Consider the following 72,089-nt stretch of genomic DNA (forward strand, 5'->3'; position numbering starts at 1 on the left):
CCCGACTCGATTATTGACAGACCGCCGTGATATAGCTGGAATATTGCTGAGTGCGGCGTTAAACAACAAACAAACAGACAAACAGGAGCATAGACTCATTTAAGTCTAATGCTACTTATAATACTGTTCTGCAGACATGTTACAGTGAGTGTAAATGTTTTCTCAATAAGCCTATAGGTAACTGTGTTCATGGTTAAGTGGTTAATAAACAAGCACAGAATGCAAGGCGACCCCATGTTTCAATGTTTCAATCAAACTGTCCGAAAACCGTTCATTGTTTTAAATAAATTCGCGTAAACAATTGGGTACTCTTCAAACATATACAAATAGCCGACTTTCTTCTCAAAGAGAACCTACTGTTCTCGGTGCTGAACACTCGCAAAAGCCGAACTTAGTTGCACACTTGCAAAACGTGAACCCAGTAGAGCATGTAGATTGTTGTACACATTCAAAACCTGAACTCAGTAAATGTTTTAGACAGTTGGGGGCATGGGTGGCCCAGTCGTCTTAGGCGCCGCGATTCGCTGTGCAGAGTTGCGTCCCTTGGACACGCCGGAAACCTATGATTGTGGGTTCGAATCCCGGTTCGACCCGATTATGTTTCTAGGTTTGTCAGAACCATACCCGTGCTCGTGGGTTTCACCCAAGTGGTAAACGTCTGAGACCTGCATCACTTCGGGCTTTCCTCCCACATTAAGCTGACACGCCGCGATATAACTGGAATACTGTTAAAAGCGGCGTTAAACCCAACTCACTCACTCACTCACTTTAGACAGGTGTTCACTTGTAAAACATAAACTCAGTAAACGCTGTAGAGTGTTGTACGCTTGCGAAACCTTAACTCAGTAAAAATTGTAGAGTGATGAACATTTGCAAAACCTGAACTAGTAAATGCTGTAAAGTGTTGTACACTTGCGATACACGGACTCAGTGAACGCTGTAGATTGTTTGTATTCTTGCAAAACCTATGCTTTTAATGCCTCCTTGATCATCAAAACAAGCCTCATTGACATTCCTGGTTAAAACAGATTCACAGGATGCTGGTCATAAGAGGATAGATAGATCGAGTGGTTAAATTCAGTCACTTGGTTCATGGCGTGTCATCGTACTCCGACTGCGTGGATCGTTGCTCATAATGTCAATCACTGGATTATCTGATCCACACTCGATTATGTAGAGGCCACCGTCATATAGCTGGAATATTGGTAGGTGCAGTGTTGAACAACAAACAAACAGACAAAAAGAACACTTGTACCATTATAAAACATTGGTATGTGTGAGACTGTGGTCACTTGTGTTGTCCGTCTAAGTACTTTTCTGTGTCATCAGTCCGCCCTTCAGAGTGTTGTAGTCTTTTACGACGAAGCCTTTGCTCTGCTGACGATAGGTTAGAGTAAAAAGTGTTAAAATTCGATGCAATGATAGCGATGGGTAAAGCTAGCAGTAAGATGCCAGATAATGCACACATAATACCCACAATGTATCCCGTCCATGACTTGGGGTAGTAATCGCCATATCCTACAGTTGTCATCGTAACAACTGCCCACCACACCGCAATCGGGATGTTCTCGAACGCGTCCGAGTTCGTCGCAACTTCCGCGAAGTAAACAAGAGTTGCGTAAATAACGACAGCCATTGTCATGGAAACCAGTAGGAGACCGAAAGCTTCCATACTCGCCGACAGCGTGAACAATAGTAACTTGACTCCTTTCGATGTTTTACCTAAGTGGAACACTCTGAGAATGTTCAGACAAAACAACGCCCTCAGGACGGTGTGGCCAACTTGCGCATGCTCAATAGCTGGCACGTGATCCAGTATAACTGAGCACCACATTACGAATGTTAATAGGATGTCCATAGCGTTGAGAAAACACTTGAAGAACGATCGCTTCGAAGGACTAAGCAGAAACCGGACTATAAGTTCAAAGGTAAAGAAGAGAAGACAAATGAGGTCAATGACGTAGATTTCGGTGTTCATTTCCGTGTTCAGGAGCATGTCCAAGACGGAGGTGCTGTTCCAGTTCGGGTCTAGATGCTCCATGGGGATGCGCATTTCCGGGGACATGCTGAGACATGCTGTGACGACGGCCACTGTCACCATTATTATATAGAGGCTGAACCACAACTGAAACAAAGAGAGCATATCATGTTATGTCATATTGAATTCACTACCTCCTCCTCGATAAGAATGTTCTATATGTGTGTATCACACATTTTTTTTACGACACGAGTCAAGTAAGAATCTGTATTTCACACAACGAATTGTAATTGTCTCTTCATGGTTAGTGATTGCGGACGAAAAACATCGGTGTATTATGAAGAACCGTCTCATGGTATCCGTATAACGTCAGGAATGTTAGAACATCATATTCTGTAATGCCATTTAATCTGCTTCGCGTGGACTTTCGTCATCTCACAGATCTCTCCATCCATATGGCTAATAATATGACAAATATGGGCAAGTAAATACATTCACCAACGCGCGTGCGTGCGTGCGTGTGTGTGGGATAATAGAATATTTACATACACACACACACACATATATATATATATATATATATATATATATATATATATATATATATATATATTATATTATCATTTAAGATTGTGATCCAGAAGACATAATAGAAAAATGCCAATACGTTTCATGGTTTCATGATTTTTAATAACATTTCTGGTTCATCGATAATTTGATTGTGTGGTCTGTTTTACAGGCCACCGTCGCATGGCAGGAGAGCTGCTGCGCGGCGTCATGCACAACACATACTTTTTGTGCTTGTCGTGCGAATGTACCGGTACCCTTCTCAAGAACGTCTGATGTCGTCATTGATTTTCAGTGGTCCTTCATATAATTTTCACATCTATTTTGACCTTACGTCAAAACTCCAATCTACTTCGGTGGATAATCTTCATCCTAATTTTTCTCTTGCATTGACAATATATATACGTTGGGTCTATATACGTCTTGGTTTTTTTTTATTTAAACATATTTTATTCAGATTGAAATGGATTGGGAACAAGTTATCCAACTTAGGACTCTCTCTCTATATACGTTGCCTACGTTGGGTTATATATATATATGTATGTATGCCTTATGTATGCTGAAACTTTTCAATTGAAAACAAGCCATTCCGACGATAAGGACAATTACTTACAGTTATTACTAATATTGCAAAGGGCGTTTTTCAAGAAATATCCATTTTGCTAGTCACTATGTTTAACATCCATGTACCAATTTGGAGTAAGACATGTAGGCAAGAAGTGGGCTTTAACATCACCATTTCCTGCTGATCTGTTTCTTTATGCATTATGAAACGGAATTTGTACTCGTATTCCCAAAATCAAAACATAGGAATTTGGCCAGGACGTTGTTCTTAATGTTCGGGTATATCGACCATATATCTTTCAATAATGACCCAATAGCCAATGTACCTACCTAAACTAGAAATAAATGACTTCAACTTTCCCATAGTCAGTTTCCCTTTTATATCGAGCAATATTCCAGAGGTCCAGCATTTAGAGTGTCAGCATTCTACAACTCTTGAGGTAAAATCGAGCATGCTCTTCCTTCGAAGATTTCAAAGATCATCATAAAAGATCTGGGTTACAAAATTCACGGCCTTACCAAAACTTTCGAAATGCCATATTGTGCACATGCACGTGGAGCACATTTCCAAATTTGATGCTAGTGACCAAAATTATGTCCGATGCAAGTCCGTATCGTGCCTTGTACCATAATTTATCTATTTCATGTTGCCGTGTTTATTCAGGTGAACATTTGACGGGCTTGTGCATATATTTGGGACGGGTGCCACCGTTGGGTTAGGATGTGCTCACCTTTTCGCGAACACCCGGTCTCAAAACTCTCATAGTGATTCATGCACACATGTTCATGATAAAATCGGAATCGTATAATGGACTAAGTACTTTTATCAGAGATAGTTTTGATGATGGAAAGGATACTTGAGCAACATAATTAGAATATAGACTACAAGAATATAAAGGACGAGACAATAATTACAAAACTTAACCCCTGCTCTGCTTCCCCATGTCCATGGATAGATAAACTTTAAGAGCATGTCATGAGTTGAACATGTTGAAGATATATTATGTGAACTATACTGAACCAAATTAAGAACTTCACAATCCTAAAATTTTAACATTTCGACCAGTTATCATTTTGGGTCCTTATTGTGTGTTTAAACAGTAATGGTAACGTATTGTCGTCAGATAGCACCAGTTTTTGTGCAGGTAAATCGATCAAAATCATGTGCACAGCACTATAGTGGCAAAAGTGGATTTTCACGTGCAACTGGTCACGTGGCCATAGTACCACACGTGTTTTCAGCCATACTTGTTAGCAGTCATTAACAAAAAAAGTAAAACAAAAGTCTTTACGGCCATTTGTCATGCCACGCCTTTCAAATGTGCAACGTGAACGTGCCATCGGCATGTTGAAGACGGGAACGTCCATAGCTGAAGTCGCAAGAACGATGGGTTGTAGTCGACGGACTGTTTAGGATTTACAGACGTGTCTACAGCAAACGGGTACAACCGCTGATCGCCATCGGCCAGGTCGACCACGTGTAACGTCTTACGTCACCTCCGTAACCGATTTTTGACGGCTACATCAACCAGAAATGAACTGTTTAGGGGTAGGCTGAGTGCGCAAACTGTTCGAGCCCGTCTGAGAACTGCTCACCTTCAAGCACGACGGCCATACTGCGGGCCGATTCTGACTCAATTACACAGACGTCAACGTCAATTGTGGGCACAGCGACACTTACGATGGCCTCAGAGGAATTGGAATCAAGTCGTCTTCAGTGATGAATCCTGATTTAATCTTCGATTTGCTGATGGTAGGGCGAGGGTGTGGAGGCGCCGTCATGGACGTTACGCCCAGTGTTGTGTACAGGAAGTTGACAGATTTCGAGGCGGAAGTGTCATGGTGAGGGGTGCTTTCTGTGGCAATGCACGTTCCAGGCTTCTTGTCATCCGTGGCAACCTCAACGCTGCTGCTTACCGCGACCAGGTACTGGCACCAGAACTTCTGCCTTTTATGGCAGCACATGGACCCCGTTTGATCTTCCAACAGGACAATGCCAGACCCCACACAGCAATTTTGACAAGGAATTTCCTTCAGAATGCTGGAGTCAACGTCATGGACTGGCCGTCAAGGTCTCCCGACCTCAATCCCATCGAACACGTCTGGGATGCTCTTGGCAGAAGTCTGCGCACTCTCCAGAACCAACCACAGAATTTGCAAGATCTTGGCACCATTTTGCAGCAACAATGGCGTCGTCTTCCCAATCATGTGTTCACAAGTATCACTAGGTCCATGCGGAGGCGTTGTGTGGCAGTTGTCAACGCACATGGTGACCATACACGCTACTGAACTTGTGTGCCATCAGATTATCGTGCTTGGGACTTATGATTTAAACTGCTGATGTTATTACCGAATACCGTAGGTGCTTGGAACAAATTATGGTTACCACCGTTAATGAAAATCCTTCTTTGGACATTAATGATTAAAAATTACCTTCTCTGATACATTTGTCCGTTGTATATTTTATATGGGATTACTTTTAAAAATGTGAAGTTTTTAATTTGACTCAGTATACATTGTGTGAACATCAAACTTGAACTGCGCATTTGTAAATCTTCAAAGAACGAAACTAACATGTACCCTATCAGTTAAAGTGCAAATGCAACATAACAATAATACTATCCATGTAACTGCGAAGAACATACGATACATATCATGTAATGAGCCTGTTTTTCTACTGATATTCTGTTTATTAATAATAAATAAATTGCTTAACATAACATTGTAGAAGTGCACTTGACTTTTTGAGTCAGCATACCATTGTTGTACTGCTGTTATACCTCTCCCTATAGAACATGTCTGGGGGAGATGGAAATGACGCCTGCGACAGGGTCAGAATAGGCCGGAATCGCTAACTCATTGGTTGACATTCAAAACAATATCCCCCAGGATGTTTTCAATCATCTGGTGTCTTCGATGCACTCCCGCTGCCTCGCCTGTGTCTACGCAAATGGTGGACACACCCGATATTGACATTGTTAATTGAGTTGTTACACCAACCCCTTCGAGGGCGTGTCGCTCTGTCTTCTGAAACCAGGTATGTGTTTTGACAATGTATTATTATGATAAAAGATTGATCAGACGAATAATAACATATTGTGATGTTATTTTCCTAGAACATGTACACTACTTTGTGTATTAAGCACACATATTTTTCTTAGACTAGTATCAATAGAATGATTCAAAGATCAATGATGGAAATAGATATATTACAAGAAGGAAATTGTGTAAAATGTTGTCTTGATGTTTAGGCAAGACAACAAACCATCATGTTTACTGGCAGGCAACGCCACTGTAAGTAACAATAAGTACGAGTATATCTCATGAACAGGTATCTTAACTACAGATACTTGGTATTTACATGACAACAGAAATTGTAAGACTTTAGTGTTATAGTAGCTGTATCAACCATTGTCATGTTTGTACCAACAAGACCTTTTTTCTCATTAATTTATTTTGTTTTGTAAACATCAGGTGATCATTGTATCTAAGTATATATATACTTCTGCATGTTGAGACATTTACAGCTGCTGTAGAAAAAGCCTACCAAAAACAGTGTACACCCATATTTGATGGTGACTAAAAATGAAACAAACAAGAAATAGTTACTCGCTGGTGGTGTATTTGATTCAGATGTTATAGTTGTGTTTTGGAACCTGAGATTGCAGTGATGTAGCAGCCTAGTAACGTTTTGATTACGTTTGTAAATTTTTTATCAAATCCAATTTTCAGAGCATGATTTCTTTTGTTCGTCAGTTTATATGATCATATCAACCATGAAATAGAATAGATATATACAACAATAATGATGTAGTCGTTCTATGCATTACGCATTAGTCCTAAGCAAGTCAGCTACCACTTCTTCTGGTAAAAACATACGCTTACATATAGACGTATTTGTGTTTATAGTGTTAGCCTGTGGTTGTTTCAGGACGACGTTTCGAGCGCCTGTAGTGTTTTCGATGGTATTCAGTGACATGTGAAATCATAAAATGCATTCAGGTGTTATCATATGAGCATGTTTCCTATCTTTTGCGAAACATGTGGATATGTTGATTGCTAATACCACCTGACAAAACAGACAGCGTTTGGGAACGGAACAGTTTTTAATGTGCCACATATTGAGTTCGAAAACAGGGAACAGTCATCAGGAACTCCAGAAAAGTAACAGGGTCATCATTTGCTTGATAGCGGTGTTAGAATCAACACCGAAACGTCGCCCAATTGTAATAAAGAAGTTGCTCATCCATAACAGTTCTGTCTTAGGGAACAGTCGCGATACATGTCTCCAACAATGATGCATATGGGATGTTCAGTTGCTGTTTGTTTTACATTTGCACAGCCAAAAAATATCGTAAGCAAATCTGAATCTTTCACGTATTGGACCAAGGAAACGGAAACCTGTCAAAATTGTTTTGTGTGATCTGCTGCCCTTTTATGTCATATACGCGCAGCACAATACTAGTAATGATTTGACAAAGTGATCAACCAATTTTGCCCAAATTGCAGGTGCATTAGCTATGAGGATCAAAGTGTCTATTTAGTCAAACGTGGGTTAACAAAGAAGTTGACTGTATATATAGGGTGTTACTTCTAACTGACGTACCGCATATTTGGTTCAGTTGTATACTAATTCAACAATGATCTCAGTGAACTTAATTTCCTTCAATGTTTTTTGAACATTTATACACATCAGAAATATGACTTAACGTTTGTTTGGTGCGAGGTTAGAGAGTCAGGAATATGTAAAGACACTGCCTACTGAAAACCAAGCCACACTTGGTGGGCCAACGATGTCTGGTAATTATATAACGTGTTCTTTATGTACATCACATTTGTTTTACTTACATCTTTGTAAACATGGGAATTTGGCCAGAACGTTTTTCTTAATCTCCGGGTAGCTGGAAATTTAAACATGTGACTGGCTAAATACATTAACTTGGTTACGTTCATAAAAATGAGGAAAGCGTTTCTTGTAGGTTATTTTCCGTGTTCCCAGGTAGTCAAAAGGGTTGATTTCACTGATACTGGATTTGTAAGCAAGAGTTAACCATTAGAGAACTGCAATCCTTCGCTACCAGTCTTCTTCGACCCAGTTACTTTTCTGGAGTTGTTAGCATCACACGTTGGTTTCACCAAGGGAACCGACATAACTTTAGTCTGAGATCTGATGTAACTACTGTACATGTTACATCCTCATGAATGTCATAAAGTAACGAATGCAGAGGCTAGAGTTTTATAACGTTCAGTTCAGGCAATAACTTTGTCATAAAATGTACCTAATAGGAGCCTGTGCCCGGACCTAAGAGAACAATGGAAAGATGAAGACTATTGTCTTTTGCTCTCATGTATTAGGACGTTAATAATTATATGTCAGTTATACTTACGTAAATACTTATTTATAAGCTAGAGCGAGTGAGTATAGTGTATGCCGTGTTAGCAATAATCCAGTCATTTCACGTTTGTTGACGTGACGAGGTTCAGATTGAGGTACCATTTCCTTGTGTTGCTATTGCCATTGTACCTTTATATATAACTACCTCGATTTTTTCGTTATCGGTTAGTGGGTAACTGAATAACTACCTTCGATATATTGTATATAAAACGTGTTCGTAAAGTGCACACATTGCACGTTATTATGAATGTCTTATAACTCATGTTACTTGAACTGCTAATCCGTAATATCAGATTAAAGATTGTCAAAAACCACACCAAATAGCCTTGGCTGGACCCTCTCCGACGGCCGCTCTTGACGTGTTACCCTATCAGTATATTCCAGACATACTCTTTAATACAATCAATGGAGGACTCTCTTCATCTTTTTTGAGAGAAGTGGAATATGTTCCATGAGGTTTCTCAAATACACAAAATATTTGCTTGAATTATTGCAATCGCAGAATATGGGAAATGATGCAATCTCAGAAAAGGACGATGTTCAATGCGGTCAAAACATAGGATGTTTACACTCTAAACACGCCTGTCCCACACGAAAAACGTAAAGGAAAATTTGGGGCATTTGTCACAAAAGCTGGTGGCCATAAATACCTGTATACTCACATCCTTGTCTTCAAAATGTCACAAACATGTTAACAGAGAAAACAGTATATGAAATGCGAGAGCTCCACCAATAGTGTAGGTACCAACCAAGTTACATTTAGATACAGGACACTTGGCAAACAATATGCACCAATTGTGATCCTTTGCTGATCTGTTTGCTTGTCTGGACCGATTAATATTAACGGAGTGGCAAAATAACAAACATTCAATTTCACCAAGACGTTTAACTTCAGTTTCATGTATAATGTGACTTTTTCGCGAAGACCTTGCATCATCAGTATTATAGTGATCTATCTATACACATGTGATACAGTCGCAAGCGCGCAGTGGACTCGATCCCTGCATGTGTTTTTGAATCACTATCAAATAGCGTCAATACCAGGTCTTCGCAAATTGGTCCACCCTTGCTTATCATATAGGCTTACAATGGAGACCGCCTCAGTGGCCAAGTGGATAGAGCGCCTGTTTTCAGAAGAGATGTCGTATGATTATGGAGAGGGTTTTGACGCTTTTATTCATGAAAACAGAGAGGGTTTGGTTGCTATTGTCTGATAAACATAGTGTTTGCACTTTAAAGAAGCATTTTCTGAATGTATTACTTGCAATGAAGTACCCGTATCTTGATATTTCGCTTTGAATTTTTAGTTTACAGCCAAAACGCAATGACGGCTAAAATACATTATAAGGTTAAACGTTCCATTTTGTCAGATATCTCTATTCAATTTACTCAGTATATATTTGGGAAAACATTTAATTTAACTTTCTGCTCTATTAACGTACTCATTGATAAGGACGACCTGTTATTGTGATATTACCTAAGTGTAGACATTGTTCCCCACCGAGTTAGTGGCCCTGGGGCTACAAATGGATGGAGAGTAATATGATTAGGTACATCCAAACATTTTAATTGATTTTATTTTAGCCTGGGCAAATAATGAATGGAGTAATTTCTCAATTCAATTAAGGATTTACTGTGTATTTTGTTCGGTTCGTTCAGGTGTGAATCGGAAAACCGATGTACAAACTTTTTTACAAAAGTTTGCACATCGGATTTTCGAGTCATACCTCAATGAACCGTACAAAATAGACAGTCAATTCTTATAATGAAATTCGGCTGCGAAAACATGTGTTTAAGTACAATTGTTTAATCAAGATGGGTTATATAAATCAAAGCAGACAAAAATGTCGAGGTCGATAAACAGTCAAGGCGTAGGAATACATACCGTGGCGTGACATGAATCAGGTGATTTTATAATTTATGCCCAACACTTGACACGCCCACAAATTAGTAGCCAATTAACGGAGAGAACAAACTTCAAAGGACCAGTCAATCAAGGCAAGATGTGAGAAGCACTGCAAAGTCAGACTGTAACGAACCGGAAAAAGAATATATACAGAAAGGGAATTCACCCGTCTGTCACATTGGGATCCCGGACATTCCGAAGTATTAAAAGTAGTTCACATCGGTGGGCGTGGCTTAATTTTTTACATTCTTTTGGAAATGAATGCAATAACACGTGACCACTTCAGCCAATCAGAATGCAGGAATTACAATGAACACAATGAAAATTTAATTATTTTTTCATAAAACATAACAAGGGGTTATACTTTTAAATATTAATTTTCGTTAGTTGTGTTGTCTCGAAATAAATAACAATTGGGACCATGCTGTACTCTTTTTTAAATCCCACTACATGATAATAATACCGTCAAATGTAATCAGTCACTGAAGTTTCTCCTGCGATTACATCATCTGGAGGAAAACATTCAATTTGTAATGATTACAATAATCAGTAACTTCAGTAATTTGTAATCAGTAACTGAATAACAACAGAACCATTTGTCTTTTACGTCCATGAGCCTCAGCAATACTATCTGACCATCCCAGCGGGATGCATATATATCTGCACGACTGGTACCAATACAACAGGGTACTTTATTCGTGGCACCGTGTATGGTCTGTTTATAAGTTAAAGCGTCCGGTACCCGTGAAGATCCGGAATAGGATAGGCCTTCAGCAACCGGTGCTTGCCGGAAAAGGCGACCATGCTTGTCGTAAGAGTCGACTAACGGGATCGGGTGGCCAGGTTCGCTGACTTGGTTGATGAATGTCATCGTATCCCAATTGCGTGGATCGATGCTCATGATGTCAATCACTCGATTATTGACAGACCGCCGTTATATAGCTGGAATATTGCCGAGTGCGGCGTTAAACAACAAACAGACAAACAAACAACTAAAGCGTCCTGGATATTACACGATGTCTTAGACAGGTTCTATATAATGTATCCATCAGAATGAACATTGAATGTGAGAGCAATACATTAAAGGTATCGAGGGGGCAATTATGTTAACATTGCTGTCAATTATAAAAGTAGCCAAGGTTGTCTGAGGCCCAATAACGATGACACCTCGTTAAAAGTGTATCCGTCCAATTAGTTCCAAGGCAGCGTGAGGCGTGTAGGATAAGTATATGGTTAACACGTTAGATCGTTAGGCAAACCGGCATTAACGACAATTTGCAGAATTCTATATCATGGAAAACGACGCCCACAACCACTACACAAACAACACATTAACAAACTAATCAGCTGCAGGATCAGGAAGAATTCTCAGAAAATGGAAATGCGCGCCATGGTCCGTCCATCGCGCAAGGCGTGTGGACATATACCTGCCTGCATGCATGTGGCTTGTATCATGGCACATGCGAATCTGTTTCCTTGCTTAATTCATTAAAAATGATTTAATAAAAAAATCAGAATTTGAAATTTAGCTGTGACCTTTTTAACCATCAATTTGACAGTAAAGGAAATCTAAAACTAAGAGAGTGGTACGTTTATGTTTCATTTTCTAATTGAAACATACAGATACAAGAATGAAAAACTGAATTAATGTTATTTATAGCAATATCACAATATCGTTAGCAAGAATAAAGTCGATTTTGATAGGATGAGAAACGACATCAAATTACCCTGAACACATCTCTAGATCCTGCTTTCAGCTATGTGACAAGCATGATGAGAGCTGCTCTGCCACGGAACACGGGGGCATACACCGTCTCTTCATCTATCCTATTTGGATTTGGACACTTGTGTCTGTTGTTATGACAATTACTCGTTATGCAGTCGATAATATATAACCGAAAACTGTTTTTAATTCAGATATTTCCCGAGAGAAAAGGAAGCATCAATATTTTGCTCGTGACACGTTCATAAAGATACCATCTTCGACATGCTTATGCATATTCCATTTAACGCTCGAAACAATAATTATAATTTTGTACCCATAGCCAATTATTCCTTGTCCTCAAAAGGAAATAACGGAATGCCTTTCTGCTGATAATACACTTTCCAGGCCCCAATTTCCACGAAGAGACGAGACAAGCTCTTGAAATCGTCTTAAAATCATCTTAAAATCGATTGGGCTAATCCGATTTTTAGGAACCCAAATTCATGCTACAAACACATCTTCCATATCAACGCCGTTGTCACAGGGTCGTATATGCCGAGTCCGTCACGGTCCAGTGACCGTAGTGCCTCCTCCTCACCGTTGTGACGTCAACGTCCGGCGTAGTTCGGCATGTTAATGTTCATTAGCGTATTATTAGAGACTTTCTTGTCCCTAAATTTTATTCTCTTGCAGTTTAATCACATACTTTTAGTATGCATTGATTTGATGTTATTTCATATGTATACAAGCGTATCCGTGTATGGACAATGCTTAGTAACTTTAATCTTCGAACAGTAGCGGCATCATCTGGTACTATGTGGATATTTTTCCATGTGTTTATGGTCATTTTTGCCACCTTACTCATTGTAAATAACTGTTTGAAATGTTTAACGGTACCTTGAGGTATCTTATGTTTTGCCCTGTATTTTGGTATCAGCACCAGCCACATTGCTTTAGTAGTAAAGCAGTGGGTGAGTGTGAGTGAGTTAAGACGTAAAGCACCCACCACTGCTTTAGTAGTTCGTTTACTCTTCGGGTTTTCCGTATTTTTGAAAACACATTTCTGTTATGAATACACAATGCCATTTATAAGTGGTCAAATGTAACAAATGTTATATGAGGGATAACACTTTCTAAGTTAAGTACAAATTCTAGTACTTTTTTGGGTTGAGTGCCATCCGGAATTCGAACCAACACTCTGAGAGTGAGGCACCGCTTAGCCAGCCCAGTCAGCGATCTAACCCACTCGGCCACCGAAGCTGACCACTGGTAGTGTTGAACACGTGCTATGAATGTCCTCGACTTCAGTCTTTAAAGGCTATATTGTTATTCATGCGTTTTCGCATATTTTAGGGAAAGGTCATCAGAGCTTATTTCTCCCTATCTAAGCAAGCTGAGGTTATTCGCTTATTAGAGTGTTGAGTTAATTAACTCATAGGTGTTAATTGGTCACAGCCGTCTATTGGCTGGGTTCCCTCCCATAACGTAGACCTCCAAAATGCAGACCTCCCAAAAAACAGTAAAAATTAGCTCACTAATTAATTGGGCCATGCTGGTCACACCTAATTAATGAATGGACTGGTCCACTCCCCTGCTATGAGGGATCATCAATATGTTGAGACAATGAGCAGTAGTGGACAACAACAACATTGTCTTAAAAAAACTCCTCCTTTCTTTAATCTGCTCCCGGTACATCACAAATCTTATTCAAACATTACCTTTAAACAAGTTGTGGGATTTGTGTAAGAATATACCAAATGTTCTCAATCACTAATACTTCCTTCTCTTGTGTATGGTATAACATATAAATATATTTGAACATGAGCTTCAACCTCTTGTCGATTGTCTTGATAAGAGTGTTGATTTAGCTATTGTTTGTAATAATTGTTATATAGTAGCTTCGCTAATCAGCTTGTATATTTGTTCTGGTTAATTAATCAGTGATCATTGTCAGTGTCAATTGGGGTCTTGATCCTTTTAATTGCCTATCTATGTCACATTTAGCTGATAATAATAAAACTGTGATTTTTTACCAAGTTTGCTATAAATACTTTTCATTATATACTTCAGTGTCAGAGAGTTTTCCGAAGTTGAGAAGAGTGATATTTTCATTGCAGGGACATAATACTTAATATTTCACTGCAGTGAACATAACACTTGATATTTCACTGCTGTGAAGATAACACTTTGACGAACCACTGTCATACAAGAATTACCTCCCCTCAATTGTCTCCCTTTACCGTAAGTGTCTGGCCTGGACACAAACTGTTGACGTCCTTTTTACGTTAGTTTCACATTGACAAGGCGAAATATTGAAAGATAGTCATTTATGGAGTTATCATCGCTTCTTGCCTTTTGTTATTCTCTTGAAAAAAGTTTCGAAATAAACTGTAAATTTCTCATTTAACTTGTCCATCGAGCCTGTTCATTTCGCAAAGCGCCATTTTTGTTATTTGACCAGCGTGCATTATTTCGCTTTCAACAGCGCTCTCGAAGTTTTCAAGAATATTTTTGGTTAACGTTGATTTTGTATATAATCATATCTATATGTATGACATGTTTTAAGATTTTGCAAACACGAAACAACATTTTTAGTCGAAAATACAAGGGGTGGTGAACCGTCCCCGTGTGCTAGGAAGGGGACTTTACGTTTCAAGGTTTTACATTTGTAATGAAATCATTAAATTTCCGGTTGACAACTACCCCAAAAGTATATAATGAATAGGATAGTTCATGTGTTAAGCGAAATACTAGTATCCTCTATATTCTTATTTAATGATACCCTGGTCTCTATAGCACAGCTCCGTGACAGCCATCAATACGAACATGTTTGAATGCTTGAATATATATTGTAAAATGGGCCTGTAATAAACCACTACTACCACTGCCATCAATACGAACAAACCAGGAGGTGTATTTAACATACAATGTCACCACGATAACCACGACGTTTCTGTGCTCCATCATGGCTTACAATATTTTATTACAGCCTGTCAAAAAAGAATGAGTTACAGTATTATTTAATGATATCGGCGTATCTTAATGTACGTCAGTCAAACTTAACCTATGATCTCAATACACTTTGCTGAACGCAAATGGTGTTTATTTTCTCAAGATGAAATATAATGATAGTGTTTGCTATTCTTATACAACATCATATCTCTTCACTAGTTGCCAGCAGTGTTAAGACTGAGTCAGCTATATTTACAGGAAGTTAATGTTTGTTACAGTAAATGTGTTTTTGTGTTTGTTTACTTTTTGTGTATTTTCTTGTTTAACTTTTTTAATCCATTTCCTTCAGTGTGTATTTATTCATTCATTCTTCTATCAATCCATCTATATATTTTATCATGAATACTTTATCAGTACATTGATTAGTTTATTATACGATGGTTATTGCTAAAATATTGCATTCTATCATTTACGTATTTCCATAATCCTTTCACGCGTCTATTAATACAACCATTGAATGTTCTTGCCGTTCTGTGAATTATATATCACGAGTACGACATTTATGCTAATGTTATTGATGCACTATCCGTAACGTAGACTCACAGAAAGACAACGACCCTGAACCCTGCTTACGGCAAGTTTACGACCTCCACAGCTGGCGCTCCGTGCCGACTTCCAGCTCACACATCCTCCACCACAAAGCACGTAGGAACAATGTACCACACACTACATTCATACAGCACATTAGGAATAAATGAGCCGTGCTACCCCAGCAAGGCTTTTGTGCGAAATCTCCGTCATTCAAAGCATTTATGACACGGTGACGTTCACCTGAGAGGCAAACCTTGCAGTGAGACAATGCAAAGATATGTTGAGTATTAATTCAATATCGGAACACACGCGAGTACTCTGTACACTCTATCCCGTCATGGTTCTGGGAGAAGCACAAGCCATGACTTGAGCGCACAAATAGGCTGGGAATAAAATCAATCAACATTCGAATTCAGGCTAACGGTATTTTGATTCTTTTTCTACCTCAGAGTTACTTATGGCGACGGGGACAGGACTGCGGATGACGTGCCATGAAACACACAAACTGTATGTCACATCTACAAAAGGCATTATGGTTAAGGGCAACATAATTTTGAGAGACTATATACTTGTTTAAGTTCATTTCAGTGGCAGAGAAGCGTAAGGGTTGGAATTGAAGTAATTACATTTACAGTGGAGTGAATATGTTCGATGGATGTGTTGCATCAAAGTTTTATCTGTAGTAGGTGTATTGTATTACTTAACAAACGATTCATATTCACTTTATATACATTTGTCATGTTAGATTGAATTACTAGCATCGGTTCGTGTTACAAAGTATTGTACAATTGTTATATATATGGAGATAATTAGATATTACATATATATGATGGATGTACAGATCATTATAGATGGAAGCCTTAGCCAGAATCGTACAAGTTCTTGTGACGAATCGAACTGAAATGCATTTATATGTGGGCATTGTCAGAATGACTGATTATTTCTTGGTTGTAAATCGGGTCAAACTGAGGATGAGAATCCTTCCATGCTTGTCTGACTAGTATACTTGGAGTTAAGACAAACATTTGAAAAGTGTAAACATGTTACCATTAAAACAGTTTAATATATTAATATCACATAAATATAGATATCATAAGATCAGTTTGTGTGTGTGTGTGTGTGTGTGTGTGTGTGTGTGTGTGTGTGTGTGTGTGTGTGTGTGTGTGTGTGTGTGTGTATGTGTGTGTCTAGCCATTTTGACCATTACGTCAAATTTTAATCTGTTTCGGGGTATAATCTTCATCCTTATTCTTCTCTTGCATTGACAAGTAAGGATAGGAATTTATGGATGAAAAACTTCTGTACTACAATTAGGAGCGAAGTTTCGTTGTTGGTTATAGATAGATAGATACATAGATGATATATATATATATATATATATATCTATATATATATATAGATATATATATATATACACAGAGAGAGAGAGAGAGAGAGAAAGAGAGAGAGAGAGAGGTTATCACGCGAGTGTGTTTGGGGATGGTAAATATCCTGCATTAGGAATAAACATTGTACATCGTGTTTATTCCTAATACAGGATATTTACCATCTCCAAACACACAAGCGTGTTAACCCCTTTATCATATAATGTCATTCTTTAATTCTGTGCTTCAAAATCGCTTTCCCTCTCTGACCAACATTACCTAAACATTGCGAGTTTTCCTGGAATGCGCGCATTATTATTTATTACGTCACAGGGTAAGTGATGTGTCAGTCGGACAGTGACAGTAGCCAATATAGTTCCAACTGAAATCTCTTTCTCATACAGTGGCGAAGCAACATATATGCAAAACAACAATTGTTGTTAATTGCCTTTCGCGGCAATCCATCGATCTGTTCGCTAGAGTAACTGCCCTTTGTCAAAGGGAAGCTACTCTAACCCTAGTCTATGAGACGTCACGGCCACGCTCAGACTTTGTTGACGATCGATCTGTCAGATGTAGTCAGATGTACACACCGCGACAAAACGAAACAAGGTAACAATTCAAACATATTTCGGCCAAATCCAACTATTTTAATTTGTGGAGAAGGTTTCAAGCCGCAGAGGTCTACAAGCACAGATATGGCTGCTGATCCCGCTTGGCTAGGCCTCGTGCCCTCGCAAAATTGTTTCGAAGTTTATAGCTCCAAAGTTGCCAAAACTTATAAAATGCCTTAGCTACGTCACAGTTAGACACCGATTTTAAATATATTAGACTGTTCTGTTGATAATGATAGCAATTATCCCTGTAGTTTATGCAGATTCCCGATGGTTAATTCTGACTCGATCGCCGAATGGCGAGGGCGACGCCATGTTTGTTTATAAACACTGAAAGTAGTCCCTACTTGACCTTTGATATTTGCATCACTATCCGCATATGACCCCAACGGATATCGTTTTTATCCGTTGGCTTTATCCTGCCGAGAAACCCACCCATTATATGAGATATATATATATATATATATATATATATATATATATATATATATATGGTTGTCAGGGTAAAGTTATCACGTTTACAACTGTACTATTGGTAGGCCTTACTACTATATGGACCGGTGAAGACAGACCCGTGAAAATGCGGGGTAGAATAGGTCTTCAGCAACCCTTGCTTGCCGGAAAAGGCGACTATGCTTGTCGTAAGAGGCGACTAACGGGATCAGGTTGTCAGGTTCGCTGACATGGTTGATGCATGTCATTGTATCCCAACTGCGTGGATCGATGCTCATGATGTCAACCACTGGATTGTCCGGTCCAGACCCGATTATTGACAGACCGCGGTCATATAGCGGGAATATTGCTGTGTGCGGCGTTAAGCAACAAATAAAAGATCAAACAAAAATAATAGACAAAGATGTCGATGGGTACAGCGATCGACAAACAGATACACTGATTGGGAGGTGGAAGGATACAAAAGGTGATCGATCCATTTATACAGATATACATATATTCAAAGATACATTGATCGATAAACCGACTGATTCAATGCAATGCCATGTCTGCTTGTATCATAGAAGACATAGGATGCTCAGCTGTGAAAGGGTTAATCCTTGAGGAGTTGCAACCTTTAGATCATCCCATGAACCCGGTTTCTAATTCCATAACGTATGACGTATATTGTTAACAGCACCAAGGCTGTGTAAACGACTAAGACCTGTACCACTTCTGGCTTTACTTCCACAGTCAGCTGGCATGCCTTGATTTTACTGAAATATGGTTCAAAGCGGCGTTAAACACAAATCACAAAGAGTCACAAAACAGACAAGTAATACATTGAATATGAAAAAGCCTAAACTTATTATTAATAATCATTAATTCCAGGCATTTTCCCTTCAGATACCCCCTGAGACGTACATGACCTTTTGGTGGGACCAGTGGAACCCCCTCCTTTTATTTATACCAAGATCCAAGCATAACACTTCAGAATGACTATAATGTAGCGATGAGTCTGAATGCCAAAGGAGATGACGTCACCTTTTCTTTTATGTCGAGCAATATTCCAACAGCTCCAGCATTTTGATGAGATACAATTTAGCATGCTCTTTCTACGAAACGACTCTTGCTCAAAAGCTGTTTGATCAGGGTTACAGCGTGCAAGGTCTTTAGTAAGCTTTCAAACGGTTTTAAGATTGACATGTGGATTCCAATTTGAAAACATCAGCGACTAATTCAGCGATGCAATTCCCTGTTTTGACTTGTAGCACATGTTCCCGTATGGTTTCAGTGACTTGCCTTTGCATGTGTTTGTGACGGATGTCACAAATGGTTACGGATACGCTCATCTTGTCGCGTACACCAGGTATTATCACCATTAGATAGCGATTCATAAACACATCTGTATGACATCTTTATAATCGGATTCTGGTTTTGGCAGAGATGTTGAATAAAGACATGCTTAGGATATAAACGAAAGCGTTTGTTTATGATTGTTGATAGGGTTTTGTCGCTTTTACTAAATCAGTACCAGTTGATACGTGTATAAGTCAGGGGTATAGATATTTCTACATAATACAAATGATCTGTGATTTCCAGAAAAACTACAAACTGTGATCAATCCGAATATCTTTTACAACCGTAGTTTGAACTCATCTTCATGTTCACGAGAACATACATTCGATGGATGGATGTGTTCTAATTTGCTTGAGGGAAAACTGGTATTCTGATATTGGAAGGTTGAATGCCCCTCCCCGTGGAAAGTACCCGGCCAACCCAGGTGGTTTTATAAAATACATCTGTTCACAATAAACTCTTAGTTCCACATATTGTGTGGAAAAAATATGAAAAAACAATATTTTCGATGTAATTCCCTATTTCCTGATTTGAACCATATGTTCCCGTGTTTTTTCAGGTGAACAATTGACTTGCCTTTTCATGCGTTTGTGACGGGTGCCACCGGTAGGGCAGGATATGATCACCTGTTCGCGAACATCTGGTATCATCTGTTTGATAGCAATTCATAAACACATGGCTATGATACAGTCGGAGTCTTACAACCGATTCTGATATTAGCAGATATTTCTTGTGGCGATGGATAGGGTTTTGTCGCTTCTATCTCGATTCCGGGAAGGATCTAAAATGGGGTAATAATACAGAAACCATTAACGTGAAGTCGCCGATGCTTACATTTGAAAATGTTTGTTGAGCTTTCTTAACGTCTTTGATAAATAGAATTAAATGTCTCAACGATATTTGCACAGGATATCAATGTAGATGACAAAGATATTGGCAAACTGTTTTTACCAAAACCTCGAATGGGACAAAAAATGTAATTGTATGAACACACTCAGACCATTGACTAGGAAGGAGAGCATGCCTGTACACAGATACGTCCTTTGAAGTGCATATGCTGGTCTCGCAAAATCTAAATCAAACTTTATTCACTGAATATTAAACGTTTTCATGTACTATGTATCGATATGTACCACTACCATCAACAAGTGCCCTCGGTTATGTAGCCTGTGCGTGTTAAAAATTTACATTTTATGCACATCTTTTTCATATCACTTCGATCACAACTTTCGATTTTATTTTTCTAAGAATAATGCGTTTGTATTTAAGCTTTCAGGTATCGACCAATGCCAAATAAAGGAATTGCCATTACAGCATGGCATTACCGTACATAGCGAGTTAGTGATTTTGGTTCTATATCACATTGTGCGCCCGAAATGGGATTTACACATTGTACCCAATAGGGGTATAGAACCTGAGACTTTGATTTGACGAGCAAACACTTATTTGTAAAAAACGGTGTCATGATTTAATTATGTCCACATGTTTTGAGATAGGTGAGTAAAGAAAAGGTCATTCGAAGCACTGGTGTGATAATGATTTTCAGCGTACTACAGATCCGGTTCTTTACGTAAACATAACAAGATTTACACGGTTTCCAAACAAGACACCTCTGCTTCACTACAGGTATAATCAGCAAGTGTGGGTGTAGGATAATACATTGGTGTGTGTTTGGTTCTAATTCATGTCTCAGCCAATACTACTTCCACGTATTTCACAAAATCAGTATAACACACATCCATGTTGTTTGTTTATGTGTTTTAACACCGCAGTCAGCAATATTACATCCATATCACGGCTATTACATCCATATCACGGCTATTACATCCATGTCACGGCTATTACAACAATATCACGGCTATTACATCCATATCACGGCTATTACATCCATATCACGGCTATTACATCCATATCACGGCTATTACATCCATATCACGGCTATTACATCAATATCACGGCTATTACATCCATATCACGGCTATTACATCCATATCACGGCTATTACATCCATATTACGGCTATTACATCTATATCACGGCTATTACATCAATATCACGGCTATTACATCCATATCACGGCTATTACATCCATATCACGGCTATTACATCCATATCACGGCTATTACATCAATATCACGGCGCCCTGAACAAACATATCTGGGAAGACGAACCAGTGGTATGCATGTGGATATATCTATATAAAATAATGCTTGGTTCAGTACCAAGCATTATTTCATGCCTCACTGGTCACTTTAGGTGTACTATACAAGCTGATTAGCATCCATTCCACACGCTCTGTGTATAGATGCAGAGCATTCGCGTAGAAAACTATCTGCAGTTGAATGAATCTAAAACCGGTGCTATGAATATTCATATATTCACAATAGTCTATACAGTATACTTACATCATCTGTCGCTGATTTTATACATATATATATATATCATGGTAACCTTATGAATGCAGTAGCAAGTTGACCCGTGAAGATTCCGGGGTAGAATAGGTCTTCAGCAACCCATACTTGCCGGAAAAGGCGACTATGCTTGTCGTTAAAGGCAACTAACGGGATCGGGTGGCCAGGCTCGCTGACTTGGGTTGATACATGTCATCGATCCCAATTGCGTGGATCGATTCTCATGATGTCTTTCACTGGATTGTCTGATTGTCTGGTGGAATATTGCTGAGTGCGGCGTTAACAGCAAAGAAACAAACAAACAGTAGCCAGTTATGGATCAAAATGTTTAGTATTGCTAGATATAGGATTTAGTGTTTGTATTGGTGCATTTAAATCAGGGGCGAGTGTTTGAGTGTGTTATACCCGCATATGAGTTCCCTCGCTCGTTAATCAATATTAATCTATAAAGATTTGTCGTTAAATATCCCGCAGCCACGAGCGTTCATGCACATAGTTATAGCGACAACGATCTTTTGAATACGGCATACCTTGCCTCAAATCAGTGCAAAATATATGTATGAACGTAAAAGGTTTATTAGGGTGATCTTGTGTTGCCATAACACCCATTCAAACAGACCTGAAAGAACTGCTTAGCTGTATCCAGTATAGCTACACAGTCAAACATGCCATTGAACAGAATGCATTTTCTAGCCAGCCAACAGTACTGTATCACAATGTATTATATCAAAACCTGTATCAGCGTATCCGCCTACATCGATATATCACGATGTCAATCACACGCTGAATGTACACATCCACCTTCTATAAAGCCCCTATCTCACATTCACGAATCTGAGCACGAATGAACACGATTTAACGTTTTTCCTTGGATGATCGTGTTCAATCGTATGAAGATCGTGTTCAGTCGTATGAAGATCGTGTTCAGTCGCGTTCAGTCGTGTTGGGGAGCGTGGGAAGAAACACATACGACCTTCATACGGTTTAACACGACTTCCATACGCCTTTCATACGACTCCCATACGCCTGAACACGAAATCCATACGAAGCCCATCACGTGACTGAGTGAGAACGTGGGAAACCCCCTGAAAGTGAAAGCTCATTCTACAGCCATGCCAAATCTCAAGCTCCTCCAAGCAAAACCTTCAAAAGGGAAACATCCTTCACCACCAACCATGGATGAACATCCACCCGGTACCCAGGGACAGGATGAGCCAGCTGAAACCTCTGAACAACCACCAAAATCTGCTTCTTGCGGGTCTTGTTCGTTGTTGACCATGGTGAAGACTGACACAGAAATGCTGTTGCAATGCAGCTTACATACTACATGACCCACGTGACCAAACTAAACAATAATATGTCGTGTGAAGGTCTTGCTCGGTCGTATGGAGATCGTGTTTATTTTTGTAGTCGTATGGCGATCGTGTTGATTCGTGTTAAGTCGTATGGGCGTCGTATGACAGTCGTGTTTGATCGTATGACAGTCGTATTGGGGTCGTGTTAAATTAGATTAATCGTGTTGTATCGTATGAATATCTTATGACGGTCGTATGAGTGTCGTGTTCAGTCGTATGAAGGTCGTATGAAGGTCGTATGAGGGTAGTTTTTGGTCGTATGAGGGTCGTGTTTGGTTAAGAAATTTGCATAAACCACAAGGTCGAGCACGAATCAACACGATTTTTCAACTTTTCTTAAATCGCGTTTGCAATTTCTTAAATCGTGTATATGAGGCTTAAGTTGTAGCGGGATCACGAGGGGTACATGGGGTTTTAGGCCTTCGGCTTTAGGTTTTACCACGAGCCTACCAGCTAGAGACGCATAAAACCCCTTGTAACTAATTGAAGCGAGTGAAAAAGGATTTATTCTGCCCCTCAGTAATCCACGTGCAGCCTTACATGCTGATCGCTGGGTGTAAGAGATGTATAACCCCGCTGAGAAATTTATTCCCCTCGAATGCGGGATACACAGTATTTTATCAAGATCACGCAGACCAATCACATCTCATCATTCTGACATTGAGGTATGATAAAGTAATATATCACAATGTCAGTCACACGCTGAATGTCCACATCCACCTACAGTAATATATCGCGATGTCAGTCACACGCTGAATGTCCACATCCACCTACAGTAATATATTATGATGTCAGTAACACGCTGAATGTCCACATCCACCTACAGTAATATATCAAGATGTCAGTCACACGCTGAATGTCCACATCCACCTACACTAATATATCAAGATGTCAGTCACACGCTGAATGTCCACATTTACCTACAGTAATACATCATGATGTCAGTCACACGCTGAATGTCCCCACTCACCTACAGTAATATATCAAGATGTCAGTCACACGCTGAATGTCCACATCCACCTACACTAATATATCAAGATGTCAGTCACACGCTGAATGTCCACATCCACCTACAGTAATACATCATGATGTCAGTCACACGCTGAATGTCCCCACTCACCTACAGTAATATATCAAGATGTCAGTCACACGCTGAATGTCCACATCCACCTACAGTAATACATCAAGATGTCAGTCACACGCTGAATGTCCACATCCACCTACAGTGATACATCAAGATGTCAGTCACACACTGAATGTCCACATCCACCTACAGCAATATATTATAATGTCAGTCACACGCTGAATGTCCACATCCACCTACAGTAATACATCAAGATGTCATTCACACGCTGAATGTCCACATCCACCTACAGTAATATATTATAATGTCAGTCACACGCTGAATGTCCACATCCACCTACAGTAATACATCAAGATGTCAGTCACACGCTGAATGTCCACATTCACCTACAGTAATACATCAAGATGTCAGTCACACGCTGAATGTCCACATCCACCTACAGTAATACATCAAGATGTCAGTCACACGCTGAATGTCCACACCCACCGACATTAATACATCAAGATGTCATTCACACGCTGAATGTCCACATCCGCCAACAGTAGTATATCACGATGTCAGTCACACGCTGAATGTCCACATCCACCTACAGTAATATATCAAGATGTCAGTCACACGCTGAATGTCCACATCCACCTACAGTAATACATCATGATGTCAATCACACGCTGAATGTCCACATCCACCTACAGTAATATATGACGATGTCAGTCACACGCTGAATGTCCACATCCACCTACAGTAATATATGACGATGTCAGTCACACGCTGAATGTCCACATCCACCTACAGTAATACATCACGATGTCAGTCACACCCTGAATGTCAACATCCACCTACAGTAATACATCAAGATGTCAATCACACCCTGAATGTCCACATCCACCTACAATAATACATCAAGATGTCAGTTACACGCTGAATGTCCACATCCATCAACAGTAATATATCACGATGTCAGTCACACGCTGAATGTCCACATTCACCTACAGTAATACATCAAGATGTCAGTCACACGCTGAATGTCCACATCCACCTACACTAATACATCAAGATGTCAGTCACACGCTGAATGTCCACACCCACCGACATTAATACATCAAGATGTCATTCACACCCTGAATGTCCACATCCGCCAACAGTAGTATATCACGATGTCAGTCACACGCTGAATGTCCACATCCACCTACAGTAATATATCAAGATGTCAGTCACACGCTGAATGTCCACATCCACCTACAGTAATACATCATGATGTCAATCACACGCTGAATGTCCACATCCACCTACAGTAATATATGACGATTTCAGTCACACGCTGAATGTCCACATCCACCTACAGTAATATATGACGATGTCATTCACACGCTGAATGTCCACATCCACCTACAGTAATTCATCACGATGTCAGTCACACGCTGAATGACCATATCCACCTACAATAATACATCAAGATGTCAGTTACACGCTGAATGTCCACATCCATCAACAGTAATATATGACGTTGTCAGTCACACGCTGAATGTCCACATCCACCTACAGTAATACATCACGACGTCAGTCACACCCTGAATGTCCACATCCACCTACAGTAATATATCAAGATGTCAGTCACACGCTGAATGTCCACATCCACCTACAGTAATACATCACGATGTCAATCACACGCTGAATGTCCACATCCACCTACAGTAATATATGACGATGTCAGTCACACGCTGAATGTCCACATCCACCTACAGTAATACATCACGATGTCAGTCACACGCTGAATGACCATATCCACCTACAATAATACATCAAGATGTCAGTTACACGCTGAATGTCCACATCCATCAACAGTAATATATGACGATGTCAGTCACACGCTGAATGTCCACATCCACCTACAGTAATACATCAAGATGTCAGTCACACCCTGAATGTCCACATCCACCTACAATAATACATCAAGATGTCAGTTACACGCTGAATGTCCACATCCATCAACAGTAATATATGACGATGTCAGTCACACGCTGAATGTCCACATCCACCTACAGTAATACATCACGACGTCAGTCACACGCTGAACGTCCACACACCCCTACAGTAATATATCACGATGTCAGTCACACGCTGAATGTCCACATTCACCTACAGTAATATATCACGATGTCAGTCACACGCTGAATGACCATATCCACCTACAGTAATACATCACGATGTCAGTCACACGCTAAATGTCCACATCCACCTACAGTGATATATAAAGATGTCGGTCACACGCTGAATGTCCACATCCACCTACAGTAATATATCAAGATGTCAGTCACACGCTGAATGTCCACATCCACCTACAGTAATACATCATGATGTCAGTCACACGCTGAATTTCCACATCCACCTACAGTAATATATCAAGATGTCAGTCACACGCTGAATTTCCACATCCACCTACAGTAATACAACACGATGTCAGTCACACCCTGAATGTCCACATCCACCTACAGTAATACATCACGATGTCAGTCACACGCTGAATGTCCACATCCACCTACAGTAATACATCACGATGTCAGTCACATGCTGAATGTCCACATCCACCTACAGTAATACAACACGATGTCAGTCACACCCTGAATGTCCACATCCACCTACAGTAATACATCACGTTGTCAGTCACACGCTGAATGTCCACATCCACCTACAGCAATATATCACGATGTCAGTCACACGCTGAATGTCCACATCCACCTACAGTAATACAACACGATGTCAGTCACACCCTGAATTTCCACATCCACCTACAGTAATACATCACGATGTCAGTCACACGCTGAATTTCCACATCCACCTACAGTAATATATCACGATGTCAGTCACACGCTGAATGTCCACATCCACCTACAGTAATACAACACGATGTCAGTCACACCCTGAATGTCCACATCCACCTACAGTAATATATCAAGATGTCAGTCACACGCTGAATGTCCACATCCACCTACAGTAATACATCACGATGTCAGTCACACCCTGAATGTCCACATCCACCTACAGTTATAAATCACGACGTCAGTCACACGCTGAATGTCCACATCCACCTACAGGAATAGATCAAGATGTCAGTCACACGCTGAATGTCCACATCCGCCTACATTAATACATCACGATGTCAGTCACACGCTGAATGTCCACATCCACCTACAGTAATATATGACGATTTCAGTCACACGCTGAATGTCCACATCCACCTTCAGTAATATATGAAGATGTCAGTCACACGCTGAATGTCCACATCCACCTACAGTAATACATCACGATGTCAGTCACACCCTGAATGTCCACATCCACCTACAGTAATACATCACGATGTCAGTCACACGCTGAATGTCCACATCCACCTACAGTAATACATCATGATGTCAGTCACACGCTGAATGTCCCCATCCACCTACAGTAATAGATCAAGATGTCAGTCACACGCTGAATGTCCACATCCACCTACAGTAATATATGACGATGTCAGTCACACGCTGAATGTCCACATCCACCTACAGTAATATATGACGATGTCAGTCACACGCTGAATGTCCACATCCACCTACAGTAATACATCACGATGTCAGTCACACCCTGAATGTCAACATCCACCTACAGTAATACATCAAGATGTCAATCACACCCTGAATGTCCACATCCACCTACAATAATACATTAAGATGTCAGTTACACGCTGAATGTCCACATCCATCAACAGTAATATATGACGATGTCAGTCACACGCTGAATGTCCACATCCACCTACAGTAATACAACACGATGTCAGTCACACCCTGAATGTCCACATCCACCTACAGTAATACATCACGATGTCAGTCACACGCTGAATGTCCACATCCACCTACAGTAATACATCACGATGTCAGTCACACGCTGAATTTCCACATCCACCTACAGTAATACAACACAATGTCAGTCACACCCTGAATGTCCACATCCACCTACAGTAATACATCACGTTGTCAGTCACACGCTGAATGTCCACATCCACCTACAGTAATATATGACGATGTCAGTCACACGCTGAATGTCCACATCCACCTACAGTAATACAACACGATGTCAGTCACACCCTGAATTTCCACATCCACCTACAGTAATACATAACAATGTCAGTCACACGCTGAATTTCCACATCCACCTACAGTAATATATCACGATGTCAGTCACACGCTGAATGTCCACATCCACCTACAGTAATACAACACGATGTCAGTCACACCCTGAATGTCCACATCCACCTACAGTAATATATGACGATGTCAGTCACACGCTGAATGTCCACATCCACCTACAGTAATACATCACGACGTCAGTCACACGCTGAATGTCCACATCCACCTACAGTAATACATCACGATGTCAGTCACACGCTGAATGTCCACATCAACATTTAGTATTTTTATGTGATACATTATCCAGTCTAATCACATGGAGATGTTTTAGGTCTAATCATTTTTTTTCCACCGAAAAGAGAGTTGAGGTTTTTATCGGTAATGATGGTGTCGACATTGATTAATATTTGCCTATATCATTAGGCTGAGTTGACATTATAATAATTCCTATTGTGCAATTATTGAATTCCTGGGGAAAGTTGTTTATTAAGTAATGCTGGTATTGATCAAGTCGAAAACACTAATTCCAACACAGTACGGCATTCATGATATTCCCTTGTGAGCAGTGTAATTTGTATGCAGCATTAAATTTATTTTCCACATGTGACTGAGCGGTGGAAACCTGCTTTCAACAATTATGGGATATTTAAAACTAATGACAAGAAGTCCTGTCGTAAAATGTGGGTGCGTTTTGTCGTAGATGTTCTGGTGATATTCGAATACAAATTGCTCTTGTTATATTTCCAACATTACTAACGCAAATTCTGTCATAACATATTTAACCATAAGGTAATGAGTGTATCTTGTTAAGTTATTCCTGACAGTGCTAAATACGTTGTTACTATTCATATTGGGGGTTCTTGTAGCCAAGTTGACTAAGGAACTGTACCCGTGTGATACACGTCTATTTGACGACCTGCATCAGTATGGCAATTTTCATTCATTAAGATGGAGACCGCCTCCGTGGTCTAGTGGTAGAGCGTCCGCCCGGAGAGCGGAAGGTCCGGGGTTCGATCCCCGGCCGCGTCATACCAAAATACGTTAAAAGATGGTACTTGTTGTTACCCTGTCTGGCGCTCGGCATTAAGGGGCTAAACAAGGACTGGTCGGCTCTGAGTCAGTATACTGTGTCTGAGTGGGGTATTCATTTTAAACTGCGGCAATGTATCTCAGTGAGGTAGCACTATAAATCGGCATCAGTCTGGACTAGTACAAGCAGCAACACAAACACACACACGTACATGCACGTCGCTATATAAGTGCAATAATCTTGGACGCGACGTTAAACCCCATTTCACCTCACGTCACCTCATTAAGATGGGACAAGTCGCTATAACTGTTGCCGGAATGGCCAAAGCGACGAAGCAAATACTAGTATTCACATATTCACACAGTTTTTTTCATATATACAGTTACTGTACAAGTCAAAATAAGTTAAAGAACACCACATTTGTTTTATAAAACTATAGTTAATCTGTCATGGCATGGCATTTGAACTATTCTTTTATGAAAAACAATCGGGTGTTCTTTAACTTTTTTTAGTAGAATATGTTTCAGTCACATTTCCGTGACACGTTACAGTACAAGTTTCACAGGCCCGTGAAGCTCCGGGGTAGAATAGGTGTTAAGCAACCCATGCTTGCCGTAAAAGGCGACTATGCTTGTCGTAAGAAGCGACTAACGGGATCGGGTGGTTAGACTCGCTAACTTGGTTGATGCATGTCATCGATCCTAATTGCGTGGATAAATGCTCATGTTGTCAATCACTGGATTGTCTGGTCCAGACTCGATTACTTACAGACCGCCGTCATATAGCTGGAATATCGCTGACAACAAACAAACAAGTTTCACAAAAATACATCATACGGTTAATTCGCTGCAACGCCTTTTCTCATTGCTTTATGTAATCTGAAAAAAATCCATACGATATTCACCCACTCACAACACATATTTGTTACCTTCCCTAAACACCGTGATGCCAAAACAAGATGAGAGAGAGTGATCTTTTCGGAACTTTTTCAGCAATATCACGGCCGTGGACACACTTTGTGGGATATCAACCCGACCTTCAGCGTGACCATCACCTTTATTATTTGACAATCACACCGCCCCAGATCTGAACAAAAGAAACTACAACGACCTTCAATATAAGATAGCTATTACTTCACGGGTTCTTTTCTGACATAATACATAATCTTCATTGCCGCGAAACACATTACAGACATTCTCTGCCGTGTCAGATTGATATCAAAGAAACATCACCCAGCGGGGTAGCTAATGATGACAGAGGTCGCATGACAATGAATACGGTAATATCATGATAATTATCTATTATAGTGTTCCGAAGTAATCACTAACAGTGGGGGAATTCCTTCGATTTGAGGAGAACATGCATAATAATTATTTCGCAGTAATTGATCCCACACACTAAAGACAATGACCACATGTTCCTATTTCCTAATTATTTGACTTTATCAAAGTAGGAATTGAATTACACATGGGTAAGGGTTTGACGTGAGGTAATTGCAAAAGTAATGATTTATCGTACAATGATGGACAAGTGAGTCTTAACAGTACTGCATTATCGAAATTAGAGTCATGGGTAGATATTTCGCAATGTCCTTTGTCTTCGTCTGAAAGCCTAAGGATGAGCAAACAATCATGACACTAGTTTTGCTATGATTATATACAAACACATGGTTAGTATATCATGTAATCTGGAAACACACGCTTCAAGGACAACTGCAACTTAATATATATTTGTCGCATCTGGGTCTCAAAATTAGTCTAGGCATGATTTGGCTGACTGTATGGTGATATTGAACTGGCCAGTGATTTCGCGCACCGTGTTGCATTGCCTTCAATGATACACCATTTTCTCAATCAGATACGTAACAACCTCATTACCATAATGGTCTCTTTAGTACCAAGGAATCACGGCTAAAATACCTAGCTCATAATTTACTGAACTTAACCTCACATTAAGAGTCATTATTATTATTTACAGATTAAAATAAAAAAGCAGCAAAAGAGGGTTTGGGTGATCCTGGCACAGTCAGGCTGGTTATGCTCATCATCAGCCCAGGGCCCTTGCCCCCTCTACGCGCAGCCCACACAGCGAATGGGACTTCTCCCAGGAAACGCTGCCTTGTCAAACCAACCCAGAACTTTTCGGAGTATGTGACTCCCCCACACTGCAGCCTTCTGCATTACCCAGATTGTCAGAAGGGCTGTATTCCTGGTAGCAAACCGGGGAACTCTCCCAATGTCAGTCAACAAATTGGGAGGTACCAAATCTAAGGCACCGAGAACAATGAGGAGTCGGACAACTTGGTACTTGGGATGCAAGTGTGACATTTCGAAAGCGAGGTGTGCATATTTGACATGTTTTCCCTGAATCTCGTCAATCACACCAGTGTCAAAAGGGACAGAAAATTCAAACATATAAATGATTTCATTGGATTTATCAAAAAGGACAAGATCAGGTTTGTTGGCCTGGATAGGTCTGAGGCTGTATAGGGTCCTATTCCAAAGAATTTTGTATTTATCATTTTCCACGAAGCCCTCTACATATTCTGGGTCGTACCATGGATGGACCTCTATGTCAAAACCACAAGTATTATTGTTGTTATTATTGGTATTATTATTTACAGATTAAAATAAAAAATGCAGCAAAGAGGGTTTGGGTGATTCTTGTACAGTCAGGCTGGTTAGGCTCATCATCAGCTCAGGGTCCTTGCCCCCTCTACACGCAGCCAAGACAGCGAATGAGACTTCTCCCAGGAAGCGCTGCCTAGACAAACCCACCCAGAACTTTTAGGAGAATGTGAAGACTCCCCAACACTGCAGCTTTCTGCATTACCCATATTGTCAGAAGGGTCGTATTCCAGATAGCTAACCCGTCAGTCAACAGATATAGAGGTACCAAAACTAAGACGCCGAGAACAAAACGTGACATTTCGAAAGCGAGGTCCGCATGTTTGCCATGTTTTTCCGCAATCTTGTCAATCACATTAGTGTCAATAGGTACAGAAAATTCAATGATATAAATTATTTCATTGGATTTATTAAAAAGGACAAGATTAGGTTTATTGGCCTGGATACGTCTAAGGCTGTTTAGGGGCCTATTCCAAAGAATATCATTTTCCATGACGCCCTCTACACATACTTGGCTCGTTTAAGAAAACTGAGAATGTCATGTTGTCATCATGTCTTTGACATGATGCTTCACAAGAGGGTCATCAGGCAAAAATGCACAATGAAATTCTGTCATGAAGAGTCTCCACGTTGAGCCAGCCACGCCCTACTTTGTATTCTTCCCGAAGTTGTTCCTTGAGATGGTCATTCTGGAGTTTTTTCTTGAACCTGCATCCCCAAATACGTACAGGCCTAACATTAGTGGTAGTAGTAGTAGTAGTAGTAGTAGTAGTAGTAGTAGTAGTAGTAGTAGTAGTAGTAGTATGTTCCTATAGTTAGGTAAGAGAACCACCAATCGTCTAAACTATCCTCTTGCATAAACATCAATTATAGCAGAAGCTATCTTGTGCTGATCGGAATTGTAAGGTAGTAAGTTAATAAAGGTTTATTTGTCGTATTTGTTCTTAAAAAAGAACTCGGAAATAGCGGTATCCAGTAATTAAACTATGCCAAAGCAAACCAGAGGTCACAGGTGTGAGCAGCCAAGTACATTGTACGAAGCGTCGTGCAGGTTCGTCCTGCTCATCACTTCCTGGGAGAAGTCACATTTTAGACACCTGTCAAAACATACGTATACCCTACAGGGAATCTAGGTCGTGTTTGGGCCTTGATTTTAGATCAAGAGAAACCTGACGTGTAGACATATGTATATGTCATCGTGACTCTCACTGATTACCTCGTCAGGCCTTCTCAATGTAAAACGTCGCTGTATAACCCAATTTCACCACACCTCATCTTAATGTTAAAATCATTTGATGAGGTAGACAGAATGACATGGGCTACATCAATTAAAACATTTTGATCAGTTTAGGCTTTGGACTGGTCTGGAGACAACAAGAAATCGGCGATATAACATTATTTCTTAATGATTTTCTGAAAAGACTATCGCGTAATCGCGATCAAAACTGATATTTTTCAAGGGGATTATCTTCGAGATGTATTTTGTCCAGTTCAAATATATGTTGAACAAAGAACGTTATTTAAATCCCACATTACATTAAGATATATATCAAAATTTAAAGGGGCGGTCGGGTAGCCTAGTGGTTAAAGCGTTCGCTCGTCAAATACCAGCCACTCATCCAGCTTAAGTGTAAATACAGTTGTTAATGAAACACATCTTGTTTAAGATTATTAATCCTTATGGTCCAAACAGAATCTTGATAATTAATGTCATATATAATAATAATAACATGTTTGCCTTTACTGATAACTCAATATATTCTGAAGAAACCCCTAGGACTTCAAGGCAGTATAAAAAATGTTTCACTGTACATCAGGGCGGTCGGGTAGCCTAGTGGTTAAAGCGTTCGCTCGTCACGCCGAAGACCTGGGTTCGATTCCCGACATGGGTGCAATGTGTCAAGCCCATTTCCGGTGTTCCCCGCCGTGATATTGCTGGAATATTGCTAACAGCGGCGTAAAACCATACTCACTCACTTCTTATGATCGTCAGTTTAGATGTTTCGTGGTTACATGTAATAATTTCCGTTTAAATAGGGATCTTGGAAAACACAGCTACACTCCCCATTATGAATGATTCTGCGATTTATGGTTTTTTTTAAGCTGTAAATGTATTGAAGATGAATACCATGTGATGTTTATATGTGAAGGATATGCCATAATTAAGATGGAAGTACCTCTCGCAATAGTACACTGAAAATCCACCTGTTATGACCTTCACACAGCTGACGCAAACAGGTGGTGATCCTGTCCTTCATAATATGGCTGTGTTCTGACAAAAGCCTTCAAATTTTAAAATACCTCATATTTGTTTCAGAAATGAAATTGTTATATGCACGTACTCTACTCAAGTAATGCCTGATTTATCATTCTTGGCCGGTGGCCTGTCACTGAAATAAATTGTCTGTCTGTCTGTCTGTCTGTCTGATTAATCAACGTGATTGCACGTTTTCTTTAGAATGGCACCAGCACGTACACGTTTACAAAATCAACACGAAACTATCCCTTTTTTCCAAAATAGCAAGTGGAGTGGGGATCGATCGAATACTCTGGTTTCAGTTGACTACACTTTTATATATAACCCAATCAAATATCTCCCTCAAGTATTTGAGGTTATTGACATGGGTATCACAGTCTGCATGGTTGTACTGCACAGAAAGAATATACACGTTACAAGATATATATTAATCTTTGATTACAAGGGGGTTTTATTCATTGCCCTTCCCAGAGACATGTGCAGACCTTTCAGTCGGGGGTTGCTGGGTCTATCGAGGCATTCAAAGAGGCATTAATACACTGGGGTACTGAGGCTAAACATACAAACTATGTCAATGATCACGTTACCCAACTAATGAAACTTACCAGAGCATGTCAAGTCGCCATGTCAAATTCCCAATAATCCATTGCTCGAACATATCAAAACATTGTTAACGGTAGCGATATTTCTCAAATTGGTTAAATGTTTTAATTACATCATGACACCAATAACATCGAATATGCATATATATGGAACACTACTTTGTAGTTAATAGTAGATTTATGCATACATTACCTTGGACATCACAGTGCACGACGGGTACTCTAACGTCATCCAGATCTTATGTTTTGCGTTCAAAGTCGACGGTTTTTCGGACAGATGATCATATAATGATTTCTCGATGATGTCAACAGCCTTCATGTCTTCAACGGCAGCAACATACTTTTTCCAGCAACATTCCGAAATAAGATCCTCCTTTAGCTCCCAAAACCTGAGTTCGTTCTTAATGGTAAATGTACACAAATTCGACGGTAGATGAAGCTCTCCAGTCCGATACAGATCAAGCATTGGAAGAACCATTTTAGGATTACGGTCAAAGAAGAACTCATCAGAAGTCGGATCATAATGCGGGCTCTCGATGGTTAGCCGTCCAAGTATTGTGTCTGGAAAGCGTTGTAAAATAGTTTTACCGATCGTGAACTTCTTCCCTGATACATTCAGTGTTACAGTCGCCATCGCTTGTGGTGGGAGTTGAGTGAGAATTGTGTGCTGGTCGATCAACGCTCAAGCTCAATAGCCTTGGAACCCATCCTTGGTAGGTGACTTTAGGTGGTACCTACAACCAAGTATATACCAGACGGTATTCTCATATGCCATCAGGAGCATGGGCAGAGAAGACCCTTATGTCTACTCACCGAGCTCTATTTACAATCGATACTTCACCAGCTGTGGGAATACTGTTCACATCACGTGACCAATATGCAACGACCCGCTTCAGTGTAGCTTGACGTAAGTTCTGTCTTAATGTTTCTCGTATGGCAAAGTGAAAAATAATAAATGTAGTTTTTCATTTTGTGGTTTTTACGTAATTAGCGAATGTGAGGTTGCTGGCGTGGGAAGAAGGTGCACACATCCGTTGTTTTTATTTACATAACGTACGAAAAAGAGAATTAAGAAAACAAGGTTGTACTTTATGACGTGCACATGCCAGACGTATTTAGAAACATGTGCCTGACGCAGTGTAACTATGCTAACTGTAAGACACGTGATTATGCATATGGGCCAAAACGTGTGCACCATACATAATAACAATTCCTGGCTCTGAGTTAATCGTTATAGAGAACATGCACTTGGGGCATGGTACTCAGTATACCTGTCGCTGTTGAGGAGTTAGTAAGCTGTATGTGTAAGACACAAGAAATAGCTTGGTACTTAGGCATGTTGGCATAAAGTTAAGAGAGTTGATCTAATTTTAGTGTGCTGGCAGTAAAGTAAATAATATTATGTTACCACTTATACCAGTGGTAGTATTATGCTATGATCAGCTCTGGTAATAGTATTGTTCGGTTGTGAATATATCAACTTGGTCTCGTCGCTATATAGCTGAAATAATGCCGATGCGACGTTAAAATTTTAACTCACTCACTCACTAATAGTATTGTACTGAAAGTACAGATACCAGATCTAGTAACAGTATATGACCCATGATGGTCCGGGTTAGAATAGGTCTTCAGCAACCCATGCTTGCTTACATAAGGCGACTATGATTGTCGTAAGAGACGACTAACGGGATCGGGGGGTCAGTCTCGCTGTCTTAGCTGATGCATGTCATCGTATCCCAATTGCGTAGATCGATGCTCATGGTGTCAATCACTGGATAGTCTGGTCCAGACTCGATCATTTACAGACCGTCGGCATATAGCTGGAATATTGCTGAGTGCGGCATTAAATGACACACAAACAAATAGTAACGGTGTTATACTGAGTGTAGATCTGGTAACAGTATTATAATGGGAGTATATTGAGTAACACTATTGTATTAGGGGTGATGATAAAATAGTATTATACTGATGGTACTTATATTACTTACATTTATACATATATACATGGCATATACTTGGAGTACGGCAGGTACTGGTGTTACTCGTATTGTGTCTGGAGTAAGTAAGCACTGCTATTGTGCTTGGAATTAGGGCTAATACGGGTACAGTAAACTACGTTTATAACGAACACGGTTATAACGAACTGAACGATATAACGAACTGTTTGTGGTCCCGTCCCTTTGCTGTATATATGCTGTACTTATACTTATAAAAACTACTGCAATAACGAACAGAAATCTGTGGCCCCTTTGAGTTCGTTATAACCGCAGTTTACTGTATCATGCTTAGAGTAGGGGTAGTATTTGGGCTGTGCTTCAAGTAGGGGTGATAGTGGTATTACGCTTGGTGTAGGGCTAATACTGGCACTGTGCTTGGTGTAGGGCTAATACTGGTGTTTTCTCTTGGAGTAGGTTTGAAGTAGGGGTGATAGTGGTATCACGCTTGGTGTAGGGCTAATACTGGCATTGTGTTTGGTGTATGGCTAATATTGGTGTTTCTCTTGGCGTAGGTTTGAAGTAGTGGTGATAGTGGTATCACGCTTGGTGTAGGGCTTATACTGACATTGTACTTGGTGTAGGGCTAATACGGATACTAATCGTTGTATGGCTAATATTGGTGTTTCTCTTGGCGTAGGTTTGAAGTAGGGGTGATAGTGGTATTACGCTTGGTGTAGGGCTAATACTGGCACTGTGCTTGGTGTAGGGCTAATATTGGTGTTTCTCTTGGGATAGGTTTGAAGTAGGGGTGATAGTGGTATTACGCTTGGTGCAGGGCTAATACTGGCATTGTGCTTGGTGTATGGCTAATATTAGTGTTTCTCTTAGGATAGGTTTGAAGTAGTTGTGATAGTGGTATCACGCTTGGTGTAGGGCTAATACTGATACTAATCGTTGTATGGCTAGTATTGGTGTTTCTCTTGGAGTAGGTTTGAAGTAGGGGTGATAGTGGTATTACGCTTGATGTAGGGCTAATACTGGCACTGTGCTTGGTGTATGGCTAATATTGGTGTTTCTCTTGGATTAGGTTTAAAGTAGGGGTGAAAGTGGTATCACGCTTGGTGTAGGGCTAATGCTGGCATTGTGTTCGTTGTATGGCTAATATTGGTGTTTCTCTTGGAGTAGGTGTGATGCTGGTATAATGTTTGAGGTAGGTCTACATGTCTCGATGGCATCCATTCTGCAGGCGTGGAGGACACGGCGTGATATTTATAGTGCCAATATACTGGTAGAAGAGCTGGTAATGATAAATTTTGACTACATCCAGCAATATCAGTTGACTGTGGGACTAGTAATAGTGTTCGAGGTAGATTTACTAAATAAGTTTGCTCTGCCCCCATGCGTAGTGTAATGAAGAATCGTTGATAAAACTATACTTTATTACACTACACATGGACATAGAGCAACTTTAGTACTTTTCTTAGATGTCAGACTTAAGACTAACCTTGTGTTATATTAAACGTGGGTTAAGTGAAGTCTGTAATAAGCGCTACTTGAAATTGAAATTGAACTTGAATCCTTGAACAGGGCTTACTGACGGGCTGTTCCACCTGTTAAGAGACAAAGTACGTTTTGAACACAATGAAACACAACTAAAGTGGGTAATTTATGGTTTAACTAAGTCACATGTTATGTCACGTTCAGTGAATATCCATAACACCGTGCAGCAATAAGAAGGATTTATATTTACGTTTATATTTACGTTTATATAATAATGTGTTTCAGTTTAAATACGTGACTTCAATTCCACAAGTGCATTGTGGGGCCGACGTAACACAAGTAAACATATAGCCGACTTCGGTGTCGCTAGTTATTGTAAGTTAATGTGTTTTCACTCGTAAAGGTTTGTTTCCACGACTAATGCTTGCAAACTGAACAACTGCAAGCCATGATATACAGTATTTTTACCGAATTGGTTCCACTACATGATACCGTACCCTACGTGTATCGACGGCCTGGGGCGTGATGGCGTCGCCATGGGGCGAGCATGACGGAGGAAAAGCAACTGCGTTTGTTTTGTTCGATTGCTGTATGTTGCTAAACGCCAAGCACCGAGCTAAAGGTGAACATGTGGTTATGAAACGCTTCAAGAATTGCTCATATCTGCGTCCAGGGACAGCCATAATTCCATGCCTAGAGTACCAACGCCCACCTCAGACAGTTCTGTGGCTGTTGTGGCACAGTCCCCGCGGTTTAAATAGGTGTCGAGGAAAAGCCCGCGGTTGCACCAGCTTGCCTCCCCAGGGAATAATATTCAATTATTCCACAAGTTTAAATAAACTATTTCACTAAGCGATATTGATGTGGATGCCCCATCTTGTTTGTTAGTAATAAAAGAACGATGTTACCAAGGATACTTTAGTTCACGAGGGAGGTAATTTGAACAGCGTCATGACGTCAGCCTATTATGACAACGAAAAATGTGTACTTTATCGCAGTCGGCGCCTTTGATCCTTTAGCGAAGCATCTTAGAAATACTTATATGAATGCTGGAAGTTAACCAAGTAATATGTTAGCAATATGACAAGAATGATGTAGTTTGACGCATAGCAGTACGTCATAGAGGTATTGTCAGTATCAGAAATAGAGGTATTGTCAGTATCAGCAGTAGAAGTATAGGTATTGTCAGAAGTAGAGGTAGCCGCAGCAGAAGTAGAGGTTGTTGTTTGTTTGTTATTGTGTCACGCCGCACTTAGCAATATTCCAGCTATATGACGGCGGTCTGTAAATAATCGAGCCTGGACCGGACAATGCAGTGTTTGACATCATGAGCATCGATCCACGCAATTGGGATACGATGACATGCATCAACCAAGTCAGCGATCGCGAGCCTTTAGTGGTAATAGCAGTAGAGGTAGTAGTAGGAGCCAAATAGCAGTATAGGTAGTAGTAGTAGTAATAGTAGCAGTAGAGGTAGTAGTAGTAGTAATAGTAGCAGTAGAGGTAGTAGTAGTAGTAATAGTAGCAGTAGAGGTAGTAGTAGTAGTAGTAGTAGTAGCAGCAGCAGTAGTGGTAATACCAGTACATTAGTAGAAGTGGTGGCATGAGTAATAGTAGTGGTAGTAGTAGTAGTAGTAGTAGTAGTCGAAGTAGTAGAAGCAGTAGTGATGATAGTAGCAGTAGAGGTAGTAGTATTAGAAGTAGTAGCAGCAGTAGTAGTGGTAGTAGCAGTAGAGGAAGTGGGAGTAGTAGTAGTAGTAGCAGCAGTAGTAGTGGTAGTAGTAGCAGCAACAGTAGAAGTAGTATTAGCAGAAGCAGTAGTAGTAGTAGTAGTAGTAGTAGTAGTAGTAGTAGTAGGAGGAGGAGGAGGAGGAGGAGGAGGAGGTGGAGGAGGAGAAGTAAGTAGTACAGTAGCGGGAAACTTACACCAAGAGTATCTGTCGTGTTGGGTCCTCCACGAAACGAGCTCATCTGGCGTCGATATCCTCCCTTCTCTTTCCACCAGCAAACAAGTTGTTTGTTGAACGAAGCCTGTCAGCCAAGACAAATATCGCCCGTCGCATCCCATGCGCATCCCGTTCCTACATCAAAACCTCCATTGTAAGTAATAATTAACCAATTTCACACGCAATGAAGAACGCCAATACAGCAGAACAGATCCATCTAACACCAGTTCAACAGCAACTGACAAACATTCAACGCATAAGGTCAGAGTCACAGATCATGTCAGTGTACGAAATGTACAACTTATTCAAAAGGCTCGTCTAAATAGATTCTAATTGCCGTCCAACATACTTATCAATAGAACAGATTAGGGAATCATGTGTAGGTATATGTCAGTGAATAAATGGTGTGTTCAAGCGTTGCAACGGTTCAATACATAACCCGTCCTGTAATTAATTCAAATAGGTTAAATGGTTGAGGCTTGCGTGACTGAATATATAGTGGGTATTCCGCTATGCAATCGCTCAGGGGGTCTTCCACGTATTGTATGCCACCAGTGTGTTTATAAAACGATATGTATTGATGGGGGAACACAGGGGAACATAAAATGATTTTGTTGAAGAACATTTATTGCAATACAATATTAGCTTTTGTTTGAAGATAAAAGACAAGGCAGGCGGGGATAGTCTCGTGTGTCTTAAAATTCAAACATTCTCCTTTCAGCTTTGCGTCAAGGGTAGCTCAGTGGTCTAGGGCACCTCAATTCCCCGTGTACAGTTACGTCCCTTATTTGTCCCAGGATCCGATGATTCGAATCTCATGTATATTAGCAGGAATCTGAGCTCGTTAGTTGACAAAAGAAGGAAAAGCCTACTACTATTTCCCTTCGGAAACCCAGTCGTCTAAGGTGCCGCAACTAAATGTGCCAAATCGTGGATTCGAATCTCGGTTCGGCCTGTTTTGGTTTGTTCCCAACATGAACGCTCTCTTAGGTTTCATCAAAATGGTAAACGTCAAAGACCTGATCAAGTCTGGCTTTCCTCCAATATCAAGCTGGTACGCCGTGAAGGGACTAATCTACAGAAACTGTTCAAAGCAATGGAAACCTCCCCCGGTTTTCTTCAGGTTACATACAGAATGTGACGTAAAACGTGTAAGCCCCTTTCTTTGTGTTGTATGTATTAAATGCCAACAGAATGTCAAATGGAAACAAAGACGACCTTGAATTAAGAATTACAACATATATTTGGAACAATATTTAAAGGAACTCTGCCAATTCAGCTACAACTGGATGCGGATAGAAAAACTCGCTCAAAACGTTGCACAGTTCACACGTAAAACATGGAAGGAAGAAGACCTAGAAAGACAACTCCCGGGAAGAACCGATATGTACGCACCACTGCGTTGAGGAGGAGATTCATTATTCACCAGATCTTAGGGACAAATTCAGGGCTGCCACAGGAATCCGATCTTTGACGTCAACGATACAAGACAGCGCGGAGAGAGGTACCATCAGGCAGCAGTCCAAGAGTACGATAGGTGGTGGCAGCATCATGGTCTCAGCTGGTAACACATACGACAACTTGACGGACCTGATGATAGTGTGGACAAAAAGTTACGTCCCGTGGTCATCCCATTTTCCCATTGGAGTTCGTGTTGCTGTCGTCTGTCTGAGTGAGTGAGTATGGTTTTACGCCGCTTTTAGCAATATTCCAGCAATATCACGGCGGGAGACACCAGAAATGGGCTTCATACATTGTACCCATGTCGAGAATCGAACCCGGGTCTTCGGCGTGACGAGCGAATGCTTTAACCGCTAGGATACCCCCCCCCCCCCCCCCCCCAACCTCAGCGTTTCCAGAATATGCAACAGCTTGGGCAGGCCTAACAAGAAGAATCATTATGGTGAAGGATGCCACGGGAGACTATGCCTAAAAAATGTCGTGTCTTCATGGATGCTTATGGATATATTGTCTCTATTGATTGAATTCCACAATGCCATTTAAAAGTGAGTGTTTCCTTTAAAATTGTCCCGAATACAAACACGGTCACATGTTCCCCTACACCTCGAGGATATTGGAGGGGATTTGGATACACGGGGAGTGAGTGAGTTTTATTTTACGCCGCTTTTAGCAATATTCAAGAAAAATCACACCAGAAATGGGCTTCACACATTGTACCCATGTCGGGAATCAAACCCGGGGTTTCGGCTTGACGAGCGAACGCTTTAACCACTAGTCTACCCGACCGCCCCTGGGTAGATGGGGAGAAGCATAAACGTTTTTAAGATCGTTTTGAAATCAGAACACGAGAAGCATAATGCAATGTCAATTGTAGCCTGAGGCCGTGTCGACGGTCTCATGAGATCTCACAAAGAAATGTTTGTGACAGAAGGTCAGAAACGAAAGAGATAACTGCTACTCTGGGGTATCTGAAGAGAAGATGACAGATAACGTGGCACGCGTACCGTATATCTTCTGTCGTATATATAAGCAAGCACAGGACCATAACACAAGACCGTGCCAAGGTCACAAGACCCCCATTCGCTTATTAAGTGTAGACCGACACGTAGTCTAGGTAGGAGCGTCAACGCGGAGATCGGAAGGTCGTTGGTTCGTCCCCCGGCTCCAAACGAAAAGACGGTGATTGATGGCACTTGTTTTCTTGCCAGGCATCGGCATTAAACAAAAGCAAGGACTGGTCGGCTCGGAGTCTGTAATCTGTGAGTGAGTTAGGTATTCATGTTAAACTGACGCATGGTGTTTAAGTACGCTAGCGTTATATTAAACCGACATTAGTCCAGACCTACACACACGTGGATGCGCGTTGCTATATAAGCGCAATAGTCCTGAACGCAATGTTAAACCCCATTTCACATCACCTATTTTGTGTATTTGAAGTAGTTTGGGCTTTGAATTCCCTCGAAGAGTTAAGTAATGCATCAGCACTATCTTCTTCATGTAACTGCATGCGTGTTGATGGGTTCAGCTGCCATCACAACAACGTAGTTAACCGTTTACTGAGGATCAGTGCGAGTTGGGGCTAATTTTGGCGTCATCTTGTAGCGTGAAGTCTCCACGGTTAGACGGAAATCGACGTCTGGCTGTTCGAGTTCACAAATCTAATATACATAGCCACGCTGAACCAGACGCTTGTTGGATAGTGAAAGGGAATTAGCAACTTGCATGTGCCCCGAACGTAGCTATTGAATCTTACAACTGTAAGACTTATTATCGCCGATTTTAATACTTAATTAGCGCAAAGCCATCCCTTATCTCGACATATCGTTTAAATAAGACGATGTGAAGTCCTCACAGGAATCTTACCCTGACCGACTCCGTGGTCTAGTGGATAGAGCGTCCGCCCACAGAGCAGTCGGTAGTTCGCTGCCTTGATGCGTCATACCAAAGATGTTAACGGGTGGTTCTTGCTGCCACCCTGCCTGGAATCTGTTTCGGATATTGTCTGGCGTGGACGTTTGTTACTTAGCAATCCTCATTCACCGGTCCATCATTCTCCAACAGCTCAGTCCTATCAATTCGCACGCATCTGTCACCCATATTCGTCCCCACATATCGTCTCTCTCTCTCTCACTTTGTCTCTGTGTCTCTCTCTCTCTGTCTCTCTGTGTCTCTCTCCCTGTCTCTCTGTCTCTGTCTCTCTCTCTCTCGCTCTCTCTCTCTGTCTCTCGTCTCTCTCTCTATCTCTCTCTCTCTCTCTCTCTCAGACACACGCTATTCATCCTTCATCCATTCCAGTGACGATCTCCCTTCATTGCCCACCATTTCCCATCTGGTCAGTTTGTCTTTTCCATCTTCCCTTCGCAATATTGAAAATTCTGAACATTTATAACGATATCTGCTTTACTCTTATCCTATTAGAATAACGATCATCACCTTAACCTCCACAGCTACCATAAGCTTGTGGCAGCCATTGAGCCCTCCATATCCCCCTCACATAACAGAAACACATCGCACTGTACGTATGAAGGAATTATGTGCATTTTAAACCCATGTAACGGCACGCCTCGGGAGACTTCTGTTTAGATGACCAGCTGTTATTTTCTGGTTGTGTAGAGTTGCGTCACTTAGGCGTGCCAGAAATCAATGATCTTCGGTTCGAGGTGAGGTGAGGTGAAATAGGGTTTACGTCGCGTCCACGATTATTGCACTTGTACAGCGAGGTGCATGCACGTGTGTGTATGTGTGGCTGCTTGTACTAGTCATGACTAATGCCGATTTATAGTGCTAGTCCACTGAGATACCATGCCGCAGTTTAACATGAATACCCCACTCAGACACGGTTTACTGACTCCGAGCCAACCAGTCCTTGTTTTAGACCCTTAATGCTGAACGCCAGGCAGGGTAACAACAAGTACCATCTTTTAATGTCTTTTGGTATGACGCAGTCGGGGATGGAACCCCGGACCTTCTGCTCCACGGGCGGACGCTCTACCTCTAGACCACGGAGGCCTTCACCGTCGGTTCGAATCCTGCTTCGCCCGGATTAAATATCTAGGTTTGTTAGCATCATACCCGTTGCTTTCAACAAAGTAGAGAACATCAGATACCTACATCACGTCAGGCCTTCCTCCCACATCACGCTGACGTGCCGTAATAACATAGAGATACTGTTGAAAGAGGCGTTAAACTATACTCACTCATTCACTCACTATTCCTTTGCACTCAGCAGAGGTATGTGTTACAAAAGAATAATACATTTCAAACTCGAACAAATGACGACCTAACTTCCCATATGAGGAAGTCTTTTATGTTTAACTTCATAACAGTTACTCAGATGGCCGCTGACGTGGCTCAGCCTCGTGGCTGGAATTAAATAGTTGATTTACAATAAGGTATAAACGTCAGTGACGTCGAGGGAGACTAAAGTTGGCCCGTTCCTCTATCGCGGGATGGGATTTTACGGTTATTGGAACACAATTCTCCGGCTGAAGTGTGAGGTTATGACGTTGTGACGTGGTGGAACGTTTAGATGGCGCATTACTTCTTACAATGGTGACGGCGTTTTCATATATGTGTCCTACTTGGTTTGAAAACGTGTTACTTTTTTCACCTATATCCCTTAGGTGTATTCTAGATCGTCTATGTATTTGTGCATCTGGAAACAGGACTATGCTGCAATGACGATAAGCATCTTCAAACTATTGAAGACAGTTTCATATTAAATACTAAACATGACGCCAAACTATACCATTCGTTATACTGTGACGTCCGTGATACACATACATGTTTTTTTAGTTCTTTTTGCCAGCTTCATCCTGTTACGGTCACGTTCAATACGGATGGAGAATTGTATATAAAAATGTATATAATAAATGCTTCCTTGCAAAGAAGTGGTTCAATATTTTACAACAAAGAAAGATATTAGTTTAATTAGTTGTTTATGCCCAGGTGTGATTTTAAGAATGTCTTACATGCAAAACATACAATAAAAAGTCAATTTCACTCCTTCACTCACTCACTCCTTCACTCACACACTCACTCCTTCACTCACTCACTCACTCACTCACTCACCCACTCACTCCTTCACTCACTCACTCCTTCACTCACCCACTCACTCACTCCTTCACTCACCCACTCACTCACTCACTCACTCACTCACTCAGGACAGTCCTGCCTGGGTTCAAGTGTGGATTCGATTAACCTGAAGTCCGACCTTCACGGGTGTACTTGAGGGGAGCAATGGGTGTCATCGTTCCAGTTAGCAAACTATATAATAACAATATCGTCAGTTTCGTCAGTGATACACAAAGGCTTATGTTGTTTTATAGCAGATTAATGGATTACATGAAAACCACACAGATGATATTGGCATTCTGCACAATACACACTAACCCGGCATCTGTGCGGTCCCAGCTGTAAACCTAAAACACTTGGGTGTCTCAACAAAGGCACATCGAACTCAGTTCCCTTCAAACCAGTTACAGAAAAGCAACAAACGAAAATAACAACCTAAGAATGCGAAATTGTGTTTTGAAAATTGATATGAACGGAGGAAGTATTGAATTTATGGTTCGGGAAGTCCAGTACTCATTATTTTACCATTTATTGATCCTGAAACGGCAAAGACTTGTTTCACAGCACCAGTGTTTACTACCAGATGGTGCAGAAGTATAACGGTAAAAGTTAAACTGGTTCAAGCGTTTACGCACTAAAGCATTGCCTAAAACGCCAGACCTTCTTTTGACTAATAACGACGTCGACGCAGGGTCAGAATGAATAAATATATTTTTAACGAGGCATTTTATTACATTTTACCCTTGCGTCCAGTGTTTCCGAGTTGTTGTGATGTTCAATTCAATGTGTGAATTCACAAACGTGTTGGGGTGGCAAGCAGCAATTTGATCTACGAAAGGCCACACATAGTCGAAGCACTGTCGGTGCGCAGCAAAAGTGATGGGTGAAAATATGAGAATATAACTAGCTTCGCAGCACTGCTCTAGTGCGTGGAACCCCTTGGGCGTATACCTTTGTTGCAAGTGACATCAGTAATATTAATGTAAGGCAGCTGACTTGTTTACAGAACGCACAAAAGCGACTAGTTTATATTTTTTCTGACGATGACTGCGCAGAAGGAGTTGAATGGAAAACACTTCGAAAGTCAAGATGGAGCTGTTCGCTTGTTTGTTGTTTAACGTCGCACTCATGCATATTCCAGCTATAGGACGGCGGCCTGTAAATAATAAAGTTAAAAAACTAAACCTGTAATGCCGTATTTATGAACGGCTACGTATAATTGAGGCCATGCTTGTTAACGGTCTCTCTGTATGGATGTTTTCAGACTTGCATTGTGTTGTCAGGTTCATGGTTAGACAGATACATACCCAGTAGTTGGTACTATCAGCCACAGACCACAACGCCCAGTTCGGTGAGACAGTCATTGAGGCCACTCATCGTTACGGCAAGCGCACCGTCTTCCATTATTCGCTTGTATTGTTTGTTTGTTGTTTAACGCAAGACTCACAATATTCCAGTTATAATCGGGTCTTGACCAGACAATCCAGTGATTGACATCATGAGCATCGATCCACGCATTTGGAATACGATGACATGCTTCAATCTAGTCAGCGAGCCTGACCAACCGATCTCGTTAGTCGCCTTTTCCGGCAAGCAAGGGTTGCTGAAGACCTTTTTTACCACGAATCTTCACGGATGTGGGGCCACGGGTGGCCTAGTCGTCTAAGGCGCCGCAATTCGCTGTGCAGAGTTGCGTCCCTAAAGAACGCCAGAGATCTATGATTGTGGGCTCGAATCCCGTTTCGCCCCGATTATGTTCATAGGTTTGTCAGCATCATACCCGTGCTCGTGGGTTTCACCGAAGTGGTAAACGTCTGAGACCTGCATCACTTCGGGCTTTCCTCCCACATTAAGTTGACACGCCGTGATATAACTGGAATACTGTTAAAAGCGGCGTTAAACTCACTCACTCACTCACTCACTCACTCACGGATGTGGTCTTCTATTATAAACCCGGTTGTAAGAGAGTAAGTTTAAATTAGTGATGCAGGAACGTGCATATTTCTTGGAACTAAGTGTACACATGCTGCCTAATTAACTAAAACAGTGAGTGAGTATGGTATTACGCAGCTTTTACCAATATTCCAGTAATACCATGGCGGGGGACACCAGAAATGGTCTTCCCATTTTGACCCAAGTGGGGAATTGAACGCGGGTCTTCGGCTTGACGTGCGAACGCTGTAACAACTATGCCACACCATCGCCCCGCCTAACTAAAAGAACAAAAGTGACCACTGTTTTTGAATCAATGAGAATCAAAATGAACTGTGTTGACGTGAAAACAGCACAGCTTGCTATGGCAGCAATGTGTATCTTAGAAGGCGTCACCTGGAAAAATTCAATAAAATCGGTAAAAGGTCAGTAGTTTGTATAAAGCAATATTGAACACACAGAGTTTCGGGCGTGCCCAAGGGACGCAACTCTGTACAGCGGATTGTGGCGCCAAACACAGCGAATTGTGTCGACCATCCCCGGAGGTGTGTGGTATCATGTACACTGTGTTCGAGCACCACGCATGGTACATCTACCATGCACCCGGAAGGACTGGTTGACAACGAATGTATATTACCCCCATAATTTTCGCCCGTTTATCTTAAACGTCTTCACCAGTATGGGTAGAGAACATTTTCACGGACATCTTGACAATAAGTGAAATCGGATATTAACGTGGCACTCAATTATAATCCGTATTTAAATCGATTAAGTTATCGAATCTTGACCAGACACGAGAGTGACTTATGTCATGTCACGCTGGGACACCGAGCCAGACCATCAGATCAATTATGAGATTCTATCGCCGGAGACCTATTGGAACTTGACTAGGACTGATCCCCCACTGGGTTGGATTATAGTTGGTGAGGTGAAATAGGGTTTAACGTCGCGTCCAAGAATATTGCACTTATGTAGCGACGTGCATGCACGCGTGTGTGCGTAGCTGCTTGTGCTAGTCCGGACCGATGCCGATTCATAGTCCTAGCACACTGGGATACCATGCCGCAGTTTAACACGACTATCCCACTCAGATACAGAATACTGACTCCGCGGTCAGGCCTTGTTTTAGCCCCTTAAAGACGAGCTCCAGACAGGGTAACAACAAGTCACATCTTGTAACGTCTTTTGGTATGACGCGGCCGGAGATCGAACCCCGGGACTTCCGCTATCTGGGCGTACGCTCTACCACTAGACCATGGAGGCGGTCGTATTATCGGAAATTAGTTCAAGTGTATGGTATACATTACGAAGGGTAGCATACACTTGATGAAACATAATGCATACCATATAATGCACAGTTTGAAATGCATAGTTCTTGATGTATTTGTATGGTATCCGTGGTATATAAACATGGTATACAATGTATGACATATATGAAAAATTAGTGCGTTGTACAGTTTACATTTGGATGGTTGTACGCTTAAGACGTGAATAACAATAAAGATCGTTCTAGTTTCAAGAAAATCAGTAAATACGCTATCCCATCACTGGATTGTCTGGTCCATCACTTGATTGTCTGGTCACGACGTGATTGGCAGGAGTACTCCTGTGTGGTGTTAGGCAACAAACAAGCACTTCCTTTTTTATGCAAATTGTGAAATTATGATTTTCTTTGTGATCCATTCATATCACTGCGATTTTATCTTTTACATCCAAAATATATCTAGGCGGATAATCGAGACTGCTTATTTACTGGTGTTGGAGTTTTATATTGTAACAGCTTGTATATAATGCATGGTGACCAAGTGACGCATAAACACGAACTGCCTATTATCTAACGCACAGGACAATAAAAATTTAATAAAATATATTGCATACTACAGTGAACATGGTGTATGGTACACGATACATATCATGTAATAAAAGCATAACATGCACGGTGCAAACCGAATGATATATAGGGCGTAGGTGTATATAAAATCACACCAAAATGTCGAAAACTGATTCCATGGAAAGTGTGTATGTTCAAGTGATGTTATTCTCTGGTACTGGAACAGACAGCGGAAATTCTATGCCAAAGAACGAGATGTTTGTGAACGGCTAAGAGTTGTGTTACGCATCGCGCATGTTTGGTCTGTTTAAAAAACAAACTGAGACTGACTTGAGGAGGCAGAGCACTGCATCAGCATCTTCATCTTACGGAATGACCTTTTCTTTAGTATGTGTGCGATATCTCCTCACTTTCAACTGTATTGTTCGGTAGTTTCATGATGTACGCGTTGTGTCAAGGGCTCCATTTCCTTATTGCGTAGTTCCAGCGTCGAGGATGGAGAACAAGTCTTAGACAATATGATTAATACCTCGATAAGATGATTGAAATAAATATAAATTATCACCGACTTGTAATGTTCGTGGTGAGACAGCTCGATGGGAAACGTTGTCGTGACGTCGCCTTTCTTGTCACCTAAATACCATCTATTAGATTAGATTAGTACAGTTTTAATTATTTTTAATCTATAATGACTCAAAGCAAGATGGCTGACAATGACTATGTTGCAATGCATCTGCATCAGATATATGCTCTTGCATCCGCACGCGGTTATTTAAGTTAATTACTGTTATCAGCTCGGCATGAGACCTCAACGTAGCTCATCACTGTCCACAGCGGGATATGCTGTCGGCTTCACTGTGCTAGCGATGCATTTGCCAACAGCTTGTCGTGATGTCTGTCAAAAATACCATTGTGTCGGCGTGTGTGAAATTGTGTGATTTGTAATTGATGTGTCAGGAGGCTCGGTTAGAGACAGTCCTTTTCACATGTTCAGACGCGTTCATGAACATTGTGAGATACCACATCACGGAGGATGTACTTAATTGTGACATGACATCCTTGCTTGTTTGTTACATGGTGATGATTTATTCTTCTAACAGTGCAATTAAGTGACACTGGTAAATTAACCAGACATCAGCCGTCCACTAAATGTCTTGTAAGCAACTCAACAAGATATATGCAAAGAACAAGAAGAGCAGCTCCACAGCATATATGTACCAGAATAGCAACGCCAGAACATCTATGCACTGAACCAGAACAGCAACACCAGAACACCTATGTACCAGAGCCAGAACAGCAACACCAGAACACCTATGTACCAGAGCCAGAACAGCAACACCAGAACATCTACGTACCAGAACAGCAACACCAGAACATCTATGTACCAGAACAGCAACACCAGAACACCTATGTACCAGAACCAGAACAGCAACACCAGAACATCTACGTACCAGAACAGCAACACCAGAACATCTATGTACCAGATCCAGAACAGCAACTCCAGAACATATATGCACCAGACCAGCAACTCCAGAACATATATGCACAGAACCAGAAGAGGAACACCAGAACACCTATCAACCAGAGCAGCAACATCAGAACACCTATGTACCAGAACAGCAGCACCAGAACACCTATGTACCAAAAGAGCCACACCAGAACACCTATGTACCAGAACAGCAACACCAGAACACCTATGTACCAGAAGAGCCACACCAGAACATATATGCACCAGAACAGCAACACCAGAACATCTATGTGCCAGAAGAGCAACATCAGAACACGCGCATGTCTGGTCTGTTTGAAAAACAAACTGAGACTGACTTGAGGACGCAGAGCACTACATCGGCAGCTTCATCTTACGGAATGACCTTTTCTTTAGTATGTGTGCGATATCTCCTCACTTTCATCTGTATTGGGGGGCACGGGTGGTCCAGTCGTCAAAGGCGCAGCGATTCGCTGTGCAGAGTTGCGTCCCTTAGGCACGCCAGAAACCTATGATTGTGGGCTCGAATCCCGGTTCGCCCCGATTATGTTTCTAGGTTTGTCAGCACCATACCCGTGCTCGTGGGTTTCACTGAATTGGTAAACGTCTAAGACCTGCATCACTTCGATCTTTCCTCCAACATTAAGCTGACACGCCGTGATATGACTGGAATACTGTTAAAAGCGGCTTTAAACCCAACTCACTCACTCATCTGAACATCTATACACAAGATCAGCAACTCCAGAACATATATGCACCAGACCAGCAACGCCGGAACATCTATGCACAGAACCAGAAGAGCAACACCAGAACATCTATGTACCAGAACCAGAACAGCAACACCAGAACACCTATGTACCAGAACAGCAACACCAGAACACATATGTACCAGAACATCAACACCAGAACACCTATTAACCAGAACAGCAACATCAGAACATATATGCACCAAACAGCAACACCGGAACATCTATGTACCAGAAAAGCAACACCAGAACATATATGCACCAGACCAGCAACACCAGAACACCTATCAACCAGAACAGCAACACCAGAACATCTATGTACCAGAACCAGAACAGCCACACCAGAACACCTATGTACCAGAAGCAGAACAGCAACACCAGAACATATATGTCTAAACAGCAACACCAGAACATATTTGTACCAAACAGCAACACCAGAACATCTTTGTACCAGAACAGCAACACCAGAACATATATGTACCAAACAGCAACACCAGAACATATATGTACCAAACAGCAACACCAGAACATCTTTGTACCAGAACAGCAAGACCAGAACATCTATGCACCCGACCAGCAACACCAGAACATCTATGCACCAGAACAGCAACACCATAACACCCATGCGCTAGAACAGCAATGCCGGGACACCACAGCTAAAACCATGCTATAAAATCAATGTCGGCACATAAATACATATCATCTATGCCAGATGTATAACAAAACATACTTATCAGGGCATTCTCGGAAACCAGTTCCAGTGTGTTGGACCTGCATTGTTCCTCCATGTGTACGGTTATTAACTCTGAACCAGCTCTACAATTCACACATGAATCCCCCGCAATTCTACCCACCTGCAAATAAGTAATTCTACAGAAAATGAGACCTCCGCTGTCACATATGTTACATCATATAATTAAACAAGTCTGTGATATTCAATTTTTATTCATTGCATAGATCAGTGATGAATATTGTGCTACACAACACTCCTAGTTATAAACCATGACGGTTGACGTTTGATAAGATGTGGTTGGATTTCAAGCCAAGAAGAGTTACTTCCCTTCGATCGTATATTTTTTTCCTTTAACGTCACAAATGCAATGTTCTTATGGCACCAATCGGAAACCGATTTCGTATCAATATACGTATGACTAATGAAGAGTTGGAAGATACATAAACGCAATACGGTTGACATTAAAGTCACTCTAAATGAGTAGAACTGAAGAGATCACAGTTACTATCGGATGTGCCCCCTATTGTCTTCAACACACGCCCGCCCACGACACCCTGTAGAGTTAGACGTCGGATCACGTCAAGCTGTGATCACGATATTGCTGGAATATTGGAAAAAACCAATATATTCCAGATGTGGTGCAAAGACGTAGGGAAGCATTATCTGTTGGCAAAAGTGGCTTATATATCAGAGAACGTATTTTTATCAAATACTTACACCGCTGATCAGTACGTACTTCCATCTGCTCTTTTTCTGGAATGAAGTCAGGATGAGGCAGAGATGTCTCACGGCTTGGGGCGTCAACCGAGGGGTTTAAGAAAGCGTAGACTAACACCTGATACTGCAGTGATCTAGACTTGCCAAACATTATAGACTTTCATGGGCTGTATTTGATATATATTTCTATCAGGGTCTGTAAGACAGACTAAAGAAAGCGTTGTGCTATTAAGTGTATATTCGTATGAAACTAGTTTCCGAAGGGGTCAGTTTGATTTTGAAAGTGTAATATGAAATTAATGAATGTTAGTTTGTTTTAAATTCCGTATATGTACAGAAGTCATTTCAGAAGAAAAAAATAATAACATATCCCATGTCAAAGTCACCAAGGTGGGGTTCGAAAACGTATGCGCACTGATGTTGTTTGCTCTCGTAAAGTTTCACGGGTGAAAGGGAAGTGGAGTTATCTCCCTTACATTAACAGTCGCGTTGGGTACCTGAGTTATTTGTTGAGGCAAAACAAGGCTACAGTCTAACACATCCGGGTGACACCTGCAGCTATTGTAATCCACATTATGAATAATTGTTTCAACATTAACACCGATTTCTAATACAAATATAGAAGATAATATCACATAATATTTCCGTAAATACCCAGTTCAGTACGTATATTGTTTATTTGTTGTTTAACGACGCAATATTCCTTATATATGACGGCGGTCTGTATATAATCGAGTCTGGACCAGACAATCCAGTGATTGACATCGTCAGCATCGTTCCACGCAATTGGGATACGATGACAAGTATCAACCAAGTCAGCGAGTCTAACCACCCGATCCCGTTAGTCGCTTCTTACGACAAGCATAGTCGCCTCTTACGGCAAGCATATGTTGCCGAAGAGCATCGTATTGTCACGGGCATAATATGATCATTTATCATATAATGGGTAGGTTTCTGGGCAGGATAAAGCCAACGGATAAAAACGATATCCGTTGGGGTCATATCCGGATAGATATCACGTAGTGACTACTTTCAGTGTTTATAAACAAACATTGCGTCGCCCTTGTCATTCGGCAATCGAGTCAGAATTAACCATCGGGAATCTGGATAAACTACAGAGATAATTGATATCATTATCAAAAGAACAATCTAATATACTTAAAATCAGTGTCTAACTGTGACGTCGCTAAGGCATTTTATAGGTTTTGGCAATTTTGGAGATATACGAACACAATTTTGCGAGGGCACTAGGCCTATCCAAGCGGGATCAGTAGCCATATCTGTGCTTGTAGACCTCTGCGGCTTGAAACCTTTTCCACAAATTAAAATAGTTGGATTTGGCCGAAATATGTTTGACTTTTTGCCTTGTTTCGTTTTGTCGCGGTGTGTACATCTGTTTGCACTTCTTAACGTTATGACAGGACAGGCCGACTGTCAAAAACGTCTGATCGTGGCCATGACGTCTCATAGACTAGGGTTAGAGTAGTTTCCCTTTGACAAAGGGCAGTAACTCTAGCAGACAGACCGATGGATTGCTGCGAAATGCAAGTAAAAACAATTGTTGTTTTGCGTATATGTTGCTTCGCCACTGTATAAGAAACAGATTTCAGTTGGAACTATATTGGCCACTGTCACTGTCCGACTGACACATCACTTACCCTGTGACGTAATAAATGTTAATGCGCGCATTCCAGGAAAGCTCGCAATGTTTAGGTAATGTTTGTGAGAGAGGGAAAGCGATTTTCAAGCACAGAATTAAAGAATGAAATTATATGATAAAGAGGTTATCACGCTTGTGTGTTTGGGGATGGTAAATATCCTGTATTAGGAATAAACACTATGTATTTAGCTCCCCAAACACACTCGCGTGATAACCTCTATATCTTGAACTGTTCTCCAAAGAACATTGTCAGAAGATATTTCACGACAAACTCTAGACATTCCAAATACAGACATCGTCTAAAACAGATTAATGTTTCAAGATGCCATGAAGCGGCCAGGGGATAAGGATGGTCTGAACCAGTCTACATGTTATTAAGTAATAGGTATTAATCACAAAATTAAAGGCAGCCACTTCAAGGAATATGAACTCGTTATTTTATTTTATTTTGAAACGATGTATTTTATTCTAGGCATTATGTTGGAGTTTAAAGACTCACTAAAATATCGCAAACGTTCTCCAAAGAACATTTTTAGAAGATATTTTACGACAAACTCAAGACATTCCAAATACAGACATCGTCTAAAACAGATTAATGTTTCAAGATGCCATGAAGCGGCCAGAGGATAAGGATGGTCTGAACCAGTCTACATGTTATTAAGTAATAGGTATTAATCACAAAATTAAAGGCAGCCACTTCAAGGAATATGAACTCGTTATTTTATTTTATTTTGAAACGATGTATTTTATTCTAGGCATTATGTTGGAGTTTAAAGACTCACTAAAATATCGCAAACGTTCTCCAAAGAACATTTTTAGAAGATATTTTACGACAAACTCAAGACATTCCAAATACAGACATCGTCTAAAACAGATTAATGTTTCAAGATGCCATGAAGCGGCCAGAGGATAAGGATGGTCTGAACCAGTCTACATGTTATTAAGTAATACGTATTAATCACAAAATTAAAGGCAGCCACTTCAAGGAATATGAACTCGTTATTTTATTTTATTTTGAAACGATGTATTTTATTCTAGGCATTATGTTGGAGTTTAAAGACTCACTAAAATATCGCAAACGTTCTCCAAAGAACATTTTTAGAAGATATTTTACGACAAACTCAAGACATTCCAAATACAGACATCGTCTAAAACAGATTAATGTTTCAAGATGCCATGAAGCGGCCAGAGGATAAGGATGGTCTGAACCAGTCTACATGTTATTAAGTAATACGTATTAATCACAAAATTAAAGGCAGCCACTTCAAGGAATATGAACTCGTTATTTTGTTTTCTTTTGAAACGATGTATTTTATTCTAGGCATTATGTTGGAGTTAAAAGACTCACTAAAATATCGCAAACGTATTGTGTAAAGTAAATAAGATATTTTCAGAAAAAAGAAAGGCAGCTAAAAACAGCTACTCGAGATTTGCCGATATGCAGAATACTATAAAGGTCAATAATTGTTGAAGGCGAATATAAAGGTCAGAGATAGAGTAACATTTATAGGAATAGATCTAGCTGGAGCTGGCTAGACTTGCTTTTGTATGCTTTTGTAGATTTTTTTTTTTTTCATAAAATAAATATATTCCACACTCATGGTACAGGACTAGGTCAGACAGACAGACTTTATATGAGTAGAATGTGACTAGACTTGCACACGTCTCTAAGAAATTGATTTTTAGTTTCAGTCATAATTTCTAGGTTATAATAAATAACAAATAGAAGTTGAAACTATACTAGATTCGTGCACTGTCCGCTTATCTATACTTGCCTAATTTAAGGATAGAGCTACGATACAACCATGGCCAAATCATTCAGTATAGCCTTGAAGCAAGTGACCTGGGGATAGCGAAAAACGATTAAAAGAATAAAAATAACATAGCGTCAGAGAGGGAAGCAAAACGATTCAGAGAAACGGGCAACCATAGATGTGACATCGCATGAGGTTGGGTATATGAATACATCTATCTATACTGCAATACGTTCTCAGATAATTGGAACAGTTGAATGAATTTAACAGAATCGCAGGCTACACATTATAATGTGAAGTTGGGCGAACATCAAGAGAAAATATATTTAGATAAAATCATTGTTTGAGGTTCAGTCAATCCTGATGAACAAGATGGTTAGCATCAGAGAAAGACAAAGCATGAAAAAAAACCTTAGAGAAACGGGCAACCATATATGTGACATCGCATTAGGTTGGGAGTATAAATAAATCCAGACTGCAATATTTTCTAAAATAGTTGAATGAATTTAACAGAACTGCAGGCGACAATTGCCCGTATGATGACGAGCGAACATCCAGATAAAAAATGATAAAAAATAAAATCATCGCAACATTGTTCGAGGTTAAGTCAATCCTGTTGAACTTAAGGAATTAAGGTCTTCGGAAGATGGGCGTTTCGGGCTATGTCTGCCACGTTGTGTCAAGCCCTTACGACGTCCTCAACAACACGGACCGTCCACTGGTCAGTACGCCCAGCACGACTTAATCTTCCCCTCGAGTAGACAAGAGCGTCTGTAAAGCCCCCTCCCGTCTTCCTCTTCCGTCTTTCCTGTGCTTACTGGATCAATAGGCCCGTCCAACAGGGATTGGGGGAGACGAAAGCTAATAGCTTATCAAAGGCACGCAAATACTGCCCCGTAGACTGTGTATGTTTTCCAACGCTTCCATTAGCCGTGATGGACTCTCCAGTCGGACACGGCTGCTCTGAATCCCGGATGCTGCTTCCGATTCGGATCCGTCCTCGACACGTGCGAAACAAAGGGATGCAGTCCTGGAAATGGCACTGGGGTTAGGACCGTGCTGTAGCCACGCTGCGGAGATGATCGGGATGTAAACGTTAACTGTAGGGAGTTTTCCAGCATGAAGCAAATATTTGGTGTCGGTACTGTGTTTTTTTTACTATATATATATAATGCAGTTGAGAAAAAAGAGCAAAATTGATCAATCATCAGGCCCTATCTCCCCGCATCTTTGATTTATTGGGAGGGTTCTATTGCGAATCTCGAACCCGACTGAAACATTGATATGATCAGCTGTATTTTCTTTTCAGGTGAACAATTGACTTGCCTTTACATGTGTTTGTGCCGGATGTCACCGAAGGGGCAGGACTCGTTCACCTTTTCGCGAACACCTGGTATGGTCACTAATTGAAAGTGCTTCATAAACGCATATTCATGATACAGTGGGAATCGCAAATCGACTTTTATAAATTTTAAGCCGAGATTTCTTATGACAATGGATAGGTGCATTTCTTGTTTTCTTGTTTCTTGTTTTCTTGTTTTCCACAACATGAGCAGAAACCTGATTCTATTCTAAAAAAATGCTGGTTTGAAACGTACAAGAGTTTGAGTTGCACGGAATGATGCAGCCATCACCAGCAACACCTGCATGCGTGGATGACGTGAGTGTGATGGTCGGTGACTGCAGCAATTGCTGTTTGCTTGTTTGTTGTTTAACGCCGGACTCAGCAATATTCCAGCTATATGACGCCGTTCAGTAAATAATCGTGACCGGACCATCGTGATTGACATCATGAGCATCGATCTACTCAATTGGGACAATGACACGCATCAACCAAATCACCGAGCCCGACCACCCGATCCCGTTAGTCGCCTCTTTCGACAAGCACAGTCGCCTTTTACGGCAACGATGGGTTGCTGAAGACCTATACTACCCCGGATCTTCACGGGTTGCAGCAATGGTTGAAGCATACTGGTGTAAAAGAACAAGAGGCCGGTAAAGAGAGCTTTAACGTTGATATTAAATGAGACAGTAGTGCTCGCTGTGTTGCGAGCTACCTTCTTGTCATCTTGCGTGATCCAATGGTAATACGACAATGTCCGGTTGACCGAAGTATCTAATTAGTGTGAGTGAGTGAGTGAGTATGGTTTTACGCCGATTTTATGCGAGCAATATCATAGCAGAGCACACCCGAAATAAGCTTCACACACTGTACCCATTAGGGAATCGAACTAAGGTCTTGACATAGACTGTATTTACAAGATACATATTCATGATTAGACTTTCGATATTCTACTTTATTGGGCTCGATATTGTTGTTGCCAAATTTTAAGTCATTTTGAGAAACTGGAGAAACTGGGGGTCTCTTTGTAGCCACAAAATGTAATCATTCCCATAAATGAAGAAAAGATAGGAGTGAGATTTCACGCCGCTCTTTGCTGTCTACCAGACAGCGGGGTAAGGGGACACCTACATGCACGTGAAGATTCGAACCCGGGTTTTTTTCGTAACTTGGAAACGTAATAAACTAAGTTAAAGATAGGTTCATCCAATGCTCATATCGTTGGATCTTGAGTTTATCGGACGAATGTTCATAATGTTTGATCCTGTGTAAATCGGACAAATTTTCATATTGTTTGATCCTGAGTTTGTCGGAGGAATGTTCATATTGTTTGATCCTGAGTTTATCGGACGAATGTTCATTGTTGGATCTTGAGTTTATCGGACGAATGTTCATATTGTTTGATCCTGAGTTTATCGGACGAATGTTCATATTGTTTGATCCTGAGTTTATCGGACGAATGTTCATATTGTTTGATCCTGAGTTTATCGGACGAATGTTCATTGTTGAATCTTGAGTTTATCGGAGGAATGTTCATATCGTTGGATCTTGAGTTTATCGGACGAATGTTCATAATGTTTAATCCTGTGTAAATCGGACAAATGTTCATATTGTTTGATCCTGAGTTTGTCGGAGGAATGTTCATATTGTTTGATCCTGAGTTTATCGGACGAATGTTCATTGTTGGATCTTGAGTTTATCGGACGAATGTTCATATTGTTTGATCCTGAGTTTATCGGACGAATGTTCATATTGTTTGATCCTGAGTTTATCAGAGGAATGTTCACATTGTTGGATCTTGAGTTTATCAGAGGAATGTTCATATTGTTTGATCCTGAGTTTGTCGGAGGAATGTTCATATTGTTTGATCCTGAGTTTATCGGACGAATGTTCATTGTTGGATCTTGAGTTTATCGGACGAATGTTCATATTGTTTGATCCTGAGTTTATCGGACGAATGTTCTTATTGTTGGATCTTGAGTTGATCTGATGAATGTTCATATTCCTTGATCCTGAGTTTATCGGCAGAATGCTCCTATTGTTTGATCCTGTAATTAATCGGACGAATGCTCATATTGTTTGATCCTGTATAAATCGGCCGAATGTTTATATTGTTTGATCCTGAGTTTATCGGACGAATGTTCACATTCTTTGATCTTGAGTACTTAGAACGAATGTTCATCTTGTTTCATAATGACGTAACTCAAACACTCCAGCACTCAGTAACCACAGAAGGGAATTTAAACCACCTACTGTTTCGCGCATCCCACCCACAGAAACAGATTAATACGCACCATCAAGTATAAAAAAAATCCATCAATGTCATTGGGGTCCGATTTGACACTGGAACAGCCAGGTCACGACTTGACAATAGCTTTTACGGTCCGTAAACACAAACAACGCTCAGTCACTCAATCCTCAATTTTATGCCTTTTAACTCGTGAAATGCTCTGTAATTGTCAAACTTCGTTGCTCAATGCATTATGGCAATTTTTCGGCTGTGACTTTTATTGATGATATGTCTGGGATGAATGTTTTTGCACATGTCTGAAAGACTTTTCTGTATTCTGAATGATGGGAAAGAGCTTGGTGATGAAATAAGATCGTACGGGTCTGTCACGGCCTTCATGAACGCATTCTCATCTCCCGTATTCCTATTCAGTATAAATACCACAGCACATACATGACACATGGGAAGAATATTAAACATTTCTAATAAGCCAGGGCGATTAGTGTCGCATTTCGGACCCCGACCCTCTGCTCTCTATGTGCATACAGAACGTTCCAGGGAACGGATGCACCTGCACCCTTCCTGCATACTGCGCCACCTGGGTGGTCCGACGCATCACGATATATTCACCTGCCTCTGTACCTGGGGCGGACCTGTCTCTGTGACGAGCGTGGGGGTACAGATGAGCATGTGGTCTAAAGGGCGCCACACCACTATACATACATGTACTCTTGTCTCTGTACCTGGGGTGGTGGACCTACCCCGGTGCCTAGCGTGGGGGTACGGTAGGGGGGAGGGGGGTTCCCTAGCGTGGGAGTACGGGTGGCCAGTGCATGGTCTAAAGGTCGCCACATCACGATACATACGCCTGTCTCTGTACCTGGGGTGGACCTGTCTCTGTGCCAAGCGGGGGTGTACGGATGGGCATGTGGTCTAAAGGTCGCCACATCACTAAACATACACCTGTCTCTGTGTCTGTGCCTTGCATGGGTGGCCCAGTGGTCTTAAGACCGCCACTTACTGAAGAGACGCTTCGGAGCGAGTCGTCATACAAGAATTGCGTCAGGATTTTTTTTCAATAGCAACCCAGATTATCGAAGCGCGAATGCAACGCGAACGCTGTGCGAATGCAGCGCGAATGCAACGCAGCGTGTTGATGTTAACATTTTCTACTGCTAAACAAAGTAAATTTTTGCAGCTTGCTTTCCTGTCGTGTCCCGGGATCTTCGTTTTAATTGTTTATATTTATTTGTCTTCGATAGAGATCACATTGTTGTTTATTTGTTTGTTGCTGAAGACCTGTTCTAACCTGCACCTTCACGGAGGAGAGAACATGTCCACCATGGATGCCAGTTTTTTTCAGTGGTTCTACTCCAATGTACAGCTTGCACTCAGTGAAAATACTGAATAAACGTCCAATAAAATTGTTGAACTTACAATTGAACTTAATGACTTTAATCTGCATCCTCTATATCTCCTGTGCTATAATTTTGCTAAACCTACACTGACCCCTTGATCCATTCCCGCTGTGGGTCGTATATTACCTTCATTTCCATTAGGCAGTTTGATTGCCTACGTTACTAGGTCTAACCAGAGAACATTTAGAGATAAGGTCTCTGGTCTAATAGAATGCGACGAATGTCGGGTTGACCAGCCCCTTTGATTATGAACGAGTCTACGAGAAATTCAACATAGAAAAATCGACTGACACGCAAAAGAAAGCCCTTAAAAAATTCTTTTTGTGAAAAGGAAGTCTTCATGTTCATATAAAAATAGCTTTGGCTTTGGTTTCTAGGTAATACGAGTTATCTCCCTTACCCTTTCCCGTTCCCTAATGTCGGCGTTTGATTGGTCGGTAATATGGTTATGAAAATCAAGCGCGGGTAAGATGCGATCGCAAGGATCACAGGAATGGATCCAGTGGTGAGTGTTGGTTTACCGAAATGATAGCCCTGGGGATATAGGGGATGTTAAAGCTGCTGCTCTGATGTGCTTGCTGAATGTGGGTTTAAAATCGTGGAGCGTTGTACACAGTTTGATCCGATGACCGTGTCTTCGAATCCTGTATTTGCTCTGATAAAGACCATTGGACTGCCAGTACCAAGTCAATTACATTCGAAAATGTATGGTACACAAATAGTGTAGTGGTTTTAAGCATAGTTACGTCCATTTGTAGTGCGAGGATCCGCTGTTAGAGTTGTCGAATCTCATGATGATTGGTTTGATGGCACCTTGCCTGTGCCTGGTGTTTTCGAAAATTCGAAAGTGGTACGTCCTTTAACCGTAACAGGAACCACTGGTCCCGCATTCCAGAATACCAGCTCAAAGCCAGCGGTGGTCTATAGTTCATACTGGTTTTCCTCACTCACTCACTTGCTCACTCAGAGACACCATGGTTACGACGAGTCTTTTTACAAATACAAATCTACTGTAGAAATATTATTATTATTAACGTTGTTGTTGCTGTTATTATTGTTGTTGTTGTTATTATTATTATTATGAGTGTTGTTGTTATTGTTGTTGTTGTTATCTATGATAACAATACCAAAACATACCGATAAAATACTTAAGATACAGGGGAGATTAATTCAGAATCCTATATTTTTTCATGTTTTAAAAGTCAACAAGAATGATTCGACTGATAATTACTTTCACTACAGAGATAGATTCATAATAATATTTCATAATTTCGGAATAAAACTTGTTTCTCTTATAGGTACCGCCGTTGCGATTCTTGGACCAATATTCCAAGTAAAGTACAGGACGGTAGACATGGACGCTGAGGATAGATCGCCGTTGGAACTTGCGGCCTCAAACACGTCCTGGTGTGGCGTCCCCAGATGACGTGGACTGGTTAGCCGTCAGTTTGTCGAATCCTACGGAATTGTTTAAACATTAAAATGTGTTAAAAAAAAAGATCTGAAGAGAAAGACATGTATGTGTAATTCAATTTTCCTCACAACGCATGTCCTTATTAATACGCAATGCTTAGCAGAGGCGATTATCATTTAAACTGCCCGGTATTGATTGTCCATACAATCACAATTGTCTTTCCACAAAACTGTTCTAAAACGTGGACTAAATTTACGACCGAGGGCGCTGGGGCAGAGGGGAAAGCAACAAAAAGACGCCATCGGGTTTCGCTAGGCCTCAAGATTGGAGATTATCTGGGGTTTATCTTAGCTTTCAACACAATTTTATTTTCCCAGTAATTTCCTTGTCCCTAACGAAGACGATAAATTACTCCCGTGACGTCGGGCCCATGGTATTATCGCTTAGTACGGCAGCGAGGGACATCCTTCTTTTGTTCTGGAGGTATTTTAGAGATTTCTCCGTGCAGATCTGAGCGCCCGACATAGATGATGTAGCGTCGATACGGGGAAGGAACGGGGAAAATCTCGGCAACTCCGGGTCGACGCGCCAGAAATTCTTTCCGGTCGCGCTCTTTGCTTGGCGCCGTATGAAAACGATTTGGCAGATCTTACTGCTTCCTCTTTTCTGCCCGGATGAATATGGGGGACGGTCAGAAGATGTTTATGATATGGTTAGCTTCAGCTTGGACATTAGTAACTATGCACATTCGTGTAGAGGAAAGTATTCAGTTTCACATGACGTTTTTGCAGATGTGGCCATCATATTTGAGTGAGTGAGTGAAGATTGGTTTTATCTCAAAGAACAATAACTATATGATGTCGTGTAAACTGTGTCAGGGAGGCATGCACATTTATGACATACAATTAGGAAGCTCATACCACCAACCCCATTGTAGTTGATTTATGATACGCATATCTCTCTCTCTCTCTCTCTCTCTCTCTCTCTCTCTCTCTCTCTCTCCTGATATAGTATAGAACAGAATTCGGTCAGCAAACTCTGCTCTTTCCAACTCCTCTCATTATCGCTTTAATTACTTTCCCATTCCTGTCGGTCTTCTCTCTATCTCTTATTCGTTCAGCAGTATCCATCATCGGGGATCGTGAAACGTCAGAGTTATTCTTCCCAGCGAGAAGATCAGTGTTAACTAACGACAGTTCTTATGGCAACTCAAGGATAGTGCATCTTCAGAATTGACAAGCATTGTCTCCAGTGACCCGGTAAGTGGTAACCGGTTTAGATTTCATCCCGTTTCAACTGGAAACAACGTGGCGTTTTCTCAAGAGTCATGCATCTTCAGAATTGACAAGCATTGTCTTAAATGACAGTCGCCGTAACCAGGCACTTCCTGCGACTCCAACCCTACACCTCGGGAACAGACACTCCCTGGAGCATAATGCTTGTTCTGCCCGCTGTCCTGACATTTCAGACGCCCTGTACAACGCTCAGACCTCCCTCAAGGGATGTTAGCCAACGAATAACCAATTAGAGCACGATAACCCCCTTGGGGATTCCTAAAGCTTCACAGAAGCCTTCCAACACGCAAGAATCGCCGGCCAAACAAAGAGCCCGCCACATTTGGAGAGAGAAAGCTTCGTAATAGAGTCAGTTAGAGCGGCGTCTGACGTCGTCAAGGCTACAATTAGATGCCTTCAATTGATCGTTCGTGAGAGAAATGGATCGACAAAATATCAATGCCGGGTTTGAGCGTATCATGTTCCGAGAATTTAAAAATATAGTCCCCTGAAAACGTGCATACCCGTTTTTAGGCTTCTCAATTTGTAATTGTTTTCAAGAAAATGTTAAAAGGAGCAGTCGATGTGTGTGTGTAATGTGGATATCATTACTTGGCCACAGTGGAATTATCGTGTATGTGTGGTGCGGCAGTTGCCCAGAGGACTGAGATGCTAGGATATCATAGTTTACATAAAGTACAGATTTTTAGGTTTGGTATTTAAACGGAAGAAAAAATGCCAGGGATCATGAATATTTTGAGGGATGTTATTTTTGTAGTAAAGACTGAGCACACAAAAATATCCTAAAATATATTCATTATCTCATTTTGGTTCAGTATATTTCAGGTCAACTGTTCTTGTGTGACATTGCTCTTGATTGATTGCATTTTAATGTCAAAGCGGCTCTGAATTTAATAGGCCACAGACTGCTGCTTGTCATCACCACGGGTGAGATAGGGATCGGATGGCCACACCAGGAAGAGACTCAGGACGCTCAGAGTGAGTGAGTGAGTGAGTGAGTATGGTTTTACGCCGCTTTTAGCAATATTCCAGCAATACCACGACGGGGGACACCAGAAATGGGCTTCACACATTGTACCCATGTCGGGGATCGAACCCGGGTCTTCGGCGTGACGAGCGAACGCTTTAACCACCAGGCTACCCCACCGCCCCTAGGACGCTCGGAGAAACGGGTGGCCCTGTCGTCTAGAGCGCCGCAATTAACTGTGGAGTTTGGCCTCTTAGGTGTGCCACGTACCTATGAAGACGGAATCGAATGCAATCGTTCTGTTTATGATCCGTGGTTTGGCAGCTCCATGCACGTGTTATTGCGTTTCACAGAGTTTCTAGATTTAATGCTGCATTTGACAATATCCCAACTATATGAGGGAGTTGGGTTTAACGCCGCTTTTAACAGTGTTCCAGTTATATCACGGCGTGTCAGCCTAATGTGGGAGGAAAGCCCGAAATGATGCAGGTCTGAGACGTTTACCACATCGGTGAAACCCACGAGCGCGGGTATGGTGCTGACAAACCTAGAAACCTAATGGGGGCGAAATCATAGGTTTCTGGCGTCCCCTCCAGCTATATGACGGCGATCTGCGTACATTATGTGATATCACGGAAACAATTATATCTATTCATTATGGATGCCAATCATTGACAAGGTTTCCATGTAAAACACGCTATACGTGATATGTTATCAAGGATACAGTTATATCTACTCATTAATGGATGCCATTGGCCTGACTTGGCACGTCACGAACTTTGGTATATTACATCAAAGACGTATATACGTCCGTGATTACATACAGAACGTTGATTAATTCAGTAAATTTAAATATATACTCTATAAAATGAGTTATACATTCCAGGTAGATCAAGCACATATATATATATATATATATATATATATATATATATATATATATATATATATATATATATATATATATATATATATATATATATATACCAGCGCTGACTTCACAGCAGTACAAATGCCCACGCGATATGATGTCTAACTGTTGGCGGATGAAAGTACCGCTATATATTAACGGGGGGTAACTCTGTAAGGCATACTATGTTTGACTGTTCAGCAATTTACTTACGTTTACTTACAAACAATCAACCACCGGTATAAATATACCTACCTGGACTACATTACGTGTTCACTACGACTGTTTCACTACGAGTTATGTGGAGCTCCCAATTAAAATAATGTTATCCCACGACAGTCCAACTATATCGCAACTAGAAGAATGCTAAGCAATTTGATCCTGTTTACGTCAAGCTTGTACACAGCTGGAACGTTAAAATGGCAACGCAATACAACCCATGTACCATGGTACTGTTATGTTATGTTATTCCTACTGGTGTGAATCCTTCTATATGTAATCTGACGCAAACACCATCTCTGTAAGCGAATTGGTGTGAATCCTTCTGTCTGTACGTGACAGAAGCATATCCTCCCACACAGACACACACTACAACTCAGACTTGCACAGTCTCTAAGGCAATAATTATTAGTTTAAATCATAAGTTCTAGAAGAACGTTGTCCCAAAAAGAGACTGGAGTCCAAGACATGCCTATGAGGAGGATAGAATTACCACACATCCATGGGTTTTTCTTTCAAAGTCGCCTTTTACGGCAAGCATGAGATGCTGAAGACCTATTCTACCCCGGATCTTCACGGGTCAGTACAGCCTTGGAGCAAGGCTAACTACTACTACATGATATGCTGCTACAACCACCAGTTTCATTGAACTGGTGTAGCTACAATTATATACAGATAGATAGATCAACAAGCAATAGCATATAACAATTGATTAGACACGGATTCAAGAACACAGAGCAAAATGTAGTATGCTCAATGTTATAATGACTGCACCAGAGGGGAGACCTATCGTTTGCGAAACATTTGAGATACAGTTTTGGAAATAACAGATGAAGTACTAGCGTTAAGATTTAATAGTATCTTAAGATTTTTTATGTGATTACTATTGCCAATAAAATGGGAAAGCAATGTGCCTTTCTGCATTGCATAAGGGACATCGTTGTAGGAGATCCTCATCCACAGTCAGCTAAAGGACTTTCTGTCTTAGTGTTAGTATAATGGCTTCTCTCAATTTGAGCTTAGTAGTGTAACTATTGCCTGGCGATGTCGGGGGTTGGGAAGGGAAGAAAGTATATTTTCAGGCCTAAATTTGTCGCCGATGAGATTGTTGGTTGATGTATGTGGTCACTTGCTTCAAGGAATAGTGATTCAAGTTGTGATCTAAGTTTGATCTCAAATAAGGTTGGACTCCTGTCGGTAGCTCCAGGGTGCAATATATTTTTGGCGACAACTGTCACTGCATTACGACCAAGGTAAAGCTGTCAAGACAGTTGCTAGCTTCGTGTACTATCGGAAGGCGACATATAGGAATCTGTCACGGTTCAGATGTTGAAGCGAAATGTAGTTTTTATAGATGTTTGTAAGTATACTCAACAGCAAAAGTTCCTGTGACACCAATATTTTAGTGTATTTTTCAAACAGGTAAAGTTTGGTTTTCAATATTGTAGTACATGTATGGAATCAAGTCACACAAACGCAACTGCTACAGAAAAGTATGCATTCCATGCAAAAGTTGACTTTTATGCAAGCCCCATGCATTTCACTACCCAAGAATGGGCAAAAAACATGTGCGTTAACGGGATTCCATATGCATTGTTTAGCATCGTCCTGACACCAACCACTCAGGAAAACAACAAAATTACTCAATTATCCAATATTACGAAATGCCACGTCTGTCTGAAAATGAGCGTCTGCAAGCCATTGGTATGTTTGAAGCAGGATCGAGTCAACGTGATGTTGCAAGACAATTTAACGTCCCGAGAAACACCATTTGGTGTTTATGGCAACGTTGGCAACAGACGAATGCAGTCAGAGACCATCCTCGGAGTGGCAGGCCACGTGTAACCAATAATCGACAAGACAACTGAATTCGAACAACTGAATTGCTGTGGGATTACAGCAAGACAGATGACCCGTTTGATAGTGGTAGAGGGAAATCTCAATGGACAGCTCTACCGCGACGAGATCATCGGCCCTATTGTTCTGCCGTTTTTGCGTCGTCATGGCCCAGGCATTACCTTTCAACATGACAACGCCCGGCCTCATATTGCTCGACTTGTTCAGGATTCCCTTCAACAAAACAACGTGAATGTCATCCCCTGGCCGGCGCGCTCCCGTGATCTCTCACAGATCGAGCACATGTGGGATGAGATGGATCGGCGCCTTCGACGTCAACCACGTGTTCCACAGGCACTCCAGGAACTTCGAAACATGCTCCAGCAGATATGGACAGATATCCCACAGGACTTTGTGCAACGCCTGGTACATTCCATGAGACGAAGATGTGTTGCTTGCATCGCAAACAGAGGTGGACACACACGCTATTGATTTGTAAATTGACATTTTGGCATGTTCATGTTTTTTCAAACCGAAATTGTTTCAGATTTGGTAAAAAACATAACTTTGCATTAAATCTTTTTCAATGTCACAGGAACTTTTGTTGTTCAGTATATACACAGGGAGATGTGGTACAAGTCGAGTTCTCTTCAGTACACCCATGATTTATACAGCAATGCACGGGTCTTCCCACACCTTGGCGCCGTCAGTTGCAACAGGTATTGTTAATACTATGTTAAGTCGCAGAAGAACATTGACAGAGAGTTGGGATGATGTTGTCATTGAATGATTTATGTTGTACCAGGCCGTAATAGCCTTGCCTTTTAGAAGACAAATAGCAGATTTAAAGGATCCATTTTTATAATAATCACTCTATGATACGTGTATGTATATGTAATCTGCTTCTACAAACATCACTATTAATGAACCGTTGTGGCTGCTACTTTCTGTATTCTGTTGCTGTAACTATCACTATTAATGAACCGGTGTGGCTATCACTATATGTGTTCTGCAGCTGCAACTACCAGTATTAATGGACCAGTGTGGCTATTACTATATGTATTCTGCTGCTGCAACTGTCACTATTAATGGACCGGTGTGGCTACTACTCTATGTATTCTGCTGCTGCAACTTTCACTACTAATGGACCAGTGTGGCTGCTACTATATGTATTCTGCTGCTGCAGCTATCATTATTAATTGACCAGTGTGGCTGCTACTATATGTATTCTGCTGCTGCAACTATCACTATAAATGGACCAGTGTGGCTGCTACTATATGTATTCTGCTGCTGCAACTATCACTATAAATGGACCAGCGTGGCTACTACTATATGTATTCTGCTGCTGCAACTATCACTATTAATGGACCAGTGTGGCTGCTACTATATGTATTCTGCTGCTGCAACTATCACTATTAATGGACCAGTGTGGCTATTACTATATGTATTCTGCTGCTGCAACTTTCACTATTAATGAACCGGTGTGGCTACTACTCTATGTATTCTGCTGCTGCAACTATCACTATTAATGGACCAGTGTGGCTGCTACTATATGTATTCTGCTGCTGCAACTTTCACTATTAATGAACCGATGTGGCTACTACTCTATGCATTCTGCTGCTGCAACCATCACTATTAATGGACCAGTGTGGCTGCTACTATATGTATTCTGCTGCTGCAACTATCACTATTAATGGACCAGTGTGGCTGCTACTATATGTATTCTGCTGCTGCAGCTATCACTATTAATGGACCAGTGTGGCTGCTACTATATGTATTCTGCTGCTGCAACTATCACTATTAATGGACCAGTGTGGCTGCTACTATATGTATTCTGCTGCTGCAGCTATCACTATTAATGGACCAGTGTGGCTGCTACTATATGTATTCTGCTGCTGCAACCATCACTATTAATGGACCAGTGTGGCTGCTACTATATGTATTCTGCTGCTGCAACCATCACTATTAATGGACCAGTGTGGCTGCTACTATATGTATTCTGCTGCTGCAACTATCACTATTAATGGACCAGTGTGGCTGCTACTATATGTATTCTGCTGCTGCAACTATCACTATTAATGGACCAGTGTGGCTGCTACTATATGTATTCTGCTGCTGCAACTATCACTATTAATGGACCAGTGTGGCTGCTACTATATGTATTCTGCTGCTGCAGCTATCACTATTAATGGACCAGTGTGGCTGCTACTATATGTATTCTGCTGCTGCAGCTATCACTATAAATGGACCAGTGTGGCTACTACTCTATGTATTCTGCTGCTGCAACTATCACTATTAATGGACCAGTGTGGCTGCTACTATATGTATTTTGCTGCTGCAACTATCACTATTAATGGACCAGTGTGGCTATTACTATATGTATTCTGCTGCTGCAACTATCACTATTAATGGACCAGTGTGGCTGCTACTATATGTATTCTGCTGCTGCAACTATCACTATAAATGAACAGTGTGGCTACTACTATATGTATTCTGCTGCTGCAACTATCACTATTAATGGACCAGTGTGGCTGCTACTATATGTATTCTGCTGCTGCAACTATCACTATTAATGGGCCAGTGTGGCTGCTACTATATGTATTCTGCTGCTGCAACTATCACTATAAATGGACCAGTGTGGCTATTACTATATGTATTCTGCTGCTGCAACTATCACTATTAATGAACCGGTATGGCTACTACTATATGTATTCTGCTGCTGCAACTATCACTATTAATGAACCGGTGTGGCTACTACTATATGTATTCTGCTGCTGCAACTATCACTATTAATGAACCGGTTCTTAAGGAACTTCTCCGGCTTCTAAATATTCAAGTATCGTAAACGTATATAAGTTTGTACTGGTGTGTAATTATTATCTAGCCTTGGCTTTGTCGAAAGTATTTCCTGAATCGTATCATGTACATCCTAATAGAGAAAGATTTAATCGACTAACGGTTTTTTTCAGAAGTAGTGTAAAACATGACCTTCCTGCATACAATCAATGGTGTAAAGAAAAAACTTTATCTTGAAAACAATATATTGAATTATGTTTCACAATAACCACGTGTACACAATGCACATAGGTCGATGACCTCAATAAAAACGAAATAACTTCTATTTGTAATCTGCTTCTATGGTAGAGAGATTAGAGAGCTATTTGTAATCTACAAAGTCACAAATATAGTGCACCCATGAAGATCCGAGTTAGAAAAGGTCTTCAGCAACCCATGCTTGCCGTAACAGGCGACTATGCTTGTCGAAAGAGGCGACTCACGAGATCGGGGGGTCAGGATCGCTGACTTGATTGATGCATGTCATCGTCCCAATTGCGATGCACAGGATATCAATCACGGGATTGTCTGTAGCAGACTCGATTATTTATAGACCGTCGTCATATAGCTGGAATATTGCTGAGTGCGGCGTTAAACAACAAACAAACAAACACACACAAATATAGTGAACTGGTGTGTCCTCTAGTATCTGTAACGTCCTGTAATCTGCTCCTACACTTACTATATCAACAATATAATGCTAATTTATACCAAGTACATCTCGAAACTGACTTCATGTTGTTTTCGCGCGATCGAAGCTTAGAATCGACATAAGCACAGCCACAATCATGGGGACATCACTCGATGGGGTCAGTGTGTATTATCGAGTGGACACGTTTCCTCCACATCAGCGTTTCTGCAAACATAGCGAAATTATGTAACAGATACATTTCC

The 72,089-nt window shown here is 41.0% G+C and overlaps 2 protein-coding genes across 3 annotated transcripts; one reads left to right on the forward strand and one right to left on the reverse strand.

Annotated features, from left to right (window-relative positions):
• Window positions 1–665: 665 nt before the first annotated feature.
• LOC124133674 (potassium voltage-gated channel subfamily C member 3-like) lies at window positions 666–40,551 on the reverse strand. Of its 2 annotated transcripts, XM_046498144.2 has the most exons (3): window positions 40,316–40,551; window positions 35,146–35,686; window positions 666–2,125 (listed from the first exon to the last, which is right to left on the reverse strand). In XM_046498144.2, the coding sequence occupies exons 2-3, from the start codon at window positions 35,584–35,586 to the stop codon at window positions 1,289–1,291; spliced, it is 1,278 nt and encodes a 425-aa protein (XP_046354100.2). In that variant the 5' UTR covers window positions 35,587–35,686; window positions 40,316–40,551; the 3' UTR covers window positions 666–1,288. The 2 variants fall into 2 exon arrangements, with proteins under 2 accessions (XP_046354100.2, XP_046354093.2); XM_046498137.2 differs by lacking the exon at window positions 40,316–40,551 and having other exon boundaries at window positions 35,146–35,848.
• Window positions 40,552–50,810: 10,259 nt separating this feature from the next.
• Window positions 50,811–51,461, forward strand: LOC124133239 (RNA polymerase II degradation factor 1-like). The gene has a single exon (XM_048401005.1). It carries the CDS (start codon window positions 50,811–50,813, stop codon window positions 51,459–51,461), a length of 651 nt encoding a protein of 216 aa, XP_048256962.1.
• Window positions 51,462–72,089: the final 20,628 nt, after the last annotated feature.

The sequence above is a fragment of the Haliotis rufescens genome, unplaced genomic scaffold (assembly GCF_023055435.1).
Source record: "Haliotis rufescens isolate VD_foot unplaced genomic scaffold, xgHalRufe1.0.p SCAF_20, whole genome shotgun sequence".
Lineage (NCBI taxonomy): Eukaryota > Metazoa > Mollusca > Gastropoda > Lepetellida > Haliotidae > Haliotis > Haliotis rufescens.

Bases quoted from the DNA above. Each gene is read 5' to 3' on its own strand.
- LOC124133239 (XM_048401005.1), top strand. From the start codon at position 50,811: ATGCAAAGAACAAGAAGAGCAGCTCCACAGCATATATGTACCAGAATA.
- LOC124133674 (XM_046498144.2), bottom strand. From the start codon at position 35,586: ATGGCGACTGTAACACTGAATGTATCAGGGAAGAAGTTCACGATCGGT. The intron at 2,126-35,145 runs GTAATGTATGCA...TCTTTGTTTCAG, and splicing joins CGTGCACTGTGATGTCCAAG to TTGTGGTTCAGCCTCTATAT.